General features: G+C 38.9%; 7 protein-coding genes across 9 annotated transcripts; 3 read left to right on the top strand and 4 right to left on the bottom strand.

Moving 5' to 3' along the window:
- Positions 1 to 9,681: 9,681 nt before the first annotated feature.
- Positions 9,682 to 17,708, bottom strand: LOC103450426 (purple acid phosphatase 2-like). 2 transcript variants are annotated; one of them, XM_008389770.4, is made up of 8 exons: positions 17,216 to 17,708; positions 16,786 to 16,989; positions 16,589 to 16,700; positions 16,230 to 16,459; positions 16,001 to 16,139; positions 10,365 to 10,585; positions 10,166 to 10,287; positions 9,682 to 10,070 (listed from the first exon to the last, which is right to left on the bottom strand). In XM_008389770.4, the coding sequence occupies exons 1-8, from the start codon at positions 17,579 to 17,581 to the stop codon at positions 9,869 to 9,871; spliced, it is 1,596 nt and encodes a 531-aa protein (XP_008387992.3). In that variant the 5' UTR covers positions 17,582 to 17,708; the 3' UTR covers positions 9,682 to 9,868. The 2 variants fall into 2 exon arrangements, with proteins under 2 accessions (XP_008387992.3, XP_070669491.1); XM_070813390.1 differs by lacking the exons at positions 9,682 to 10,070; positions 10,166 to 10,287 and having other exon boundaries at positions 10,539 to 10,700; positions 15,998 to 16,139; positions 17,216 to 17,622.
- A 2,127-nt stretch (positions 17,709 to 19,835) lies between these two features.
- On the top strand, positions 19,836 to 24,090 carry LOC103450567 (protein NRT1/ PTR FAMILY 8.1-like). Its single transcript, XM_017336561.3, has 5 exons — positions 19,836 to 19,934; positions 21,441 to 21,549; positions 21,653 to 21,870; positions 22,388 to 22,947; positions 23,211 to 24,090. The coding sequence occupies exons 1-5, from the start codon at positions 19,836 to 19,838 to the stop codon at positions 24,028 to 24,030; spliced, it is 1,806 nt and encodes a 601-aa protein (XP_017192050.3). The 3' UTR covers positions 24,031 to 24,090.
- Positions 24,091 to 27,686: 3,596 nt separating this feature from the next.
- Positions 27,687 to 31,326, bottom strand: LOC103450427 (protein WALLS ARE THIN 1). Its single transcript, XM_008389771.4, has 6 exons — positions 30,937 to 31,326; positions 30,658 to 30,720; positions 30,431 to 30,547; positions 29,836 to 30,298; positions 29,040 to 29,191; positions 27,687 to 28,259 (listed from the first exon to the last, which is right to left on the bottom strand). Exons 1-6 carry the CDS (start codon positions 31,155 to 31,157, stop codon positions 28,055 to 28,057), a joined length of 1,221 nt encoding a protein of 406 aa, XP_008387993.1. The 5' UTR covers positions 31,158 to 31,326; the 3' UTR covers positions 27,687 to 28,054.
- Positions 31,327 to 42,217: 10,891 nt separating this feature from the next.
- On the bottom strand, positions 42,218 to 44,646 carry LOC103450428 (transcription initiation factor IIF subunit beta). Its single transcript, XM_008389772.4, has 6 exons — positions 44,215 to 44,646; positions 43,807 to 43,915; positions 43,185 to 43,315; positions 43,015 to 43,089; positions 42,780 to 42,932; positions 42,218 to 42,638 (listed from the first exon to the last, which is right to left on the bottom strand). The coding sequence occupies exons 1-6, from the start codon at positions 44,443 to 44,445 to the stop codon at positions 42,522 to 42,524; spliced, it is 816 nt and encodes a 271-aa protein (XP_008387994.1). The 5' UTR covers positions 44,446 to 44,646; the 3' UTR covers positions 42,218 to 42,521.
- Positions 44,647 to 48,656: 4,010 nt separating this feature from the next.
- Positions 48,657 to 49,034, bottom strand: LOC139192300 (uncharacterized). The gene has a single exon (XM_070814203.1). The coding sequence runs from the start codon at positions 49,032 to 49,034 to the stop codon at positions 48,657 to 48,659; it is 378 nt and encodes a 125-aa protein (XP_070670304.1).
- Positions 49,035 to 54,607: 5,573 nt separating this feature from the next.
- On the top strand, positions 54,608 to 57,272 carry LOC103450429 (probable cysteine protease RD19C). Its single transcript, XM_008389773.4, has 4 exons — positions 54,608 to 55,246; positions 55,337 to 55,456; positions 56,438 to 56,681; positions 56,779 to 57,272. Exons 1-4 carry the CDS (start codon positions 54,791 to 54,793, stop codon positions 57,054 to 57,056), a joined length of 1,098 nt encoding a protein of 365 aa, XP_008387995.1. The 5' UTR covers positions 54,608 to 54,790; the 3' UTR covers positions 57,057 to 57,272.
- A 5,855-nt stretch (positions 57,273 to 63,127) lies between these two features.
- Positions 63,128 to 65,741, top strand: LOC103450425 (protein EXPRESSION OF TERPENOIDS 1). Of its 2 annotated transcripts, none has more exons than XM_029095024.2 (2): positions 63,128 to 64,406; positions 64,896 to 65,741. In XM_029095024.2, exons 1-2 carry the CDS (start codon positions 63,752 to 63,754, stop codon positions 65,333 to 65,335), a joined length of 1,095 nt encoding a protein of 364 aa, XP_028950857.1. In that variant the 5' UTR covers positions 63,128 to 63,751; the 3' UTR covers positions 65,336 to 65,741. The 2 variants fall into 2 exon arrangements, with proteins under 2 accessions (XP_028950857.1, XP_008387990.1); XM_008389768.4 differs by having other exon boundaries at positions 63,204 to 64,406; positions 64,908 to 65,741.
- Positions 65,742 to 69,559: the final 3,818 nt, after the last annotated feature.

The following is a 69,559-nucleotide window of genomic DNA, read 5'->3' as shown; positions in this document are numbered from 1 at the left end:
CACTCGTGTCGGCAACCGTTGGATGATTGAACAGTATACTTCACGTGCTTTCTCCTTCACCGAAAATCTTCGACAAATTGCCCGTGATTTTCGCCAAGCTGAGTGTGCATGTGACAGGTGTTGACGCGGCTGAAAAAGACTGGCGCCTCTTCGATAACTGGGATCGGCGCTTCGACAAATTACCCGTGATTTCCGCAAAGCTGAGTTTGCGTGTGACGGGTGTTGACGCGTCTGGAAAAGCAAGATGCTTCTCCGATTTCTGAGCTTGCCTCTTCGATTTTTGAATGGCCTCTTCGAATTCTGAGCTCGCCTCTTCGATCTCTGAAATCCCGTCGAGTGCTGATTTTTTTATAGAGGCACGCTGTTCGTTTCAAAGCACACTTGAATTTTACTTGTGAAAACTCCATTCTTGCACTTCTAAGATCTTGATTCGTCCGACCTCTTCTTTCTTCAACACTTTGAAAATGTCAGGACCCTCCGATCGTCGTTTTGACTTGAATCTTGGTGAAGAGGCAGTCCCGCCTTCTCCAGACAACATATGGCGCCCATCCTTCATATCCCCTACTGGTCCTCTTACCGTTGGGGATTCGGTGGTGAAGAATGATATGACCGCTGCGGTGGTGGCCCGAAACCTTGTCACTCCCAGAGATAACAGACTACTTTCCAAACGGTCTGATGAGTTGGCTGTTAAGGATTCTTTGGCTCTCAGTGTGCAGTGTGCAGGTTCTGTGTCTAATATGGCCCAACGCCTATTTGCTCGAACCCGTCAAGTTGAATCATTGGCGGCGGAAGTGATGAGTCTCAAACAGGAGGTTAGAGGGCTCAAGCATGAGAATAAACAGTTGCACAAGCTTGCACATAACTATGCCACAAACATGAAGCGGAAAATTGACCAGATGCAGGAATCTGATGGTCAGATTTTACTTGATCATCGGAGGTTTGTGGGTTTGTTCCAGCAGCATTTACCTTCGTCTTCTGGGGCTGTACCGACTGCTGAGGCTTCAAACGGCCAACCTTCGACGCCTTCTCTTCCTGGAGCTCCACCGAGTTGTGAGGCGGCACCTGATCGTCTTTGAATATCCCCTCTTGTAAATTTGATTTGATTTGATGATTTTTTTTTTTTATTTTATTTTATTTTATTTTTTTTATTTTTTATTTATGTATAATGCAAATTTATGTAAAATTCCCAGAAAAATAAATAAAATGGACCTTCTATTTCTCTCTATGCATTTTTTATTTTATTTATTATTTTATTATTTGATTATTTTTTACAACAATTTTTTTTTTCTTTCTGCACATGGTGCCCATGCACCACCAGAAACTTTTGATCTGCCATGGGCTGTACCCCATCTTTGATCTACCATTCCTCTTTTTCACGTGGTGCCAGATGCACCACCATCCCTTTTTTTTTTTTTTTTTTTTTTATTAAATTGTATTTCTTTTTGTATAAATTTGGGTGGTGGGCAGAGGAATTTGCAGGGAGCGGACGAAGACGGACGGAGAGTTGAAGTTTGAGGAAGCGCTTCTCGGCCGGCTAGTCGTTTGACAGCGGTCTTTGAAGTTGTTTGGCAGCTGCGAGGCAAGAGACGGAGGAGGCCTTTGGGTGTGTGTTGACAAACTTTGTTTTTGTCAATCTCATTCAAAGGCGGCAACCATGGCGGAGGTGCAGAGGAAGAGGCTCCACCACTACCTTTACTGCCATATCCTTCTGACTGACCAATTTTGCTTATTGCGTATTACCTTAATTGAGGAAACCTGTCCAGTGTGCGCAAAGCATCCGTGTAGGTAAGTCTCGCCCATCCAATGATGAAGGTCGCCAACTCACATGTGCTTGCATGCATCCTGATCAATATCAGTCTCCCGCATGAACGCCTCTGCCGTTGACAGCTACACCTCCGCGCTAGCTGACGTGGCGAAGAATGTGAGGATCAAGACGGAGATTGATCCGAGCCTGGTGGCGGGGTTCACAGTGAGGTACGGGCAGAACATCACAGCTGGGAACGAATAATCACAACAGTACTGCACAAACGCCGTTTAGATTCCATCCCGCAGCGGGAAATGGCGATCCGGTTTTGGCGTGGAAATTGAAGATCGGAGTGATGCAGCTAGTCCGATCTCGGCAGAAAGCGCCGACGGAGGGCGGAAACGAGGTCTCCAGAATGGAGAGGGAGTGGGCCTGGACGTTCCGAAGAAAAAGCTTGGACCTTTCTTGTTTGTTTCTTGTTGCTTCTGCACTTTGTGGTACTCGAACCCAAATTGCCCGCGTTGTTGCGAGGCTTGAGGTCCATCCTTGACAAGAGATTGAACCCGTGATACGTCAGGCTCATCACCATTTGTTGGCATCATGGATGAAGCTGTTGGGGAACTGCTCCGATGGAATTCAATTCCCTTGTTCGATTCCCAGATGCAGAAAAGGGCGATGCAGGAGATAAGCCTTTGCTCCAGCTAGATGGGGAACCAGACATCTCGTCAATCAAGCGTTGCTGCCTTCGACGATCTCTCTCTAGGCTAAGCATCTCGATCTCAAAATCCATATCTCTAGCACTCAGAGTAGATTTCAATCTGCTACCTGGAAGCTGCAAAGTGGGGGGTGCGAAGTTTGGAGTGTTCTGCCACATGTTTCCACCCATAGGAGAATAAGGTCCTGAAGCGGCAACCGCAAAGCTTCGAGCTTAGGGAAGCACATATCGTTGAAGACGTCGCTGCGGCACCACCGGCACATGGGGTTGCGGGAGCACTGCAATTCCGACGACATGTCGTTGCAATTCCGGATCTGACTCTGATTGCCGCCGTTGTTCCTCCTTTGGCTGCCCGACAGCTTGCGACCCGGATGGATCTGAGACTGGTCTCCGTGGCACGAGCTGTACAGAGTAGCTAAGAGGACCAGGACCAGGATAAAGGTCGCGGCTTTAGAACTCGGCCTGCGAGACTCAGTTGCCATAGATGGTGAGTCGCTGCCTCGGACTCTCGAATGGTACTTTCGCTGGAGCGACTTCGAAGGCTGAGACGGTCCAGGAGCGGGAGAGGAACTCCATGGGCTCGCGGGGAGTCTCTGGTGACCAGAACATTTCGGCCTGGCCCGGGTCCATTTGAGTTGGGGTGTGAGTTGCTGGTGACGAGAATGGAACGCTTGCGATCGGAGGAGGAGGCTATGATGGAGAGCTTTGGAAATGAGGGTCTTTTGGGCTGCTCATTTTCATGGATTTGGGCTCCGGATTTGTAGCTGGTGGACTTGGGTCTTCTTCTTCACGTTCTGGGTTTCCATGAATTCAGAAAGCTGCTTCATGTACCCAGGCCAATTTCTGCAGAAGCCCAGGCTGAAGGTGCGCCGGCGCGTCCCAATCTCGAGTTCTCTGGAGCATGTGAGTACTTTGGAAGCTTCATCTTCTTCCCGAGCTCCACCTGATCATCCATGAACATATTCAACCTCTGCAATTCGAGCTCCTTGTCGAACTCCACTCTCTGCTTCTCCAGCTCCATCATCTGCTTCCTCTTCGAAATCTCAATCCTCCCGTACATCTCCCCAAATCTCGAAATTACCCTCGCCAATTCCCTGCACGCCGCCCCACCTGATAACCCCGCCGCCTCATCACCACCGTCGTCGCGGCGAGACCCTTTGAGGGGATAAGGACTTGGGTCGGGGGATTTCCCAGTGAGAGCAAGGATTGGGGATTTTGATTCGGTAGATACGGTGGCGTTTGAGGGAGTTGAAGGGCCCATATTTGGCCTTGAATTCGCGCATAATAAGCTCGGGTCAGGAGGACAGAGAGCATGAGCTGCTGGGCCGCGTTGTGGGCCGAGGAGAAATGGAGACGATTGGAGAGCAGCTTTTGGAAAATGGGCCTGGGCCTGAACGGAACCTGGAGTCTTGGTGGTCAGCCTGAGCCTGTGAAATGAAGGAAGCCTGATTTGTAGCTGGGCCGAGACATACAAATATATATATATATATATATATGTTTCTTTTTCTTTTCTTTCATTTTTTTTAATGTATGTATTTATTATTATTATTTTTTTTTTTTTTAAAATACATAGTAATCACTTATGTATTCTTTTTTTCTTGTAATGAAATTGAATCTCATTAATAAAACATTTATTTTTATTTTGATGTGACTGAACTCGAAATTGAATATTCAAGCTGCCTACGTACCCTTCCAAAGAAGAGATCAAGTCTTAACGTAGTTCGAATACATACATATATTTTTTTTTTGGTATTTTCCTTTTTTTTTTTTTTTTGTGCCGTTTGCAGTTTCAGCTCATGCAGGCAAGGAGCGTTGTGCCATGCAGTTTAGGCTCGTGCAGGCGAGGAGCTTTGGTTCGTGCAGTTTAGGCTCGTGCGAACAAGGAGCATTTGGTGTCGTTTGCAGTTTCAACTCGTGCAGACAAGGAGCATTTGGTGCCGTGTTGCAGTTTCAGCTCGTGCAGGCAAGGAGCGTTGGTGTTGCCTTTTATGCTCGTGCAGACCAGGAGCATTTGTGCCACGCAGTTTTGGCTCGTGCAGGCGAGGAGCATTTGGTGCCGTGTTGCAGTTTCAGCTCGTGCAGGCAAGGAGCGTTGTGCCATGCAGTTTAGGCTCGTGCAGGCGATGAGCTTTGGTTCGTGCAGTTTAGGCTCGTGCGAACAAGGAGCATTTGGTGTCGTTTGCAGTTTCAACTCGTGCAGACAAGGAGCATTTGGTGCCGTGTTGCAGTTTCAGCTCGTGCAGGCAAGGAGCGTTGGTGTTGCCTTTTATGCTCGTGCAGACCAGGAGCATTTGTGCCACGCAGTTTTGGCTCGTGCAGGCGAGGAGCATTTGGTGCCGTGTTGCAGTTTCAGCTCGTGCAGGCAAGGAGCGTTGTGCCATGCAGTTTAGGCTCGTGCAGGCGATGAGCTTTGGTTCGTGCAGTTTAGGCTCGTGCGAACAAGGAGCATTTGGTGTCGTTTGCAGTTTCAACTCGTGCAGACAAGGAGCATTTGGTGCCGTGTTGCAGTTTCAGCTCGTGCAGGCAAGGAGCGTTGGTGTTGCCTTTTATGCTCGTGCAGACCAGGAGCATTTGTGCCACGCAGTTTTGGCTCGTGCAGGCGAGGAGCATTTGGTGCCGTGTTGCAGTTTCAGCTCGTGCAGGCAAGGAGCGTTGTGCCATGCAGTTTAGGCTCGTGCAGGCGATGAGCTTTGGTTCGTGCAGTTTAGGCTCGTGCGAACAAGGAGCATTTGTTGGTTCGTCAAGCGATCCGGGAAAGCCGTTCCTCGCAATCTTCATAGTAAGGAGCCTTGACTGAGTGATTGAAGAAGTCTTCAGGAAAGAAATCACGCATCGTGATGGGGATGGACGATCTATGTGTCGAAATTTCATCATCTTCAACACGTTCATGTTGCTTTGAAGGTTGACAAGAGCTGCTTTACCCCCTTTCCGATTGGCGAACATGTGGAGGAGATGTATGCTTCTTGTGCAATTTCTTAGGAGTGACTTGAGTCCATCCTTCAACTTTGCTTGTCTTGGAGGATGCCCCCAGCGGTTGAGGTGAAAACTTTGAGTCGGAAGAGCCAAAAGTGAAAGTGGTATAGTTTGACTTCACCACATCGTCAAGATCTAGCTCGATGATTCCTTTCTGAGCCAGCTTCATGATGAGATCTTTCAGCACGAAGCACTTTTCTGTCGGATGACTGATGAAGCGGTGGAATTTACAGTATCTTGGACTGTCGGTGCGATTCATCTCTTCTGGCCGTCTGCCCTCAGGCAAGCCGATCACCTTCTTTTCCAGCAAGTCTTCTAACATGGCAACCACATCAGAGTCGGGGAATGGATAAGTTTTCTCCTCAAGCTCCTTCAAAGTGCGTCTACGCATCTCTTGATCACGAAAGCCTTCGGCTTGAATCGCCTTGCCTCGTGTGGAGATTTTGACGGGAGCTGTGTTGACCGTCATCGCTTCCTTGGTGGGTTTCCATGCGGCCTTTTCCACCTTTGTCCCAAGAACTTTGTCGTTCTTGTAGTCGGCGATCGGTTCTTTCTTCCCATGATGGGCGATGCTTAACTCCATGTCATGGGCACGGGTGGCCAACTCCTCGAAGGTCCGTGGTTTAATGCCTTGAAGGATGTATTGCAAACCCCATTGCATGCCTTGGATGCACATCTCGATTGAAGAGGTTTCCGAGAGCCTGTCTTTACAGTCAAGGTTTAGAGTGCGCCACCTGTTGATGTAGTCAATGACTGGCTCGTCCTTCCACTGCTTTGTGCTCGTTAGCTCTAGCATGCTCACAGTGCGGCGGGTGCTGTAGAAACGGTTGAGGAATTCCCGCTCTAATTGCTCCCAACTGTTGATGGACTCAGGCTCTAGGTCCGTGTACCACTCAAAGGCATTTCCTTTCAGCGAGCGCACAAACTGCTTGGCGAGGTAGTCCCTTTCGGTTCCTGCGTTGTTGCAAGTTTCAACGAAGTGGGCAACGTGCTGTTTCGGGTTTCCCTTTCCATCAAATTGCATGAACTTTGGTGGTTGATAACCCCTTGGCATCTTTAGGGCATCAATCTTCTTGGAATAGGGCTTCGAGTAGAACAAGGAGGTATGTGAGCTCCCTTCGTACTGTGCCTTGATGGTGTTGGTGATCATCTCCTGCAGCTGCTGGATAGAAAGAGATCCCATGAGTGCCGCTGCTTGGTCTGGCTCCGGCTTCCCATCGATTTTCTTCACCGGGGGTTCTTCGTCTCCGCCAGCTCCTCCCTTTAGTGGATCATCCTCTGGGTCGGGTTTATCGCCGTCTTGTGCCTCCAATCGGTTGACTAGTGCTGCAATTTGCAAGTCTTTTTCTTCCACAGTTCGGGTTAGCCTTGCGATTGCTTCATTCATTTGAGCCAGCTGCTCATCGATTGAAGTTGCTCCAATGGTCATGACTTGCATGGCTGAACTGTCGCTTGAATCGGCATCGGAGAGCATGGATTCAGAGTATTTCCTTGGGCTTTCCCCCCTTGGTGCCCTTAGTGAGGCTAAGGTGATCAAAGGCTCGTGCCTTGGGTGCTTTTGTTCCCTTGGCAGAGTTGATGCAGAGGTGAAAGAGGCGGCAGAAGTAGCTCTTGCCATGCTTCGAGTCGTGATGCCCAAAGTGACACCAGTTGCGACGATGACGCTTTTGTTCTTTGCGCCGGTTGCGGGAACAGTTTGAGCCTTCCTTGATGCCATTAATTTTGGAAGCGCGCTTGAATTTCTTGAACGGAGAAAGAGATGAGAGGCAGAGATTGTCCCACTGGGCGTGCCAATTTGTGAACACGGAAATTTCCTGAAACGAAAGAGACAAGAACGACGTGCACAAACAAATATTTGTATTTGATGATTTTGGGTTACAATCTCTCTCTAATTTGATCCTCTGATTCGATCTCCGTAAGGTGTTGATTTGTGGATGTGCAATTGATCCAAAGGGCCGTTGGGCTTGATCTAAGGATGAACGTTCTTCAAGAGCCGTGGACTTGATCTTGAAGGTGGATTTGAGCGGATCTTCAAATGGGCTTTTGGGCTTGATCTTTGAAGAACAGTGATGAACGGATCTCCAAGGGCTTTTGGGCTTGATCTTGAAGAACAGTGATGAACGGATCTTCAATGGCTTTTGGGCTTGACCTTGAAGAACGGTTGGATGTATGGATTTGTTGATGTTTGTTGATCCAAGGGCCGTCGAGGCTTGATCTTGGATGAACGGATGATGAACGATGGTGCTTTCTTCAAGGGCCGTCGGGGCTTGATCTTGAATTGGTGGATGATTGTTGATCCGAAGGGCCGTTGGGGCTTGATCTTAGGATGAACGATGAACGAAGAACGAAAAAGGCTTTCTTGATTCTTCGGGAACCTGGATGCTTGAGAGCTTCGGAGTTTCAGAGCTTTAGAGCTTTAAGGTGTAATATGAATTGCTCCCTTAAATGAATGAAATAGGCTTGTATTTATAGAAATTTCCAAGGCCTAATTTTGAATATAATATTCCAGATGAAATAAGTCGTTTCTGCCAGGTGTTGACACGTGTCCTATTTGATGACTTTTCCAACTCATTTCAATTTTCGTTGAGTCACACGCTAAGTGTAAAACTTATGTAATACATGAGCGTTGACACTTTGATTTACCGGTCAATATTTATTTACGAAATTTCGATGTCTACAATATCATAAACCAATAAGAAAATATAATGTGCATGTTATGTAAAAGAGTCGCAGCTTGCAGAGTTTCTTGCTAGTGCTATTGTCCTTGTGTATGTATGATGAATATAATACAAATATACAAGTATACATGTGTATTTGTGGCTCCAGTCTTTCTATATTATGCGATTTGTTATCCAATTTAATCTAATTTGAGGCACTGGATAAGCCTTTTGAGTTAGACCAGATACGATCTTTTTTGTATGTCTATATTAACTAGCTAAGCCTTCTGAGTTAACCAATTGAGTTTTCTGACTTCTAAGTTAGAATAGCCACAATGGTTAATTAATGTGAGCCATTTCCATTCTAATTCTTGTGGGTTGTCTAATTCAATCTAATTCGAGGCACCATATAAGTCCTCTGAATTAGCTATTGCACAACAGTTGGATTACTTCGCTTATTTCGTCTTATTATAGGATTTCAAGCCATGTTTGTCTCTCCCATTCAACAAGCATCATGTATTTTTGTCAATGCTGAGATTTATTGCCAATTCTACAAGTGAACTTACTGCAACTGGAGTTGACGAGTCATAATTTTATTCTTTACCATATTTGAAGTGTGTCTAAGGGTAGACTAGATGGTAGTGCGACGACTGAACTCTGGTGTATATTTTTGTTCATCTACCTTTCATTCCTTATGACAGACCAAGCCTAGATGTGTAGTTTCTTATGCTAAAGAACTTTGTTTCTCTTCTTTTGTCTTAAGCAGGTACTAGTTATTTACTTCATAAGAAATGATATAGATACACTTTTTTTCTGCTTTTGTAAATCATGTTTTTTTCTGTCCCTCAAATTTTTTCCATCTGTAGGTTTTTGGACAAAAATTATAGGGGTGTACCAAAAAAACTCAAAAAAAATGTTGTCAGGTTTTGTAAATGAGTCGTGGCTAGCAGGGGTTTGTTGCAAGTGCTATTGTCCTTGTGTATGCATGTATGATATGAATGAAATACAAGTATACATGTATTTTTATGGCTCTAATTTGTCTCTTCTATATTATGTGAATGATTTTCCTTTTGAATCTTGTAAGTTGTCTAATTTAGTCTAATCTGAGGCACCGGATGAGCTTTATGAGTTTTGAGTTAGACCAAATACGACGGTTGAATTATTTCGTCATTCTTATCAACCAGGTGAGCCTTTTAAGTTTTGAGTCTTTTGAATTATCTTTGGCACAACAATAGGATTACTTCGCCTATTTCGTCTTCTTGTGGGATTTAATTCCAATTATTTCCTTTCCTGGTTTGATTCCAAGTTTTGATGGGAAGTTTTCTAGTCTCGTCATCAGGATTTGAAGGATTCCGCTTTCTGCCTCTTGGATAGAAACACGAAATAGACGAAACAATCCAACCGTAGCACCTTGTCTAACTCAAAACTCACAAGGCTCTGTCGAACAGAAAAAAAATTGTATGTTGAATTCACTTCCCTACTTTATCTGTGATGAAACCCTCTCTCTTCAAAAAAGGAAGAAAAGATAGCGGTGACTGACAACACACAAAAAAATCAGTGAAAATGGTTCTACCTTTGGAATTAAATGAGGATGGAGAACGGATTGTTTTATTCCGAATGATGAATAGAGTGGTATTCTACAAAGATTACATGAAACCTCACCCTTCCCATCTCTTTACTCTTAAATTTACACATACAACTTATGCAAACATTAGGTATGGCAGGTGAGTGAAATTTGTGCAGCAAGTCTACATGGTTGGAGGGCAGTGAAAACTTGATCTAAAATGCAGCTAAGGATGATGAGTCTTCCAAACTGTTCCAATATCTGTTCTTTAACCACAGAGAATCAGCTTCAACCGCATACCCGTCTTGATTCCGGTGCCAACTGAAAAAGGCATGAGTTCTGTTCTTTATATCGAAAATCCCATGACCGAAGCTAGCTTCCCGGAAAGCTGAGTAACTTGGCTGTGGTTCTGTCATTCTGCAGAAAAAACACAAAATGCCACCCGAATTTCAAAACTTTTGATCAACAGGAAGGACTGCTCACAGATAGTATGAATGAGATTAACATCGTACTCGGTAACCAAGCCTTCTAGGTTTCCTCCATCTCCGATGGTTATGTAAACCGGGGCTGACCGATCGCTTATGGGAGTGCAGAGTCCATTCGAAATGTTGTAAGCAACATTTGATATCCGTTCCTGTGATGCAAACATTCATATCTGAAACCGCCATAGATTTAATAGATTGTTCACAGGCATGCACAAGGTACACTTACAGATCGTTCGTAGGCATGAACATGGCCAGCGAAGACAACATCTACTTCATATTCCACAAACCATTCCTCGTACATAACTCTGAAGGATTCTCCTTCCATATAGTGATGTACATAACTGCTATACAGTGGAGAATGCATAAGAACAATAAGCCATGGCGTCTCTGTCCTGTTCACTTTCGGCAGCTCCTTCTCTAGCCACTTGTATTGAGGAGTATACTTCCCTGCAAACAAAGCACAGTTCGCAACGCGCGCACATACACAAGCATAAAGAACCACGAAAGGCATAGTTCTATGAAATTGCTCATGCAAGATGAATTGTGGACAAGGGAGCATTCTGTTGGTATATGGTCCAGCCCATGATCAATGTTCTAGATTATTCTAGTAAGCAAGAGAGATGGCTGGAGCATGCTAGACAATTCTAGCATGTTATTAAGTTGATGGAAGAAGCTAGAGAGTACTAGCTTCCTTGGTTGCAAATGGAAAGATCTAGAAGCCACACTTTTGTGGCTAGTCTAGATCTTTCTATGCTAGAGGTTTGAAGAATACACTAGAAACTAGTAGAATGCCAAACCCTCACCTATAAATATGGGTGTGATGTTGTAGTGAACCAACAAATCAAGAGAGTAGTGAGTAGCAAAGGATCAAGTCCAAAGCTAGAGTTCCACTCCAAGAGTGAGAGTGAGAGTGTTCCACTACACATTGTGTGAGTGAAGTTTAGTGTGATAGAAAGTGTGTGTCCTACTTTCTTGTATCCATCAAGCCTTGTCTTTGGCTTGGTAAGACTACTCTTGTTGTACTCATCTTTTCATATAGTGAAGATTGATCCTTGTTTGGTGGACGTAGGCATAAATTGCCGAACCACATAAATTTTTGGTGTCCATTTTCTACTTTACTTTGTGCATTCTCTATCTTGTAGTACCGACATTCCTAACAAGTGGTATCAGAGCCCGGTTGGCTCGTACTACGAGATGGAAGGAAGTGGCACTATGATCAAACTCACCAACTCCAATTGGGTAACATGGAAGCCAAGGATGGAGGACATTCTCTATTGCAAGGATTTGCATGAGCCAATTGAAGGAGATGCCGCTAAGCCCGAGAGCATGTCTGATGCCGAGTGGAAGAAGATGAATCGCAAGGCTATTGGCACAATTAGACAATGGGTGGATGATAGTGTTTTTCACCATGTGTCTAATGAAACCAATGCTCGCGAGTTTTGGACAAAGCTTGAGTCCTTGTTCGAGAAGAAGACTCCAGCTAAGAAAGCCTTCTTGATCAAAGAGCTCATCAATGTGAAGTACAAGGATGGTTTAAGTGTAGCAGAACACTTGAACAATTTCCAGAATATCATCAACCAGTTGGCTACTATGAAAATGACGATCGAGGACGAGCTACAAGCGCTCTTGTTACTTGGATCCTTGCCAGACAGTTGGGAGACCTTTGTGGTGAGTATAAGTAACTCTGCTTCTAATGGTGTTCTTACCCTTGATAATGTTAAAAATAGCATGCTCAATGAAGAAACAAGGAGAAAGACTTCTGGCACAGATAGCAGCCAAGTATTTGTCACAGAGAACCGCGGAAGAAGCAAGAGTAGAGGGCCTAGAGGTCATGGCAGGAGTCCTAGCCGATCCAAGTCAAGGTTCAGGGGTGCATGCCACCATTGTGGCAAAGAAGGCCATATGAAGAAAAATTGTCGAGTTTGGAAGAGAGAGCAAAGGGAAGGAAACAATCAGAAGAAAGATGATACTGGCAATACCACTGCTGTCATATGTGGTGATGTACCAGAAATATTGTCTGTTGGTGAATGCCTGCATATGGGCAACTCTGACAGAGACATTGAATGGATCTTTGACAATGGAGCTTCCTTCCATGCTACGTCCAAACGGGAGTTCTTCAGTACATACAAAGAAGGTGACTTTGGCATAGTGAAGATGGGGAATGAAAGCTATTCCAAAATTCTTGGAATTGGTGATATATGTCTAAGAACTAATCTCGGCTGCCAATTGATGTTGAAAGATGTGAGACATATTCCTGATATACGTCTCAATCTGATATCCATCGGTACCCTTGATCGACAAGGATATTATCACCATATTGGCGAAGGAAAATTGAAGCTTACTAAAGGCTTAATGGTGGTAGCAAGAGCACGACTTTGTTGTACGTTGTACCGGTCAAATGCCAAGGTTTTGAAAGGTGAGTTGAATGCTGTGGAGGACTCATCTCTAGACTTGTGGCATAAGAGGCTAGGTCACATGAGCGAGAAAGGCCTACAGGTTTTGGCAAAGAAGTCTCACATTCCCTTTGCCAAAGGTACGTCGTTAAACTCTTGTGAGCATTGTTTATTCGGAAAACAAAGAAGAGTTAGTTTTTCTGTTTCATCTACAAAGAAAGGAAACTTGTTAGATCTTGTTTATTCAGATGTGTGTGGTCCCATGGAAGTCGAGTCACTTGGAAGAAATAAATATTTTGTTACTTATATTGATGATGCTTCACGAAGGGTGTGGGTGTATTTGTTGAAATCCAAAGACCAGGTGTTTCAGACATTCCAGGAGTTCCATGCCATGGTGGAGAGGGAAATTGGGAAACCTCTTAAGTGCCTTCGTAGCGACAACGGCGGCGAGTACACATCTCACCAGTTTAGAGAGTATTGTGTAAAACATGGCATACGTCATGAGAAGACAGTTCCTGGAACTCCACAACATAACGGTGTTGCTGAAAGAATGAACCGAACCATCATGGAGAAAGTCAGGTGTATGTTGAGGACTGCAAAGTTATCTAAGCAGTTCTGGGGTGAAGCTGTAAGGACAGCCTGCTATTTGATCAACCGATCTCCATCAGTACCATTAGGTCTTGATGTTCCAGAGAGAGTATGGACTGGTAATGATGTGTCTTACTCTCATCTGAAGGTGTTTGGTTGCAAAGCTTTTGTGCATGTGCCCAAAGAGCAGAGATCGAAGTTAGACTACAAAGCTACACCGTGCATCTTTCTTGGTTATGGCGGTGAAGATTTTGGTTACAGATTATGGGACCCATACCAGAAGAACTTTATCCGAAGTAGAGACGTGGTCTTTTATGAAGATCAAACAATTGGGGATTCGGATAAAGAGGCACAACCAGATGGCGCAGTCAGAGGAGTTGATCCATTAGCTTCAGATGAAGAAAGTCACGATGACATCCCTGAAGCAACTGCCAATGAAGTGCCTGCAGAATCAGATAATGCTGATCAAGAGGAGCCTGATCAAGATGTGCCAGACCATGAGATTGCTGATCAGGGGGAGCCTAGTCAAGAAGAGCAGATTCAAGGAGAATCCAATCAGGGGGAGCCTCTAGCCCCGCAAGAGAATGAAGATCAGGTCAGAAGATCCAGCAGAAGTCGAAGACCGTCTACCAAGTATTCTTCATCAGAGTATATCATGTTGACTAATTATGGAGAGCCCGAAACTTATGAGGAGGCCAGAGCTCATAACGACAGTGATAAATGGATGAAGGCAATGGAGTCAGAGATGGATTCCTTATTAAAGAATAATACCTATGAGCTGGTGGAGCTTCCAAAGGGCAGAAAAGCATTGAAAAACAAGTGGGTGTTCAAATTGAAAAATGACGACAACATGACAAGGTACAAGGCTCGTTTGGTTGTCAAAGGTTTTGGTCAAAAGAAAGGAGTTGACTTTGATGAGATTTTCTCACCGGTGGTGAAGATGACTTCCATTCGAGTTATCCTTGGTATGGCAGCAAGCATGGATCTTGAGCTCGAGCAGTTAGACGTTAAAACTGGATTCTCCACGGTAACTTAGAAGAGGAGATATATATGGAGCAACCCAAAGGCTTTGAAGTCAAGGGTAAAGAAACTTTGGTGTGCAAGCTCAAGAAAAGCTTATATGGTCTTAAGCAGGCTCCGAGACAGTGGAATAAGAAGTTCAACTCATTCATGGTGAGTAATGGGTACAAGAGAACTCATGCTGACTCTTGTGTCTATATCAAACAATTTTCTGGAGGTAAATTCATCATTTTGTTGCTTTATGTTGATGACATGTTGATTGTCGGTCAAGATGCTTTTATGATTAAAAAGCTCAAAGAAGAGTTATCTAAGTCCTTTGACATGAAGGACTTAGGGCCAGCCAAGCAGATTTTGGGCATGGAGATAATTCGTGACAGAAAATCCAAGAAGTTGTGGCTGTCACAAGAAAAATATGTTGAACGGGTGCTTGAAAGGTTCAACATGAAAGCAGCCAAATCGGTAAGCTCACCTTTAGCCAATCATATCAAGTTGAGCAAAGAGTCGTGTCCAAAAACATATGAAGAAAAGGAGAAAATGGCAGTTGTTCCCTACTCTTCAGCAGTAGGAAGTATCATGTATGCAATGGTGTGCACACGGCCAGATATTGCTCATGCAGTAGGTGTGGTGAGCAGGTTTCTCTCTAATCCAGGGAAAGACCATTGGGAAGCTGTTAAGTGGATTCTCAGATATTTGAAGGGGACTTCTAAGATGTGCTTGTGCTTTGGCGGTTCCAAACCAATCTTGGAAGGATTTACAGATGCTGACATGGGAGGTGACCTGGATGGCAGAAAATCTACGTCTGGGTACTTGTTTACTTTTGCAGGGGGAGCCGTGTCTTGGCAATCCAAGTTGCAAAAGTGTGTTGCTTTGTCTACAACCGAGGCTGAATACATAGCCGCTACAGAAGCATGCAAGGAGTTGTTGTGGCTGAAGCGGTTTCTCCAAGAGTTGGGTTTTAAGCAAAGTGATTATGGCGTTTATTGTGATAGTCAGAGTGCTCTGGATTTGAGCAAGAACACTGCATACCATTCACGCACCAAGCACATTGATATTCGTTATCACTGGATTAGAGATGCTATCGAGAACAAGATGCTACAGCTGAAGAAGATTCATACCGATAATAATTCTTCAGACATGTTGACAAAGGTGGTCACAAAATCAAAGTTGGAATTCTGCATTAAGGCTGCTGGGATGGACTCCAGGTAACTTGGAGTCATGATCGGAATTCCTCCCTCATGGACTGGAGGGGGAGATTGTTGGTATATGGTCCAGCCCATGATCAATGTTCTAGATTATTCTAGTAAGCAAGAGAGATGGCTGGAGCATGCTAGACAATTCTAGCATGTTATTAAGTTGATGGAAGAAGCTAGAGAGTACTAGCTTCCTTGGTTGCAAATGGAAAGATCTAGAAGCCACACTTTTGTGGCTAGTCTAGATCTTTCTATGCTAGAGGTTTGAAGAATACACTAGAAACTAGTAGAATGCCAAACCCTCACCTATAAATATGGGTGTGATGTTGTAGTGAACCAACAAATCAAGAGAGTAGTGAGTAGCAAAGGATCAAGTCCAAAGCTAGAGTTCCACTCCAAGAGTGAGAGTGAGAGTGTTCCACTACACATTGTGTGAGTGAAGTTTAGTGTGATAGAAAGTGTGTGTCCTACTTTCTTGTATCCATCAAGCCTTGTCTTTGGCTTGGTAAGACTACTCTTGTTGTACTCATCTTTTCATATAGTGAAGATTGATCCTTGTTTGGTGGACGTAGGCATAAATTGCCGAACCACATAAATTTTTGGTGTCCATTTTCTACTTTACTTTGTGCATTCTCTATCTTGTAGTACCGACATTCCTAACACATTCTTACCATATGCTGAGTACGAGGACAAGACTATGATATAGGCTGAAGCTCTCTTGATGGAGTACCAAAGAGGAGACGTACTACCCGAAGCTTCGTAGGGAACAAAATACCGATTTGTGTATGGTTTGAAGGGTGTACTTTCACCCTGCAACAAAATTGCAATTACTTAATCGTATATTTAATCATCTACAACAAGTGAGGTCACCAACAAACAATACACAAAAAAGATGCTTACGAGCTCAGGAACAAAATCGATTTCGTGATTTCCTGCAGTCCAAATCCACGGTTGGTAAGCAACATTTCTCTCTACGAACCTCCCCCATGTATCCCACCGGTTATTGTCATGAAACGGATAATCATCTGCGTAAGAGAGGTCCCCAACAAACAATAATGTCTGTCCTTTCGCAGGGTTTAATTCGTAATGTGTAAGAGTATCATTTGAATCGTGGGTTTGGCCAAGATCCCCTGCTCAAAATGCACACCAGAGTGATGAGAACAACACACAACACACAAATATATGGTTCAAAAACATCAAAAAAAAGCACAAGTGTGTCAATTTATATAAAATTTCCAATGCAGATCAAATTTTATTACCTATGAGGCCGAAAGTATAAGCAACATCAGGACCAACCCTAGGAGGGGTTACAAACCAAAACCTCCGCGCGGTGTTCCCAGTCCCGACTTCATAGTAGTATTTGGTGTCAAACTGCAGTTCTGATTGATTAAACTCCACATTCAATTTGATTCGAACACAAAGAATGCAGGGCAACCAATTAGTGGCAAGTACTTACCTCCAAATTGTCAATGGTGCAATGATGAATGTATCCAGAAGTGTAATTGAAGTACTTGTAAGTGAGAACAGTTGCTTGAGCACTTTTTTTGAGGCTGGTATTATTTTCTGCCCAGTAAATCACTGTACTTGAACCCGGTTCATCTGGAGTGACCCAAGAGACAATCACACCCTTACCCTCATGATCTCCTTGAGTTATATGCACCTTCAGTAATCACAGCACTCAAAATTTAGAAGAAAAACAACCCTTATCGAAGTTTGCCCACTACCCAAAAATCAAAAACATAAATCGCCCACGCGAATTAGGTAAGTTGACTGGTCCAATGTAATCAGGCTGCACATTACGCTCAATAGCAATAAATTAGAGTAGTTTAGATTAGAACAAGAAGTATGAATCAGAACTTAAAAGCATGGTTTCTGACAAAAGATACCTGTTGGGGGACATTATATCCGGGAGGAACTTGGAACACATCACTGTCCAAAGGCATATCAAGGGACAAGTCATCATTCCGGACATAACTGCTTGTTATTCCACCATCACAAACCTCCAGGACAATCAGTAACATACCCAGCACAAACCCAGCAGAGCTCATCCCTGCCTTCCTCATCCCAGTGCTTTTTTGTACCACCATTGGTAAGCACTTCCCGCTTAAGCCACTTCCATGTGCAAAATTACGTGTTATAAATAAATGGTTGCTCCACCCAAAATTCCGTGTACGAAATTCCGCTGAAGGTGTTGGCGCTGGGTGAAGAGACACAGAGATTGATTGACTGCTGTGGTGGACACGTAGGAACATGCGGCCAACCGTCAGTCAAAAGCATTAAGTGCTTTCGCGATTTGTACATGCAACACAAAATTAATACTTTGTCATTTGCACCAATCACTTAATCAGGCATGGAATATTCACCGTTGGGATCGAATATGCACGTCTCCTGAATTATTGGTACAAATATTGTTCGTTGGGTTTTATCGATTGGGCCTTGGCTAGCAAACTTGAATTAAGTTTTTTGGGTTTTGGATTGCCGTCCAAGACTGATGAGTTATTAGGGATATTGGGTTTTCATGATTCACTTTTGGGATGAGCCCAAATTCCAATTTGGTGAAGTTAGAACGTGATCATCCAACACAAAAACAAATTGCAATGAGTTTCTATTTACAACGAGGAGTGATACTCTCAACATGTTTTCTCATGAGCGACATCACTCAAGCTCAGCATGTAGCCGCTGCGCCTAAAATGTGAATAATCTGCTCAAATATCATGTAAAAAATATTAGCATTCAATCCAATACTAATCAAATGCACGGGGGAATCGATCTCTTTCTCTCCAAAGCTCTCTCCCTCAACAAAACCCTAGCCAGCTACCTCCATCGTCACCGACCTCTGGCTATGGCTGGAGACCCGTGGCATCTTCCCTCTTAGCCTTTCCTCCCTTCCTATTTCCTTCTCTTCCCTATCCTAGCCTTCTTCCCCCTCGCCATACACGGCTTTCTTTCCCCCTGACCTCAAGCCAACTACTCATTCCCGGCCTTCACCTACCTCTTCTCCCTTCCCGTGCTTCTTACACACCATTTAGTGTGCAGCGTTCCATGATTTATGCCTTATTCCCTAATCGGGGCCATGCCTTTCAAGATTTTCTTTGATTTGGCGCTCATTTTTTCTTGGTGTGGAGTGGATTGGTGCTGCAAGTGGGTTGGATCCACCTTCGTCAACTCGTTTCCATGGTGGTGTCACCTTCCTTGCCTGGTTCCGGTGGCTGCAATGACATGTGCACTTAGATCTGGCGACTTGGCTTAATCTGGCAGCTCGACTTGTGCATCTCGGACCTGGAAGCTTCACTGCCTATTGTGGCTAGCCCTTTTGGTGTTTGATGTGTGTATGCCGGTACCTCACTGTCTTGTGAATTTGTATGCGGCCTTGGCCTGAGTGCCTCGTCCCCCATTGTGATGAGTTGACCAGTGTGGTGGGGCTGTTGTTTTGGCTAGATTTGTCTTCACCTTTGTGCAATGCATTATGTAGTCTCGTCTATCAATGATGACTTGATTTAGTCCTGCTCTACTGTGATGATTTTATGTGGCTTCGTTATTCAATGATGACCAATGTGGCTGCCTGTATTTCTCTACTGTAACTATCATTTATTGTGATAGATCTATACTGGTGGCACTTGTGTGCTTGGAGATTGTGTGTTTGTGCTTGTGGTAGTCTACAAGGGTTTACTCTTATTTGTCTGTCTGCGCAAATTCACTCAAGATCAATTTATTGGTTACTAAAGCTATGTACCAAATGGCACCCTTGTAATTGTTTATGTTGATTAATGAAATATCACATTATTGTTTCTTGTAAAAAAAATGCAAGGGGACATACATATTGCCATGTAGCCGGACCACGCATTACACCTAAGTTCGAATCCTCATCTCAATTAATGCAAAGCAAATTTGAGTTTAGCAAGTTGGACACGGGCCACATGGCGATATGTATGCCATCTTGTGTTTGAATTCGAACACCCTCTCCTCATATTAAAGTAGTTTATAACATCGTATTGTCATTGGAACTTACACTTTAATGCAAGACTTCCATTTAATAACACCCTCAAACAGAACGAAGGAGAGTATCTTGTGTGATGTATGTGCCATATGGCTCCTCTTTGTCCTTTCTCCTTTTGACCAAGTGTTTAGCCGGCAGTCTGACTACTTCCTACGTCTTCCATTTTATTACGTTTGAGGCTGTGTACACAACAGCTCCATTGTAACCACCACCACCTTGCCTTATTATCCAACATTTTGCTCAACCTCCCGACTCGTGGGATTAATTAATCCGTTATGTTTACAGTGCCGCCCCCAACAAACTCTTGAAACAAACAGTCCAAATCATATAAGTCAGAAGTTGAATTAGAACAAACAGAAACAACCTTAAATTTATTTTGTAATGACATCGACCAACTTAGTTTAAATATGTTATCACACGTTAGTCAGCTTGCTTTTAAATCTCCTGACTAGCTAGCCCTTTGAAGAAAGCATTGCCTGAAAACTCAAAGTTTGGTTAATTGAGCTTCAATGGAGCAACCTAAATCAACTGCTGACGAATCGTATTTCGAACAGTCCTTCATTCAGCCCTCCATGGAAAAATTTGAAGATTTTGAGACTGTCAAGAAGGTAAAAATATTTTCTGATAATACGATATTTTAAATGACTCTGATATAGGAATTCGAATTTGAGTATAAAGAAGCAAAAGTCCTTCATTCAGCCCTCCATGGGAAAATTTGAAGATTTTGAGACTGTCAAGAAGGTAAAAATATTTTCTGATAATACGATATTTTAATGACTTTGATATAGGAATTCGAATTTGAGTATAAAGAAGCAAACACACCATTATGACCATGAACAAAAGATATCAAATTCACCCATAAGTGTAGTTTCCTGTTGAGGGCTTGTGGAATTGTACGGATTCGTACTTTCCTGTTTCTTTTCACTCTTTTTTTTCCCCCCTCATATTTCTTCTACTTCTTGTTATATACCCCTTACTTCATTAGGATTTAGCATTCCTCAGACAAACTTCTTCCTCTTGTGTTTTCTTGACTTCACATATCATCTTCTTCGCCTTGTCCTTCGATTACATGACAGACGTTGATGGAATATGAAATGAAGGCAATGTGATTCGGGTGGAAATTAAAAGCCTCTAATTTCTATTGTATATGTTTGATTGGTGAAAGAAGGAGATTGCATTAGCCAATATCATCCTTTATTTATGGTAGTCTTTTTAACTTTGTAAAACTCGTTCATGTTTATTTACTTATATCACATGTTAATCTATTGAAATAGCTTATTTGCAAAGCAAGGATAAGAATGAATACGATAGATGTTTTTTCTCCAATCCTCGCAAAGCGGGGAGCCATGATGGTTTGGGGTCGCTCTTTACATGTTTAATAACCTCTATAATTTTTTAATACCCTCCTTGTAACACGGATTTATTGTATCTTTTTTACATATATACCACAGTTTATTTTATTTTATTTTTGTTTATGAGTTTTTAGAATGTTTTTCGTTTCACTTTAAGTTGTAGATGGCTGGTTTGGTATTGCTGTGCTTTGAAAAAAAACTGTTGTGAGAATAAGCGGCTATGAAATAAATCAGTAGAGTATTTGGTAAACTTTTTTGTAAAAGTGCTTTTGAAAAAAAAAAAAAAACAATCTGATAGTGGGTCTTTTCATTAAAGGAGCACTGTAACTCCGTGTGCTTTGAAAAAAAATCAATTTTCCAAAGATACAAATAGTAGCTTCAACTTTTTCCTTTAATTTCAGCTTATTCTCACAGCAGCTTCCAAAATAAGTCATTTTTTTCAGTTTACCAAACACCTAAAACCCTCACAGCTTTTTTTCATATGTGCTTTTTTTTAAGCACCTCACTCCCGAATCACCCATAATACTATAGTATTAAAGATTCAAATGTGAGTAAATGATGCGTAAATCAACATATATTTTCAGTTTTACTATAAAGAGCAAAACATCCACGAGAAAAAATCAACTGAACTGAAATTGATATGAAAATGGAACTTTGTGAAAATGGAACTTAACAAAATCCGAAAGCAGCTGAAGCTTTCGGACAAAGATCTAAAGGCCTCTGAATAAAATTAGCTATATACTAATTAACATCAACATGCAGGAAGGAAGCCTAACCACAACATTGGTAAGCAATGGATGTGTGGACTTCAGGGGGGGAATTGCAGACAAGCAAACAACAGGAGGATGGAAGGCCTCACCATTTATCATAGGTGCTTTTTACTAAGATTGAATTAATTGTTTATGTTAAATTTGATTAACTAAGATTGAATTAGTTTATGGTTTTTTTTTTTTTTTTAACTTAATTGATTGTAGTGAATGAGGTGGCTGAGAGGCTGGCATTTTTTGCAATTGCGGTGAACATGGTGGCCTATTTGGTCTTCGAGATGCGGCAGGCGCTGCCGAACGCGGCGACTCATGTGACGGATTGGATCGGAGCTGCCTACGTCCTCACACTATTTGGAGCATTTGTGGCTGATGCTTACTTGGGCCGCTTCAAAACCATCATCATTTTCTCTTGTATCTATACTGTGGTATGAAAGCCCATCATTTTGGATTTTCATCAACTTTGTTACGCCCATTAGATTTATTGGGTTATTTTGGGATTTTTATTGGAAGTGATGGAAGAGTTTTTTTGACAATTAAAAGTTTCTAATTTACCGTTTGACAAAAAGTTAAGTAATATTTTTTAGTAATGGAACGTTTTTGAAAAGTATTTCTCAATGTTATGTTAAAGAAACACTTGAATTCTTAATATAAATCTTAGCGTGTTCATAATACAAGTAATTTAGTAAAATAATTTATAAGTATAAGTGTTTTCTATAAAAGCCCTTACAGGCATGTGAAAATAGGCTTAAAACTCAAGGATGTGTAGCTAATTCAAAACTTATGGTTAAACTTGTCAGTTGATTTTGAATGTATGAAGTTACGTGAAAACAATTTAAAATCTCAACGTGTATTAACATAATTTCTAAAATTTCAATAAATTTTGTGAAAACGCAAAAATTCTCAAAAGATGGTGGTGTAATAAATTCAATGTTTGTTTTATAGGGTATGGTCTTGTTGACAGTATCAGCCTCCGTAGACAGCTTTCGTCCACCGCCATGCACGGTTCGACCATGCAACCAAGCTACCAATAGCCAGACGGCCTTCCTCTACGGCGCGCTTGGTCTCATCGCCCTTGGAACCGGCGGCATAAAACCGTGTGTTTCGTCCTTTGGGGCCGATCAATTCGACGAGGCTGATTCAAGAGAAATGGTAAAGAAATACTCGTTCTTCAATTGGTTCTTCTTTGCCATAAACATGGGCGCACTCTTGGGGATCACGGTATTGGTTTACATACAAGATAAGAAGGGGTGGACTTGGGGTTTCGGAATCCCGACGGGGTTGATGATCTGCTCCGTCGTCATCCTTGCCGCCGGTGTTCGGTACTATCGTTATCAGAAGCCTATGGGGAGTCCTTTCACCAGATTTATTCAGGTTGTTGTGGCCTCAGTGAGGAACCATTGGAGCGGAGTTGAGGTGGCGCGTGATGCTCAGCTTTATGAGGTTAAGACTGACAAGTCTGATATCTTCGGTGTCCGGAAGCTAGCGCACACTGCACAGTACAAGTGAGTCTTAATATGTCTCGTTTTTGGGCTGCATAAATAGCAATGCATATATAGTTAAGCTCTATCTTTTATCAAATAGTGTACATACATATATATATGTGTGTGTGTGTGTGTGTGTGTGTGTGTGTGTGTATCTAACTGTTTTGTGCAGTGTGCGCAAGCTTAATGAACATGAACATGAGCTTAATGAAAGAATCTCATTTGTATGATTTAGTTATAAGTTATATGTTAGTTAGCCACTTAATCAATTGGTTAATATGCAGGTTTTTGGACAAGGCAGCTGTGATGACAGACCCAGAGGGCAACCCAAAGAGTCGTTGGATGCTATGTACAGTGACCCAAGTAGAAGAATTCAAATGCTTCATTAGGGTTCTCCCCATATGGGCATCAACCATAGCTCTCGCCCTATCATTCTCTCAACTCTCAACTTTCTTCGTCAGCCAAGCCAGCAAAACCGACCGCAAACTGGGCCATAACTTTGAAATCCCAGCAGGCTCTGTCCCCTTCTTCGCAGCTATCAACGCCCTAATCCTCGTCCCCATTTACGAAAAGTTTATGGTCCCAATCATTCGCAAACGCACAGGCCACCCGCGTGGCATGACATCGTTACAGCGAATGGGGGTCGGACTCTTTGTCTCCATATTCGCCATGGCCTCGGCTGCCTTGGTCGAGAAGAAACGCCGAGATGAGTTGAGTCCGTTGAGCAAAATGAGCGTGTTTTGGTTGCTTCCGCAGTTCTTCCTCATGGGGACCGCCGAGGTTTTTACGTACGTTGGACAGTTGGAGTTTTTTTACGATGAGGCCACGGACGGTACTAGGAGCATTAGTAGTGCGATGTTTTTGAGTGAGATTGGGATCGGGAGTTGGCTGAGCACGGCGCTTGTTAAGATCATTGAGGGTACGACGGGCGGAGTACAAGAAGGTTGGCTGAGGAATGATTTGAATAAGAGCAAGCTTAATTACTTTTATTGGATCTTGACCGCCATTAATGGGGTTAATTTCTTGGTGTATTTGTGGGTGGCTCGGTATTACAAAGGCAGGCACGGTACTAGCACTAGTATGATAGATGAGGACGAAGAGTGATGATGATGCCAGTTCCAATACAGATTCATTGTTTAAGCTTATGTTTCTTATTTTTTTTTTTCAAAGGTCGAAATTGGATCTATCACTATAATAAACTTTCACAGTATTTGAAGGGAACTGTTATTAACACTTTAAAAATCTTATTTGGCATTCCAAACTTTCTATAATTAGAATGAAAAATACACTTATGATGAGTGTATAATGAAATTTTTGAAGTGCTAATAACAGTTCTCTATTTGAATCTATCACTATAATAAACTTTAACAATATTCACTTATATTAGTTTTTATACATTTTTCTTGGAATGTTGTTAGGACTAAGGGCAGGCAAGGCAACAGTTCAACCCTTTTTTTTTTCATGTAGGAAGAAATATAAAATATTTGTTTAGACGCAAAAAACATACAGTTCAACTTTTAAAGAGCATTCATATCTGCATTGTTTAATGAAAACCATGAATGCCATTCACATCATTAAAAGGAAAAGCAGCTTACCATTATAAAAGAAATGCATACTTCTTACAAAAAAGAAAAAGAAAAAACCTAATATCATTATTATTCTGGACCCCTTCAAGTTTCAAATAATGTACTCTTTAATGATGTGATTTTAGGATCTGAAAATAATCATGCATCAAATCTTACCTGCAATTTTGTCACCGCACTAACATAAAGAATCGTAAACACCAATTACTAATTTGACCAGCTTTAACCAATATCAAAATTTTCTTATTGTGATTATACACATAGACTTATGAGTTGAGCTGATTTGTGATATACATATGTAGATATTTCACACCGAAGTTTAAGGTAGTTTAGAAATAAATCAGCAGGTTCTGATTTTCTAACATTGCACTTCTAACACTTACATTTTTCCAATATATACATTTAATTGTAGTCTTTGGTCATTGCAGTGAGAAGGGACAGAACAACAACAACAAAAAATGTGCCACAAGCATCTACATACAAAAAGTAAACCACAACTAAGAGGAATGTGAAACTTGGAGGAGCATCTCATGTAAAACAACTCAACTATATTTTGTAATTATTTTTAGAGTTAGAGGTGCTAATTGACCCCATTGCTTCTTTTTTTTTTTTGTGAAACTCAACTGGTCCCAGTACCATAACAAGTAAACAGAAAATATAAATTTGAGAAATTTTAAAATGTATCATGGTTCACTCTTTCTCAAAAAAAAAGAATTTGTCACATTCCGGCCCAGACCCCCACCACATCCCAGCTCGATTTCGTCGTAGCACGATATTGTCCATTTTGGGCCCCGACAACGCCCTCACGATTTTGTTTCTAGGAACTCGCATGAGAACTTCCCAGTGGGTCACCCATAATGGGATTGCTCTCGCACGAACTCGCTTAACTTCGGAGTTCCGATGAAACTCGAAACCAATGAGCTCCCAAAATGCCTCGTACTAGGTAGAGATAGGAATATACATATAAGGCTGACATGATCCACTCCCCTGAGCGATGTGGAATGTAACAATCCACCCCCTTAGGGGCCCAACGTCCTCATTGGCACACTTCCGGCCAGAGATCAGCTCTGATACCAAATTTTCACATCCCGGCCCGGACCCCCATCACATTCCGAGCTCGACTTCGCCGTAGCATGATATTGCCCACTTTGGAACCCGACCACGCCCTCACGGTTTTGTTTCTGGGAACTCACAATAGAACTTCCCAGTGGGTCACCCATCCACTCCCCTGAGCGATGTGGAATGTAACAATCCACCCCCTTAGGGGCCCAACGTCCTCATTAGCACACTTCCGGCCAGAGATCAGCTCTGATACCAAATTTTCACATCCCAGCCCGGACCCCCACCACATTCCGGGCTCGACTTCGCCGTAGCATGATATTGCCCACTTTGGAACCCGACCACGCCCTCACGGTTTTGTTTCTGGGAACTCACACGAGAACTTCCCAGTGGGTCACTGTTTGGACCCGAAATTACATCTTCGGCCTGTACAATCAAGGCCGTTGAATAGACGTTGCTCATAACCGTTGGATGAAAAGAAGTGAAGATAATTTTGTAATTATTGAAGGATAATATTGTGATTGTTATCATAATTATCTTTTAATAGTGATTTATCTTGTTTTTTCTTATGAAAGATGGAAAATATATCTCAGGCTGGAAACAAGCAGCACGATTCGAATTGGTTTGAATGTGTGGTTTGGATCAATTTTGGTTGACGGATCTGCATGCATACGATGAGGTTGAGGGAAAAAATGGTGATATGCTTGGGAAATAATTCTACACATGGTGGCGATAAGATGGCAAAGCAATTGTTGGGACACATGGTCTTCATGCATGCATAGGAAACTTGCGGATTGGGTGAATTCCAATAGGTAATTGGATAGACATCTGCAACGTGTAGGGCAAATAAGCATTGAGAAAAGCAAGGTGATTGTTTTGAGAATTGAATTGCCGTGTGTGGCTTTCCAACTAATGAAGTAATGGGATAAAAGATAAAGTCAAAGGTTGGAATAAAGTAGATTAGCATATAGAAGTCCCATTTGCCGTCCAGATCCGTATGGTGTCGCCATTTCGTGTTTCAGAATATTCCATTACCAAGTCTCCAGATGCAATTGAAACGTTCTGCTTATCATCCAGGCTTATCATCCAGGCCGCGGTAAATACGTACATCAGTCCTATAAATACAGAGGAAGTGCAACATTCAAGAGCCCCCTGCAATTCAACACAAAACTGCCCTGCGCAAACTCTCTCAACAACTTTGAGATTTTTCATTTTCTCTTTTCGCTGACACATCTTCCGTTGGCATCAACAACACTGTGAAAATAGCTGGTGATATCTTAAGTCGGCATAGATAGCTCTGTCACCGTAGAATCAGTCGGTCTCGCAGCATCTTCTGTTGGCATCAACAGCACTACGGCGAGGACGGTCGATTACCTATCCAAGTCTCGGTCGAGAAGGATTCCTGAATCCTTATTGGTCGAGGTCATCTCATCAGCCTTCTCGGCAAACTGAGGTGTTACAGTTATTACATTCGGCACATTGAAAGCCGAATTCGATTCGTGAACTTCGTAAGAATAGTAGCCTTGTCTTCAGGCTCGAGAATCCAAGAGGCCGAGACGTGTTCCTTTCTCGGCCGCAATCGCAAGACGCAGAAGTCAGTAGCGCGACCCAACGCAACATCAACAAATTTTACTTCTCAGCCGAGCTTGGCCGACGAGTTGGCACGCCCCGCATTCACCGAAGGACGTAGTTAGCTTATAGATTACTCGGCATGCGTGCCACGTAGGCTTAGTAGTTTTTAGGGTCAACAGTCACCCATCATGGAATTGCTCTCGCACGAACTCACTTAACTTCGGAGTTTCGATAGAACCGGAAACCAGTGAGCTCCCAAAAGGCCTCATGCTAGGTAGAGATGGGAATATACATATAAGGCTTACAAGATCCACTCACCTGGATGATGTGGGATGTAACAAAAAGTATCATGGTTCAATGTGATAAAATGTAATTAACTATATGAGTTTATTTGTTGTGATATGAAGAGCATCAACTAGCCAGCATTGTTTTTCACAAACGATATTATTACTAAAGGGATGGGGAAGTGGATTATGGGTTAGCCAGAATAATGTAGTTCAAATTCACCTTTAATGAGAATCCACTAACTAGCTTTGAGCCCTTGACTGTGTAGGAAAACCTATTTTTTTTCATTTAATCAAACCATAAAATTAACATATAATTAAAGCATATGAGATTTAAGGCTCTGAGTCCCCACATAGCTGACAATGATAACGATGATATATATTCATCCCCCCCCGCGGGAGATCTCTCCCGCTCTTTGATTTTCCTCCTTCTTCTACTAAAGAAAGCGATTGAGTAAAAGTGATCAAAAAACAAAGAGAAAAAGGAAAGAACACCTTCATTACACACACAAAGCTTTCTGATATATTATATGGCTACGGCAGTACTTTTTTTTTTTTTTTTTTTGTGTCCCCTGACATCTCTTGACGGAGAAGGGCCCAAGATTGTCGTTAAAAGTTAGAAAATGGCAATCAAACATTTTCGGTGGATGGAGGGATGAGTGGCTGAGTGAGGGACGCTTTGGTTTGGATTTTCCTGTTGTTTGTGTGCTCTGGAGTGGACTGGCTTCCAACCCTGCCGCTTGCTTGAGTAATTAGTTGAGCGAACTTTCTTTCTTCGTTTTTACCCCACAGCACAAGGTATAGTCCCACTATGATCAGCACTGCCCCAATGATCCTGTCCAATGTTGTACAAGACCAATAATTAAGATATATTTATATTCCACAACAACAAAGATGAGGCCAAACTATGATGCATCTGTTTTACATAACTTCTGGATTATTCAAAATCTTGTTCATTTATTAATATATATATATGTGTGTGTGTCTCTCTCTTTTTAAAGTTGTAATAACGAATTTACGTATCAAAATATGGGTGTATGATAATGAATTTATATTTTGAAGTATAATATTAATAAATAAATTAAACACATATTAAACAAAGCTGAAATGTTATATTACTTGATATATAGTGTATTTTAATACCACATAATAATTTTTTGTTATCTATGCTCAAATCGGTGAAGATTGGTATATACACTACATCTTTGTTATCAATCTTTAGACTTGTCAACCTATTTGTGAATGAATCCCAAAACTTTCAGATAAACATTTTATGGAGAGAGAAAATGTAGTAGGACTGCTTAAATTATGGCAGCTCTCACACCAGTACAATCACCATGGGACAAAAATAGGAGTTCCATACTTTTGTAAACGATATCATTCCAAGTCGGAAAACTACTGAAGTTTCTCTATTATATTATTTATAACAAAAATTAATAAAAAAGATTACAAAATTTTGAGTTTTAATGATAAACAAAATAAATAATAACATAATTGACTTTTTAGTATAAAAATGTGATTTTTCGTTAAAGATAACAATATCAGGAGTTTTTCGTTAAAATTTCCATATTTATATGAACCCAGGTAGTGGTGATCAGGGGTATGAAGTACGTACCCGCCCAAGTAGAACTCTTCTCCCAAAGCGACGGAGGCCATTATAGCGACAACGAGGGTCTGAACAGGTTGATATACGGCCACGAAGACAGGGCCCCCTCTGTCGATGCACCATATCTGTACAGCGAATGCGATCCCTGATGCAACCACTCCCTGCAATTTTATAATTCCATTTAACCACAAAACAAAAATATAGAGGGAAAAAAAAGGAAGCCTACACAAATACAAAAAAATAAAAAGAAAGAATCAGTATAGTTCATTTCATTTTCAATACCCACCACCCTGCATTATTGCTTTTGAATTTTCACCCCCAGAAACTTTTTAAGTAAGAAGCAACTGGTTCGCATATGAACAAGTTGTGCCTTTTATTTCTGATGACTAGTCGGACTTTAACTTTTTGCTTCCGACAGCTTTTGTTAACGAACCAGAAAAATGGCACATCACGCCATAGCCATAATCGAAGAATGAAGCATGAAAGAAGAATATTCAAAAGCTATGAAAAGAATTGACTTTCTTAATGCGTGTCATGTAATATAAAAGATGGAAAAAGAGGATATACAACAGATACGACGAATTTCCTGAGGAGCATGCTCTTCATTTTATAACAATTGGATGTATTACCTTATAAATAATGCCACTTTTTTTTTACATGAAACATTTGTATAATTAAATGCTCTAGTAAGTATAAACCAGGCGAAGCTTGAAATTTTTTTGTATTAAGAAGGCTTTTTAGTTTTAACTGAGAATTAAGAAACAGTGATCGTCATTAGGTAATGAGCCTGGCTACTAATACGTACCGCGTAGAGAATGCTGAAGACTTCACCACCGTTGTGAAAGATCCAAGCCTGACCGTCTCTCTCAAAAACTGCAGCAATTATGATGAACTGTATCAGCCCAAAGAAACACGTGTACGATGTCACTGAGAGCCTGGCCGGGTACTTCTTCAGAACCGGCGCCTGCAACACGAGCCAACCGGACCACGACAGGCAGTGTCCGATCAGGTAGAGGCAGCCCAGAGTCCAGCTCTTCCCCTTTGCATCGCCAAGCGATGAGAGAGTCGACACTATTGCTGACGAAGATGTTGATGAGATTGCAGAGGTAGTAGTACTGCTCATCAATCTCATCATCTGGAGTGGAGGAGTTGGACTGTATATGGTGGGGCCCTTGTAGAGCGTGATTACAGACGCTCCGGCGACGCAGAAGACCGTTCCGAGCACCTTGGCAATACCATCTTTTCGGTTCAGTCTTACGTGCTCTATCCTGCAATATTAATTTATTTAATGTTATTTAGATGCATAAAAGTGAAACACTTGTTAACAAAGTAATTTTTTTTTTCTTAAAAGACTTAGGAATTAAAATGTTGTGACTCATTATGTAAATTAATAACGTTACCGGAGTATGGCTGCCATGAGGAAGGTAATGGCAGGGACGGAGTTTTGGATTGCAGAAGCAAAGGTGGGTGATGTGTTGTCTAACCCCAGCAAGTAGAATCCTTGGTTTGCTGTAATTCTGTAAATTAAGAAAATTAATTAATGAATAAAAAGGTGATTATTAAATAGTTAATTAGCGCAACAATATAGGTCTCGACTGTTCAAATGTGTAAGTATATTTCATCATACCCAACAAGCGCAAGGAGGAAGAACTGGATGAGAAAGTTTAGAGTGATTGCAGGTCTGTCCTTCCTGATGGAGCCAAGAAAAAATAACAAGATGAACGTGTTAATTAATCTCAATATGCAATTTTTATTAATTATAAATAAGCGCACAATCATTTTCTCTCCTCAACACACATTCTTGTTTTTTAATTAAAAAATAAATAAAAGAAATTAATGGACAGAAATAAACATAAACGTATAGAAAGATAAAAAGTGTATAAGAAAATCATTTCGCAGTATGTACTTCTCTAGAAAATAGGCAAAGGGAAGGAGGAGGAGAAGAGCTATGATGTTTCTGTAAACTGGGAAAACGAGCTTGCTAATGCCCATGTTTAGGGCAGCTCTTGAGACGACATGAAAACCTGCATAGCCAAACTGCAAGGCCAGCATGGCACCATGCAGTTGGAGCCTCTCAGGCACCGAACACATTCTCTTTGCAGAGGCCGAACCTGCTGCGTCCGCCATTGGTCAATCACCTAATTAATCTAGCTGATTAAGCTGGAAAATGATAGATTAGCAACGTAAGAGAAAAAAGAGGAAGAAGAAGAGAAGTGGAGGTGGAGAGTTAGGGATGGAATTAGAGATATAAATATAGAGAGGAAGGGGGGAGTCAACAGAGTCAAGAGAGATAGAGTGAGAAGGATGTGGGTCCCGTGTGGTTCCCAGGGGGCCCTAAAAAGATGTTTTGTCAACTGTTGCTAACCTTTAAATGTTTTTGGCTGTCTCCCACATTCACTCACTTATATTCTGCTCTACTTGGCTGACAAGACAACCCTCCAATGGATCGCACAACCACTACCATGGAAAAATGGAATGAAACTTAATTAGAATTATGTCATTCTTAACAAAAATGATACTTTTACTATTTATTTTTATCATTTTTTTAATAAAAATGAGATTCACATGCATTGACGGATCTTATCTATATTAAATAAATTATACAAATGATGATACAAATAGATAGTAAGTATATCATTACTTCATTCTTAGTCAATAATTAGTGTGCATTATTATGAATGTACCTATATGATTATTATGAATTCACCTATATGCAGACTAGGTAAATAACAAACAGAGGTTATTTACGTTTAATTACGACTCACGCCAACAAATTGGTAGGTATATTATTCTTGGTACATTTTATTTTGTGCATGGATAACCAAATTCAAATTACCAAAAATGAAATATACCTAATTCAAATTACCAAAAAAGTAATATGCCTAAATCAAATTACCATTAAAAATATACCCAATTAAAATTACCAAAAAAAATATATACCCAATTCCAATCACCATGAAAATATATCCAAGTAAATTTACACAAGAAAAACCTATGCCTAATTCAAAAAATTATCTTAAAAGGTAAAAAATGAAATTGCCCTAAACAGATTCTCTATTTTGGCAGCACGCTATTGATGATGATAATTAAGGGGAAGCCGTCATCCAATTGCATGATCCATGACAGATAGCGCGCACGAGGGGATGTGGGAAACCCAAAACCAACCCATACCATGCATTCTCATCCGCCATGAAACTCTAGAACCCCACCACCACCTTGACCATTCCCCACCGCCCCTTAATCAAATATTTGAAAGGAGTGTGATATTCATATACTTTTTTTTAGGCTATCTCCAACCAAATGATCCAGAAGGCTAGAGGGCAAAAAAATGTCGGAAAAACATCTCCAACCGAGGGCTAGGCCAGAGAGCTCGTAGGCCCCACATAATCTAAAAGGACTAAAGGGCCAAAGGGCTGGCCCAATCCAGTCAGCCCCGAGCTGGCAAAAAATTTGAGCATTCTTGTCGGATATAACTGATAAGAATGCTAGGCTAAATTTTCAAATGCAATGGCTAACTGACGTCAACTAGCCGTTATTTTTTACAGTTTTTTTTTTTATTATTTACAAAAAAAATTTCCTATAACTTCTATTTTTAAATTCTATTTTTTTTTTCTATAACTTCCTATAACTTCTATTTTACAAAATTTGTTTCATATTTTTTTTAAATTCTATTTTTTTCCTATAACTTCATAAGCCATTAGACAACATTAAATTAAATTAAGTAACATGAAACAACATTAAACAATATGAAACAACATTAAATAACATTAACCAACATAAAAAAATTATTTAACAACATGAAACTTAAACAACATTTTTAAAAACATTTAACAACATAAAACTTAAACGCCTACTCCATACTTCTTTTGGCCCAAAGATGTGCAACAATATCCCATTGTAGGTATTTGTTTGTGGCAAGAGAACATATCATTCTATAGTGCCTCATGTACTCATTTATAGAGATACTCCAACGATTAGCTAACATCAGCATGACGTCAGCTACCAACGACTAGCTGACGTCACTTAATTAGACGTTGGATTTGAATTTAAGTCGTAGGTTTAAAATAATAAATTATGTTTGGTCCTCGGTTGGAGACGGTTTTTTGTGACAGGGTTAAAACAAGCCCTATGACCCTTTGGCCCTCGGTTGGAGATGGAGGCAAATATGGCCATGTATTGTTCATTAAAATATTAATATCTTGGAGGGTCAGAGGGCTAAAACGAGCCATCTGGCCAACCCTCGGTTGGAGATAGCCTTACTTCTCTCATACCTTTTTAGTTTTCTACCGTCGGATCAGATGAATTGAAGAAGATTAACAAATATAAATTAATAAGGGGTGTGTGAGAAGTAAAAAAAGATGTGTGGATAGCACATCCCTATTTGAAATATCACACTTTCCTCCTGTACAATTCTCATCATTTCTTGTATTGTACCTGTACATGTGCACTCATATAGTTTTGAAATGGGAAAAATACTTGGACTCATTCTTTTATAAGTAGGCATTTCTAGAGACATGCTAATACCTCCTTGTATGAATTATTTTTTACTCTATATTTATCAGAGCTCTAGTAATTGAATTAAAAATTTGTGAGTATTGGTCTATAAACTTGTCACAATGTGAAGCAATAGTTCTTTTGAACAATTTCGTTAGAACTCCCGTTCAAATTAATACAGGATTTAAAGAAAATAAAATAAAAGATGAAAATTCCAACAGAATTACCAAAATAAACATTGTTCCTATGTTGTGACAAGTTAACCAAAGCTCTAGTTCTCTATTCTTGCTCCAAATGAATATAGTACTCAATCAAAAAGTAATTTAGTATAATACTTGCATTCCCCTCATGGGAGGATGAGCTCATTCCTCCGCTTGTAAATAACATATTTTCACCGCAAAACTTTCATAACCGGAACAATTCAATTTATTTTATTTTTTCATTTGAAGGCCATTCTTATAAAAGGATCATTCGAATCAGATATTGTTTGGTCATTAAGATGTATAGAACAAATGAACGGTTTATCTTTAACATGTTACTTTATACCTACAGTGCTGATTTGTTTGATGCATTTGACTTATTAAACGATGTTGATTCAAATGATTTTTTGTAGGATTATTTTAAATGAAGCTTAAGAAATTGGACGATTATGATTATGAAATTTCTAAAATGGAGATACGTTATCTGCAAGTTGAAGAATGAATTCATAAAAAAAAAATGCAAGTATTATTCAATAATTTATACACTCTTGCTTCTAATAAATATAGTACTCATTCAAAAAAAGAGTTTATTGTAAAGGAAAAATATATTACCGTTTACAAATTTTTTTCAATAATAAGTAAAATTGGATGCAGAAATGTATGTATGAGAATGAGAATATAAAATATATATTGTTGTGGAAATCAACAATAGTGATCAATCTTTTAACTAGTCAAAGATGGAGATGGTGAGTCGACCAAACACTGGATTGGAAGATTCTCTCGTGCAAAGAAAATCTAATTGCAGCTGTCGCTCATGTACTTATGCAACTGAAAAAGAGAATGGAATGGAGCAAATGCAATTAACATCACAACTGGCTTGGTCAGGGTGGTGTGTCCGACCGGTTCATGCAGGCCGGGTCAGACCACCCCGTCCTTCTATTCCAAAACCCTAGCTTTTACAACAAACAATACTTATTACAAAAATCCCCTTGCTTGCTGTCAGATAGAAACACCTTTTAATGATAAAAAAAACCCTAATTAATTAAAATTAATAGATATATTGTTCCTGGGCAGGCCATTGGTTCTTTTTCAAGTATAGTATGATGGCGGTCTCAATCGAGGGGAGGCAGCATGTCTTTTAAAGTGAAGAGGATTCATATCACGATATCGAAACACAACCTGCACAATCGATCGAGCAAACTTTATTTTTACGAGTGGCCAGTAACCAGTGGGAGAATATATTTAGTCTCACTTAGTGGAAACACTTCATTAGGTTTCCTAAGGAGGAGGATCAAGGGGTCATCAATCATCTTATAAAAACAAATTAAAGACGCTTTAATTCTAGTTTGATCGTTAATTAAGAGATGTTACCTAATATTTAACGAAAAAGCTCAAACTTTAAAAATGGCATCCAAGATTAAATTTGAATGTCTAAAACTAAAAGAAAAGACAATATTAACTTGGCCAATTTAATAGGCAGCTTAATTTGGTATCGAATTTGTCATCTATAAGATTCAAAACTAATTAAGACCTCTCACTTTCAAGTTAAGAGAAATACCACCAGATAACAACTGCTCTGCTATTGTTCTGCCTAAAAATTTATTTTTCTTAAGGTTTATTCCAAAATAAACGCCCAAAAAGATGGATTCTTCCTGTTGGCTGCTACTTTTTTCTTTTTGAAAAATATACTGATGGTCCTGATTGATCATCTATCAAAGTGGCGTACACTTTTTCTTGCCTTTCTTATCGATCTCGACCAATGGTGGACCCTCATCCAAAGCGTGTTTTAATCGATCCTATGATATTAAAATCTTCACGACCATTTGAGTTTTTCTTTCTGTTATACATACTTGTTAGGTAAATTAGCACATTGTTTTTGTTTTGTGTAATTAGGATATTAATAAGGTAGCTTACCTGATTGGACAATAATTTAAAAAAAAAAATGGGGAGTTGCTCACGTGAGAAATGGAGATAGTCTTTCTTAATCGTTGGAACCAAGGTCCAAAAACAGTAGAGCCAAAATGGTATTCTTTGTGTTCCTCTTCTTTGAAATTAGATATTTCTTCTAGTTTCAAAAATTTTGTTGCAAAACATCTACACAGCTATAGTGATATTTTCTCTTCAACCACTTACCCAAACCTTTGACTGGTCCTTAGAAGTCCCTACAGCGCAGGACTTCCGAGTGATTCCGGAAACACTCGGGTCCATGTATGGATCCGCCCTTGAAGGTAGACAAGGTAAATAAACAATATATTCTTTTTGAAACTTTGCGGGCAAGGTACATAATGCAATTTGAGATCAACATCATATCAAGAATATCCTTAATTACTTCCCCAGTCTGAATAAAGGTGTGATACCTCTACGGCGGATATAAATTAATTTTGTATCCAAGGTCTTCTATATAGAATATTTCTCTAAGCAGTGTAGGGAATAGGATTAACAATATTATAAATTACGAACTTGCATTATATATGACCTTGTACATAAAAATACATGTAATATATAATAAGGAAAATTTGGATTTTTTTTCTTCCAATGAGTCATTTCTTATACTGTAAATCATAGTTTGAAATATACACTCGTTGTATATACAAAAAGAACATTTTTTACAATTTGTGACCGCGTTAATATTTTATCATTGATTTTGTTTCAGTTGAACCTAAAAGAATTATTATAGACCCAACATCCTATCTTAAAAAATCTACAATAAAATTAGGAGGCTCTTAAAACCAAAAGCATCTCGTTCCATAACCAAACCCAACCTGCTAGCATAGGTCATTATCATTTGCCTGAGCTTGTATACAATAATTTAAGTACGTGACTTTTGTTTTATTTTATGTTGGTAAATGTTTGGAATACAAAATAAGGAAAAGTGAGAACCGCACGTTCTGTTTTGGATGGTGCACATAAAAAAGAGAGATCCCAAAATATTTGGGTGGCCAAGTAGTAGATAACTATAGTGGACTCTCGTTTTTCTCTTTTTGCAGCTAGGGCTGTGTGTTTAGTATCTTTTACTTTTGGGTAGGGAAGCTTTCTGAATTTATTTTCTGTATATAACTAGCTAATAACATATGATTAATTCGACTTTTAGGTTTTAGCATACACTTTATGAATTTGCACACATGGTGACATCAACATTACATGTGCATTTAGAACACGTGTCACGTTGACAGCTAGGGTGGCCTATATATCGTTCACCTCCTAAAAATTAGAGATTTTTCAATGTTCCCGGAATACAAGATGGTATGTCATATGTTATTAGATAACTACAATAAAGTTTTTTATTTCAAATGTCCTTCCATTTGTATAATAACAAATAGTATATATGCTCGTGTTTCAGGCACACTAAAAATCTCTTCTAAACAACTATATTCATATGAATGTACCGAAGAAGATTTGAATTAAAACACATAATTACTACAACTAATGATAGTTAACGTTTATTAGCACATTCGCATAAATCAAGGAAAAACCCATGATTAGAAAACTTGGGAAACAGCAATAATCAACTGGTTGAATGCACAAGAGTCGTCTTGCTCGTGCCTTTACACAATTGAACACAAATGTTTAGCAATTTCGAGACAATATCAATATCAATGTCTTCTTTATATTTGCACCAATTTGTATGTTTCTCTCTAGTTGATGAGCATGGACAAAGCTACACCCATAAGACAATGCTAATGTTAAGTCACACTCAGTGTTAGCAAGCTCACACTCTCAACTTATTTTAGCCTAACACGCGGACAATTCATAAGTGACGCGGAAGTATATAGGCCATTAAGCTCAACATGCACATGGGTAACCTATTTTGATACCACAAAGAAATTGAGGTTTCATGTAAAACTAATTATCAATATAAGATGTAGCCCAATTCTTTACATGCACGTGCAAAATATTTTTAATTCCTGGATTGAGGTCGAGATCGCCCTCCAGCCTCTCAGAGTCAACAAGTTTTAGAGATAAAATAAGAGTTGTAGTTTTTCTTTCAAATTAAACAATCATTGATTAAAGTGTATGATGACTATTTAAAAGTGCTTTACTAACCAATATCTAAAATAAATGAAAAACTAAAGGGGTTAAACCAGATCTTATAGCCTTTGGGTCATAGTCACTAGCAGAGAGCACATACTTTGTGTGTGTGAACAACCTCCCACCTCCTCTCACGTTTTCCTAAAACGCAACCACTTCAGTTCAAACTATCCAAAAAACATCATGATTTCACTTACCTGTATGAAAAGATGATAGTGTGACAATTTCTCTTAATAAGTGCATATTTTTATCTTATGAAAATATTTTGATACAAAATTACTATTTTGCCCTCCTCATGTCAACATTGTGTATAAAAAATGAGGCAAAATAGAAAAAAATGCCGCAAAGAGTTTGACAAGCCCTCTTCTCTTAATATAATAGAATAGGTAATGTGGCCTACCCCTATCATGGTTGGACGTTTCTTGTTCTTTCTCTTTAAGTCTGATGCTATTGTCTCAAACTTGTTAGTTTAAAAATGTTGCCATCACTGATATTATATATATGAACGCCGCTCAACTAAACTCAGTCCCACTTATTTAAAACCACTGATATTCCTACTAATAATCGTACAATTAAGGTGATCCTTTGAAGTTGTATATAAACAGAGAAGGCAAGGATTCGAATTTGAATTAAAAAAAAAATTACTGATCTAACCAATTTAGCTAAGTTCCGGTGTGGTTAGACAAATGGTTTTCTTTCATCTTGTTTTTAATTTGTTTTCTTTTTACAGGGTATATGAATTCATATGCAATCTTCCAAAACCAATCACGAAAATACTACAACAACAATAATGATTCATGAAGGTCTATATTATTATCTCCATGTTTGGTAAATGAAATCGGATTGAGATATAAAGGCAAACCAATTAATCCCTCGTTTGGGAAGATCCCTATAACTTTATGTGGGTTGGTTCGTTTCTTTTTCATAGTTCTCACTAGCTACCGGATAAAACCCACTAGCAACTCTTTATTGCTTTTGTTTGGCTCTTTTGGCACAAAAGTGATTCCACCCACCGCCGAACACTGTGTAAACATTGTAAAAGGGCTAAGCTACGACGGATATTTTGAGTGCATATACTACATATATGGCATCACTTGCTTTTCTTAAAGGAAACTGCATGATTATTGGGTAGGCTCATGTTGATTTTCAAGATTAAGGTACTCATCAAAGTCAATTAGTTTTCTTCTTTTGACTATAAGTTTCGAGAGATTTTTCAGTGTGACCGGTACACGGGATAGTACACCACATGTCACTATACAAATGGTGGGATATATGTGCTAAAAAGTTAATAACTTAAAAAATAAATTTTCCCACCACTCCTATTAAAACACATAGTTTACCACTTGTGTTCCCGTCACAATTAAAAATTTCTCATAAGTTTCGATTAGGGCATATATATTGAAGTAATTGGCTCTCTTTAGCTTTAGCATAGTAGATAACCCTCATTTGTGATGTCAAGGACTCAAGGGGATTCGAAGTTTGGTGTAGAGAAAAGAGCACACTTCTCTAATTAATTTGTTTGAATTCAAGTGTCGACTTCATTTGTTTTACATATATTTTTTCTGATCTTTTTCTTTCATACCCATATACAACATGAAACACATGTCCCATAATAGATGACATGCAGTACCTAATGGCACTGTATGCTGATACAGATTTGAACGTTGGACTTGATTCAACAAATTAAACTAAAGGCAGTTGACCTTAAAATGGTCTCTGAGATTAACATAATTTCTCACTTTGGTTCCTGATATTTGAAATTGATAGAAGTGATCTCTGAGTTTGTCCACCAAAATGGTCCTTGAGATTGACATAACTCCTCATTTTAGTCCCCAACATTTGAAATCGATAGAAGTGATCTCTGAGTTTGTCTACCAAAATGGTCATTGAGATTGACATAACTCCTCATTTTAGTCCCCGACATTTGAAATCGATAGAAATGGTCTTTGAGTTTGTCCACCATCAATCATTTTGGTCATTCCGTGAAAAATCTCCGTAAAATAAGAATGAAATGACAAAAATACTCTCAATTTTTGTCAAATCATTTTGGCCCATTGTTTATTAAATTGAAGATATTTTTGTTATTTTGGTTCTTATGTAACATATATTTTTTTCAAATCACAGGAACTAAAGTGAAGAGTTATGTCAATCTCAAATTTAACGGTCAAATGTGCATCGGCAAGAAAAATTGAAGAAGTACATCACCAAATTCCACATACAAATATGGTTCGCTCCTCTTGAAGGGTTTGGTATTACCATCCTATAATCTGTCAATTCTGATGTCAGTTTCTCTTCTAGAGTTGTGATAGGCTAATAACCATGAGACTTAACTTGGGCATAAAAGCCTAACCAGGTAATGCACGTAGTAGAAATAGTTGTTTTGATCCCCCAATGCTGAACAAATAACACAAAGACACGTATTTTACCAGTGCCACTTTGTCAACGATTGCCATCAACCTTTGACACATCTGTCCCAACCATACAGTGGCAGACCACTCCTAGTACCATCCCCATTGAAAAGAAACCATCTCTCTTTCTCTCTCTCTCTCTCTCTCTCCATTAATTTGTTTGCCATTTTTGGCATCCACGTTCATGAGAGTGACACAGTTCCCATTACCCTTGGTTTCCAATCGCACCATTAACGTGAAAAAAGAAGGGTCCCAAACCCTAACCCACCATGCACTACCTCATTTGCATGAACAATTTGATACCTACTAACCTTTGCTCTCCCTCATGATCGATCATGTTCTTTGAGAAGATAGTATTGGAATCTTTTGCAAAATATTCCAAAGCTACAAAGAAGATTCCTAGTTGCGCGATTCTATCCATCCTATCATATACACTTTGAAACAATCAGTGGCCTTTGGTGCTTGACAAGTGACAAGGCCTGCCTCGATCGCGATCGGCCTTGTTTTAGCTAGGCATCATGTACTTCATGCATTTTTATTGAAACATCGATCCACTCACACACTGAGCTCAGTGGACATCTATTGCCTTGAAACTCCGAGTTGTTCCCGTAGTCACTAGTCTAATCACGCCACAATCCATGAAATTAATAACTGATTTGGGTTCGACTCAAAAAAATAATTGATTTGGGTTTGTTTCAGCACACCATATGGATTTGTTTGATAACATTTCATTTAAAATATATATATATATATATTTGAAAATTTTGAAAATTTGTTTGGCAATTAATTTTTATTATTAAACTGAAAATCAAATTTGGATACTTTTTTGTGAGATTTTGAAAAAAATAAAAATAAAATGGTTATGTAACAACACTAAACTATTCAGCATTAATTAAGAAACTGACATACAAAACGTATCTACAAATGTGATAAGATTATAATAAATTGTTTTGTTTGGCACGAATAATAATATCGATGCATTTTTGCATAGAAATAATGCTGGCAATGATGATTTTCGAGAAAATTAAAATATACATACCCATAATATTCCACATGTTGGTCTAGTGGCGGCCGCTACTCAAAAATTTCAATTAGTTAGGTTTTCGTATACCATCTTCTTGCAAGTTCATTATACATATTTTGAAAAAGGGGTCAAAGACATGCAAAGTGTTCATTTGCTTGATTAATGGCTGGTTTGGTATTGCTGTGCTTTGAAAAAAATCTGCTGTGAGAATAAGCGGCTGTGAAAAAAATCAGCAGAGTGTTTGGTAAACTTTTTTGTATAAGTGCTTTTGGAAGAAAAAAAAGGCAGTCTGATAGTGGATTTTTTCATTAAAGAAGCACTGTAGCTCCGTGTGCCTTGAAAAAAAGCCAATTTTCCAAAGCTGCAAATAGTAGCTTCAGTTTTTTCCTTTGATTTTAGCTTATTCTCACAGCAGTTTCCAAAAGAAGTCTTTTTTTTCAGTTTACCAAACACCTAAAACCCTCACAGCTTTTTTTCATGGGTGCTTTTTTTTAAGCACCTCATTTCCAAACCACCCCTAAAACACATGACACTCATGATAGAGATTGACAACTTGACATGGAAAGGGATCCTCCGGATCCCTTCCACCTAATCCTCCTCATCAAACAATCTGAACCCTTGAAATTTGATCAAACACGGGCCCACTTTAAAAGTTATAATAACTTTGACCGTTAGATCAAATTTCAAATGCTTAGATTGCTTGATGAGAAGAATTAAGGGGAAGGATCTGGAGAGGATCCCTTTCCAACTTGACATCTCCATTTTGATGAGACTCTCTCTGTCAATCGCAATAGTATTTATAGCCCACATCATTGTCAATTGGATGGTTGGGCCCTAAAGTAGTCCGATTTATTATCGGGAGAATACTGAATCAAATTTGGGCCAAAATCTGAGGCCCAAATACAATGACACAGGAGGGATTCGGTTCAGCGGGAAAAAGGCATTCAAGTCCATCATTCTCTAAAACAACGCATCCGTGGTGCACTTGTACAGTAAAGTATCAAAACTGATAAAACTATTCCGCTTAAAAACTGTAGTGAAAGTATTGTTGTACATTTTATCCTTTGGAAAAAAAAAGTATTGTTGCACAAGCTGATACAGAATTATACATGCTTGCCCCGTAAGTTCATTTGTTTATCGAAGCATTTCTCTCTCGTCAGATCAATCAAATTAAAATTGCACATTTCAGGTTGGAAAAAGAAAGTAGGAAGAAAATCAGACCATCGCCTCCATGTTTCGTGGGTTAAAGTCCTTGATGTTGTTACTCGCCTCCATTTTTGACTTCCTGCTTTCGAAAGAACAATGGATGATGCTCGATTAGGCGGAAGTGAAAAGCTTATTCTTCAGTATCCTCGACAGATTTCTTGTATTCCGGCTTAAGCTCATAAGTACCCTGGTTGGTTCCCCTTTTGTTGTACACACACAGCTCATTCAGTATCTCTTTCAAGAATTGCTGCAGATGAAGAAACATAAAGAAATTGTAGCATTAATCGGTTAAACCATTATTTGTCGCATATCAAACTAATTCCACAGTTGTTGAAAATTTGGAGTGTGGCATTTAGCTAAGCATAAGCAAAATGACTGAAATACGAACCGCAGGTTGATTGGTTTCTTGCACCAGCTGCTTCAAGGTCCAGTTTGGTTGTTTTTGTTCAAATAACTTGAACACTATATCCTCCAGCTCCCCACGATCTCTTCTAGTCCTTTTCATGTCTGATTGTTTAACCGGTGCAGTTTTCTTCTTATCCTAAAATAGATAATTCAAAAAAGTTATTCCCTATTTTTGGTATAAGTTTGTTCAAAAGAATGAATAGGAAGGAAACTGATACCTTTGAAGTGGATGAAACCAAGCCAATCATCCCAGGCATGGGCCTCATAAGTACTCCTCGGTCATTATCGATCATCTTTGGAATAAATTAAAGCAACGAGATAATCAAAATCTGTGATTCATATACCATGGGAACTGCTATATCAGAAACATATGGAAGAAAATGGATACCTGTATTTGTCTATTCTTGATCATGGACTTGTTTGTCCTTTCACGACACAGCTTCCCATACTCCTCAATGTTAGTACCGTGGGGCTTCATATCAAACTTGTGATCCACTTTACCTTCCACAGAAACTTTGCCTAAAATGAAAGCGAAAGCTTTAGACTATTTGTAAAGACCACAAAACTAAGCGGTCTACAGCGAAGAGAGAAAGGGTAGTAAAATGGTAACCAGGAATGCAAAAGCAGAATGTATAACATATGACTTGATGAACAAATTGGCCATCCATAGAGCTATGCTTATTAGGGAACAAGTTTCTGGAGGTCACCCTGCACATTATCTATAACATAGATGCATCATATGTATTAGAACCAATCAATTTCTACAAGCCAAGACTCAATTTTCTCCATTTTTCTGATATCCAGTAGTCTAAGCCCAGCATAAAGCTGGCTTTGTAGTCGTCTAAACCCTAAATACCATCCTGAAAGTGAAGAAAATTTTGCAAAACACAGTTGAAACATTAGTTTAAATGTGCATTAAACAAAAAGAAGAATCTCAACTCTATTAGATATTTACGAAATAAAATCTAGAAATACGACAAGTGTCAGCAAATTGAATTTCTAAAGCTCACCTTGATTTGTTTCGGAGAAAACGCACATGGGAACAAAGTCCTTGTACATATTCAATGAATAACTTTTCGGCAAATTTGCAGCTGCAGAGTCAGGCATCTCCATCTTGAACTGATTGCAAAATCAAGAATCATAATCAACCAATGCAGAATGCAAATTGAGCATTCGAAAACCCATGTCAGATACAAAACTCCCAATCAATCAGTGGCAAAGCACAGCATCAATTAGGGTTTTTCTATAAAGAAGTAGGAATAGCTCAATTAAGCTACAAGGAAACCGAAATTACCAAACGGGCGCTTAAACCTTTCAAAAATACTAGCCCTAATTCACAAATTTAATTATCAAGAACTCCGAAAGTGCACACAAGTGTATGAAGAAAAGCGATCGAATTGATAGAAAGCAATAAGAACCTCCATGGCAGTGGGGTCGTCGGCGCGTAGGGGATCCAAGGAGAGGACGACTTTGGCGATTGGGTGGGGATCGGCGGGGTTGTGGGAGCTCCACGACTTGGCGACGACCACCGGGCACTTCATCAGCCACACCGGAGCCTCCGCCCTCCCTATGTCCAAGTTCCGGGTGCTGCTGCTACTGTTCCCGCGCTCCTCCTCCGTCGAATCTCTCTCTCTCTTCTCGACGCCCATAATCTTTAGGAATTTTGTTTCGGTTTCTGACCGACCAGAGAGACTTGAAGCTTCACCGCAGTCAAATTTTGTACGAGACGGAGACGCTGTCTTGGCTTTTGGGTTATAACTTGTAATCACCTGCCCTGCAGCTTTTTATATGGAGCAACCTTTTGTCCATGTCAAATGGTGCTCCAAAGGAGATGTTAAAAATGTCAATATACATATAATGGTGACAAATAATGTATTATTTACAAATATGTTAAAGTCAATATAATAAAGAATGCTAAGCTGGCATAGATAAAGAAATATCTTAAAATTATCTTCAAATGTGAATTTTGCTATTTCGAAAGACATTCTTCTTGTCTTATCTTAAATGTTAACATATTTAAGTATTATTTTATTATTTTTAAACCAATAACAACATAACTTTTATTATTTTTGTTTAAAAACATAACTAAAGCAATAAAATTTTAGCATATGGGGTGAAAGAAAATATTAACAATATATCAGGTTGTCAAATCAACGATCAAATTAAAATTTGATGTTTTGAATTTGACATCTCGATGTTTTAAGCATTTGCTGGATGGAGTGAGCGGACTGTCGGTATTTTAGCGTAGTGTAGGCTTGTGCGCGGGGAATCCTTCCCCTGAAAGCATGAAGGAAAGATTCGGTTAGCCCATAGGCCAACTTTTAAAAGCCGAAATAAACTAGGCCTATTAGTCAAGTAAGCCCAAATTTGCCTAATTTACATTTCAATTCATAAGGTGCCACCGAATACCCGTTATCGGAAGATGAATTTGAATTTGGTTGAAGACGGAAAGGGGAACTTAGGGCTGGTTTCGTATTACTGTGCTTTGACAAAAAAACTGCTGTGAGAATAAGCGGTTGTGAAATAAATCAGCAGAGTGTTTGGTAAATTTTTTTGTAAAAGTGCTTTTGGAAAAAAAAAAAACAGTCTAATAGTGGGTTTTTTCATTAAAGGAGCTCTGTAGCTCTGTGTGCTTTGAAAAAAAACCAGTTTTCCAAAGCTGCAAATAGCAGCTTCAACTTTTTCCTTTGATTTCAACTTATTCTCACAACAGCTTCCAAAATAAGTCATTTTTTTTCAATTTACCAAACACCTAAAACCCTCACAGCTTTTTTTCATTGGTGCTTTTTTTTAAGCACCTCACTCCCAAACCACCCCTTAATATCCTAGCCGTCCATTGACTGCCATTGCCCTTCACATGCAATCCCCATTGTTGATTTTAAGCTTATCCCAATCACATAGCCAATATTGCCTCTTGATCTCAAATCAGTTTTCATAAATCAACTATTTTTTGCTAAGAAGGCGATGATCTGATCTAATAGAATTCATTCCGATAAGAAGATTCCAACAGACACCAAATAAATCCAATCGATTGTAGATGTGGCAGAAGAGCACCATCTATGAGTACCAATGCCAAGAAACCCACCCACCATGAACCTTTGCTCCAAATGCTACATAGACTTTTGAGAGCAACGCTTCAGTCAAATCCACTGTCGAAGCCTCTGTCACGTCGCACTAATCTGACTTCATTTCGTCTTTTGTTTCCAAACAGTTGTTCATGATGTGGAGCACATAAGCTTCGAGTTGGCTAAAGCTTCAAGCGGCGAGAGTGAGAAAGGAAATATAGAAAGAAGCGGGGAGGGGCCTTAGGAATCTCGTGCTTCAGCTCTGGTCTCGTTAGACGACCTAAGGAGGCCTCTTACTCCACCTGAATCCTGTTTAATCTCAATGAAGTTAGTTATTATTTATATTACACTTGTGATGGTAATCCTAACTAGTTCCCGCTTAAGAAAGTGAAATAAACGTAGCCTAAATTATATATTCACATCCCAATTTACTTTGTATCTTCAGCTAAAATTTTAAAATGTAAATTTAACATGAGTCCGTTAAATTTTTCCTGTAAGATGTGGATTTGTGGGACCTAATTTTCATGAGCATCACGGATTGAACGTAAGTTGGCCTGGAAAAACAAATTAGAGCATTTCCACCGGAGGTGGAATAGCCCAGCACCCAATAAAAAAACCAGGCTGGGAGGATGTCATTCCACTCCAGGCCACAAACTTGCTTGGCACCCAACCCGTGCCAGTCTCCAGACCAGCTCATTTTTTATTGACCTTGGGACCGGCCTATTTGGTTGGCGCGTGCCTTTCACTTGCGAGTGGGCGCAAGTAGGAGACAGGAATGCAGGCGGCGGGGCTCGCTATCAGTGCATTCACCCATCACCCGAATCATGGCGACATGGCCCTCTCTTTACCGTTGGATTTCCAACGGTAAAAAAAAAATTAATTTCACTTTTAAACGGGATCGTTCGATCACATATCAACGGTCTAAGTTCCCCCCCCAAAAAAAAAGGCCCAACGGTTAGAATTATGACTGTTGGCCACATGGCAGCTCGGTGGCTGTTGGATTGTGTTGATGCACAAAATCAGTGAGGACTTTGGTACAACAGAAAATGTTAAGTTTGTGACCTTTGCTAGATTGCTCCGATCACTAGTGTGGATAAGTATGCAAATGGATAGAGACAAAGAAGCAAACACAAGATGTACGTGGTTCACCCAGATTGGCTACGTCTGTGGAATAGAAGAGTTCTCATTAATTATGAAGAGTTTACACAAGTACATAGGTTCAAACTCTTATTTAGTGAGTACTAGTGAAAAATTTAGTACAAATGACATTAGAAAATATTGTGGGAAAATGATCTCCTTTTATAGAAGAGTTCTAGCTTTGTTCTGACATTGACACGTGTCGTGTTGTGATTGGCTTATGATGTTGACACATGTCGCGATGTGATTGGCTTCTGATGTCGACACGTGTCACACTATGATTGGCCTCCTGGTTGGAGGGAAACTCTTCTGGGTCCTTGACGGTATCACATTGACCAGTGCTTAGTAGTTTCGGGATTTGTCAAGTATGGTACAAACATATTGGAATATTTTTCAAATCCAACGGTCCAGATTAATTAACAACATTAAAATTTATTTTAAAAATATAGAAAAAATTAAAAATTTTAATTTTTTTTCTATAAATACCTAACCCTTATCTTCCACTTTCGTACATCACATTTCAATATTTTATACACTTTCTACATTTCAATATTTTGTACACTTTGAGAGAAAAAAATGACTTCGTGGAAGCTCATTGAAAATGTTACGTTGTGTGAATGTTGGGTTCACATTACTCATAACCCGATTACGGGTAAGGGGATGGATAAGCGAGAAATGTGGAGTAAAATTACAAAAACGTTTTGCGATGTACATGGAAAAGACGTCACAACTAGTCAAGGTCTTCAAGGTCATTGGAAAAAACTCAACGCATCATTTACTTGTTAGAAAAACGTTATCTCTCATGCTTCTGGTAATCTGCGTAGTGGGACAAGTTTAGCGGATCAGGTGACAGTATTTTTATTTATTTATATGTGTTGATGCACAAAACCGAAGGGGTCTTGGAACAATGTAAATCCAACCGTGAATCTGTAAGAAAGTAAAGAACACAAGATGTATCGTGGTTCACCCAAATGTTTAGGCTACGTCCACACTGATATTGTTATTGTTTCACTCTGAATGGTGAATATACAAGAAGGCTAGAGGCAGTGTGCTCTCTAGCCTATTTTCTATGTGCTCTATTCCCATGGTCTGGATCTTGGCCTCCCCTAATGAGAAGAGTGAATAGTCATTTTATAGAATCAGGGATCCTCACTTATTACACATTTGCCCCTTTATTTATTACATAATTACATTTGAGTCCCCCGAGTATTTATACGAGGTCTAAATACGGAGACCCTAAGTATGGTACAAATAATATGCATTCCACCCGCATCAATATTTTAATTTATTTAATTTATTATGTAATTTATATGCATTCCACCTGCATTTTTTAATACTATCTCATTCCACATTTTTATAGACACTACAAGCAAAAGCATTCTACAATGCAAAGAACCAAAACAAATAATTCAACAAATGGGAATGTTGGAAAATTGTCAAAGATTGCCCTAGATACAAAATTATGGCAACCGGTCCAGAAGTTGTCATGCACGGCATGGTCTACACAGTTCTTTTTCAGTCTGAGGATGTGGCACTATTTGTTTTGGTGTTCCAGTGTTCGACATTTAGGTCATTCTGATCTCCTAGAACACCAAAAAAAAAAAATGCCAAATTCATGTATCAAATGAAGCCACCGCTTCCAAAATGATACTTTTGGCTCATTTTCTGTCCCCATAAGCTCCTTGCCACACATTTGGATAGTTTTTCCAAGTCCAGTGCATGCAGTCAATGCTTCCAATCATGCCAAGGAAGCCTCGCATCTCACCCTTCCTTAGAAGCCTTCGCATGTCCCTTGGCGTGGGTTTCCGGAGGTATTCATTGGTGTATAAGGCTTCAATTGCAGAGTAAAACCGCATCAGAGACTCCAGAACAGTTGTTTTTCCCATCCTCGTGATTTCATCCACTTGATCTGCAGATGCTCCATATGCAAACATTCGCAAGGCAGCCATAATTTTTTGCTCTGGAAGAAGACCTAGAACACGAAAAGCATCCTCTTTTTGCACAAAATATGGATCATGGTTGCAAATAGCACCCATGATTTTGTTGCACAAACTTTGTTGCATTCTAAAACGACGTCTAAAAACATGATCATGGAATACGCTATTGGGAATAAAATAATCTTCCAAGAGATCTTTTGTCATGCCCCGAGCCCGAAAATATATATTTTCGGAATTTAATTATGGTAGGCCCAACTTAAAGTCATAGTTAATTTATTTCAAATAATCACCATCCTTTAAATCACTAATTCAATTTCTAACAAGCTATCCATATTTTCTTATATGCCAAAACTAATCTTTAAATTAATAATTGAATTCATAATCATTAGTCATCAACCTCCAATTAATTTCCTTCATTCCACGCATAATCCATACCCATTATTCATTTACCAAAACATGCAATTTCACTTTCAAATTAGAACTATTTCCTCCTCTTAAATCAAAATTTATTCTAAATATTAATTCCCGACTATTTAAGGCTACATCTAACTCTGTTAGACTGCCTACATACCCTTGAAAGGGATCAAGCCTTTCGTAGTTTACAACCCATTTTCTAATTCATCAACTTCGACATTTTAGTGACTAACAATCATAAATTCGGTTTAAACATTGGAATCACACCATATGCATATTAAATATGGTTTCAAAACACCAAAAAATAGCATGAAAATGGCAGGGTTAACCCACTGGCCACATGCTGCCGCACACGCTGCCACAGGTGGCGGTTGGCTGCCTCGACTCGCCGGAAAATATCAACTCTTTCAAAAAATTACAAAATTTTACCGTGTTATAGATCTCAATGATTAGAACAACTTTCATACTTGTGGCTAAGTCCAATTTGGCCAAGAAAAGCTCCAATTTCACCCAAAACCCACCGGAACCCTATAAATTTGGTGATTTCAATCTGTGTCCTGCGGTGCTCAGTCGCCCTATCCAATGCTTGGGACATGTTCCTGGGTTTTCTAGGAGTCGATGGATAGTAGTGGTGGTTGAAGTTTTCTTCAGGAAATGGCGTATTGCCGCCAAAAAGCTCCGGCGCCCTCGCACCAACTGTGTGAAAATTCACGGTTTATAGGCCTTTTTTCTCTCGATTTTTGGAGTAGAGAGGGTAAAGAGAAGGTTATAGGATGATTTTTCCAATATTTAATGGACATGATTCGTAGGAAAACCAATAAAAATCACCGGAGAAATGGGGAAAATGGGCGGGGTCACGCGGGTTGAGGTAACCCGGTTCCCTCCCTTTATTCTTTCCTCATTTCCCTCCCTTTTTTTTCTTCTTCCCCTATCCTGATTGGCCCATCACTCTCCCTTTCTCTCCTTCCCTTTGCATCACAGCCACACACGTGGCTTCTTAGATCCTTGCTCCAGCAAATCTGGAGCCTTCCAGAAATTGATTAAATGACCATTTAATCCATAACTTCAATCGTTAATAACTTCTTCGTTATAACTCAGTTTCATGAACGGTTTGCGCCCACGCATTTGTGAGATCGAGCTTTATAAAAAAAATATAAATTATGACCTCGAATGGTCTACGAATTTTAAATAATTAACTTTCAAAACCTCAACTTCGTAACCAGTTTAATTTCAAAGTGATCTCAAATAAATTAATATAATTTTTTGAAAATTAATATAAAATCTCAATAATACAATTACGTGAATTATAATAATTTCCCAATTCTATCTTCATAACCGTAAATCAGTTTATTTTCTATTTTCTCCACCTATTCATAATTATATTATCTAATTCATATCTTTAAATTTTTCAGGGTGTTACATTCACCCCCCCAGTTAAAATAAATCTCGTCCTCGAGATTTCAACCATCAAGTTACGAGAAGGAACTAACACTACTTCCACCATTACTTTTATAGTGAAATAAACTTATAACATCCGTCTCCAATTTTATTCAAGTTACAAAAAAAATAAGTGAAACATCGAATTATAATCGTGATTATTACTCGCATTCTCATATTCCCAAACATATTCATTAGTAAAATACATATCAAAAATCCTAACCACACACATTGGCAAAATAAATATCCACATTAACCCAAAATATTTCATGGCCTCTATACACAGCCGTTACCCCAACCCTTCTTCTAAATTTTTAGCTGCGATCACTGACGATACCAGCATCAGAAAATACTCGATATTGGTAGCATAAATATCCTAAATTCACAGCCATAACAATTCTCGTCCAATTAAATATCGAAATTCTAAATCATCCATTAGTGACCTAGTAAAATCTCAAAATTTCAAGCCAAAGCTTTATAATTGACAAACCAACCATAAAAAATTTCAACCAAATTCATTGGAAATTTCCAATCACACTCACTGGTTAATGGAAAGAAGATTAAAACCAAATTCGTAACACCACTAATATAAATTCTCGTTCTATAGTTCCTTCCATTTCTGCGATTAACTAAATTGCCCATAGTAAATTCAAAGCCCTTCAAATCTTTCTTTCAATCGTTTTTTTTTTCAAAGTACATCCACAAATATAATAAATAAGTGACTCGCACCTTCAGAATACCATTCGCATTTCATATATTAAAAGAGAAATTTAAATAGGTTACACTCTATTGACCAAACATACTAAACTGTATTTATCACATAACCACGAGGATAAGTGCTCGTTATTAAATTGGTTCGGAATAACAAATTCAACAATGAAAATTCATAACCGTGGTAACCAAACCCATCAAAATTATAATTACTATCTTCCCCATCAATTCCAGCTGTGATCATCAGTGGCTAAGTAAATGTCACAATGTCAAACCAAACCACTAAAATTGACAAATCAATTAGCAAGGTTCCAACCAAAATCATTGGAATTCCAACCATCATTACTTGCCACTAAAATAAAGATCCGTAATTTTCGTTACCATGGAATGAAATCAAAATCTTATTCCATGATTTCCTTTCTCTCATATTGGTAAGAATTTTAAAAACCTTTTCTTTTCTTTTCTTTCTTTTCTCTCATATTGGTAAGAAAATAAAAAGAAGTAAATGAATTATGCAATCAATTCATGAATCAATTTAAAGATAGTCTCAGTCATAGAACTAACTTATCTCACATTGACAAAGTCACATGTCAAATTTCAAGCCATGACTGACGTGGCTAACAAAATATCAGAATTTCACACCATAATGCGTTCATGGCAAACCAAACCAATCAAGTTTATAATTATCAACTTTTCCCGTCACTACTTTTCATTAGACGAAGAAACTCAGTTGGGAAAGCCTTTATATTAAACGACTCAAAAATTTCATTCCATAATTTCATTCATATCCATCCACCATTCTCATTATAATGGCAAACCTTATAATTTCATTCTCTTTCAACAAATCACCATATCTTCCATAAATATTAACATTTCCAACCACATTTGTCATTGACCATATACTTTAAAATTTCTATTCACACTTATCATTGACATAACAATGATTTCACCATCATTTTCTTTTATTTCAATCGGTGACTAGTAGGCTGGAAAAGATTGTACTATACCTGGCTAATACGCATCACACTTTCTTTTTCTTCTTTTTTTTTCACATCTACGGGCCTTTTTTTCCCCACCTAATTCCACATTCACGAGCCTTTCTTGCCCAATTTCACATTCACGGGCCTTTTTCGCCCAATTTCACATTCACGGGCCTTTTGCCCAATTCACATATCCATAGGTCATTGTGCCATATTCACATCCATGGGTCGTTATGCCCAATTCACATCCATGGGTCATTGTGCCCAATTTCAATTTTCAATTGTCCAAGTATAATACAAATTCTTCAACCCCTTATCACCCTCACAATCACCTTAACATTCCACATTTTCATAATGCAAAGCCTAATATCGATTCAATTCAAGATTAATCCAAAACTTTAATCAAATGCTTATCTTCAAAGCTATAACATGAATACGATATTTTAAAATCTTTCCTACTCCCATTCAATTCAATCCAAAGCCTCATAATTCACAATATATGCATTCCACATAATTTCCGTCATACTCATAGAACTTATGAAATCATGCAATGTCAATACAAGTCATAATTCACACCCACAATTCAATAATATCTCATACTACATAACATAATGTCAATCCAATTCATTTCACTTCATGATAGTTCTCAACACATATATATTTCACATAACTTTCTCATTACTCAAAGAACTTAGAAATAATGCATTATAACCGCAAACCACAATTCTCATTAACCACCGGAAGTGTGCCGACGAGGATATCGGGCCCTTAAAGGGGGTGGATTGTAACATCCCACATTGCCCATGGGAGTGGATCTTGTAAGCCTTATATGTATATTCTCATCTCTACCTAGCACGAGGCCTTTTAGGAGTTCACTGACTTCGGGTTCCATAGGAACTCCGAAGTTAAGCGAGTTTGTGCGAAAGCAATCACAAGATGGGTGACCTACTGGGAAGTTCTCGTGTGAGTTCCAAGAAACAAAACCGTGTGGACGTGGTCGGGGCCCAAAGCAAATAATATCGTGCTACGGCAGAATCGAGCTCCGGATGTGGTGAAGCCCAGGCGGGGATGTGACATCTTTACTTCGTCTTTCCCTTTTTCTATCGAAGTTTGTGGCACGTCTGGGTTTGGCTATTTGACCTACAGTTTCCATGACACGGTGGGAATGTGAGGCCCTTTGCCTTCTATGGTCATCATCTAAGTCCTTCTCCATTACGAAAGCCTCATCTCCACCTCCATCTTTGTCAAGATTGATCAATTCTTCTTGTTGTGCCATCAATCTTGTCTGTTGCTCCACAAATTGTTTATGCACTCTCCTTGAAGAAGACATAGTAAAAAAAACTCAAGATTTGAAAACGATGAAGAAATATTGAGTTTGGTGTGAGGATTGATGTAGAAATATAGGGTTTATATGAACAAAAAAAAAATGATGAGGTTTTGGACAATGTCACGTGGCACATCGGGATTGGTTGAAAATCTTATCGTAATCTTGGCTAAATTATTGTAAACAGATAGTGACACGTGACGCATCGGGATTGGTTGCATATCTTAACAGAAATCTATTCACAAAATAGTATGTTTGGATAATGACACGTGTCATGACAAGATTGGTTAAAAATTTTATCCGAAATTAAAACTATTTTATTTATTTATAAAAAAAAGTTAAAAATTTAAAATGGGCTGGGTGCTAGCGCATTTTGTAGAGGTGGAGATCGTTTATGCCAGCATATTTTTAGACTGGGTGCCAGTGCATTTTTTTAGGGGTGTAGATGCTTTGGCCTATTACTGTTCATTGAGATCTATTACTGTTCACTTGAGTAAATAAATGCATTGAATGCTGGCGCCAAAGTCTTAGAGGTGAAATTCCTCTTAAGAGGGGTGACAGTTTTAGGGGGGAGATATAACTGAGAAGACGAGCAACAATAATGTAGCAGTCAGAATTTGTCCCTGCGCGCGCAAAGGTTTAACACGTATCACGTCCGTTCGTTTTAGGGCCTTAGAAGTGGAAGGCTAGGATTTGATTTCAAGATACCACGCGCACATGTGTTGGGCGCAGCAAAGAAAAGCTCATGTAAGCGGTAGCCATCAAAGAGTCGTACGTAGCAAAGGAAGCCAACCCATCTCCTTCTCGCATTTGATTTCTAGCCCAACTTGCTGACAAATCGTACGAACCAAAACAATCCACGTGGCTCCAAATTCACCATCTTCTCGGAAGCCCACCCACACAAAACACCAACCAAACCAGAAAGATCTGCTTATCTCCCACTCCAGTTAAACTCCCTTCCATTCACTTCCTCAAACCCACCACGAACAATGGATCATCTCGCCTCCCTCCTCCTCCTTCTCTTTCTCCTATCCTCCGCACTCGCCTCCGCCGCAGTTCCCAACGACGTCGACCCTCTCATCCAACAAGTCGTTTCGGAATCCGACGACGATCAGCTCCTCCACGCCGAGCGCCATTTCTCCAGCTTCAAAGCCACCTTCGGAAAGACCTACGCGACTCAGGAGGAGCACGACTACAGATTCGGCGTCTTCAAGGCCAACCTCCGCCGCGCCAAGCGGCACCAGGCGCTCGACCCTACCGCGGTCCACGGCGTCACCAAGTTCTCCGATCTCACTCCCAAGGAGTTTCGCCGGAACTTTCTCGGACTCAAACGTCGCCTCCGGCTTCCGGCCGACGCTAACAAGGCTCCGATACTTCCCACTGGTGATCTTCCCGCCGACTTTGATTGGCGCGACAAAGGTGCTGTCACGCCGGTGAAGGACCAGGTACATAAATTTCTGATTTTTATTTATTAATTTGAAAAAAAAATTGGAATTTTTATGCATTATTAATTATGTTTGATTGTGAAAAATTAGGGTTCTTGCGGGTCGTGCTGGGCGTTTAGTGCGACGGGAGCTTTGGAAGGTGCTCATTATTTGGAAACAGGAGAGCTCGTCAGTCTGAGTGAGCAGCAGCTTGTTGACTGTGACCATGAGGTTCTAATCTGATTACTTTACTTTCCTTGTATATATGCATATATGTATGTGTGTGTATGTGTGTATGTGTGTGTGCATATATATATATATTGTTTTCTTTATATTGCTTAAGAGAATGAATGATTATTTGATCTTTGCTGTGCTTTAAGTATTGAACTTTTTGCTCATTGAGAAGATTAAAACTTGAAAGATTAAGGTAATTGCTTCACTAATTTCTATTGTTTTATGCTATCATTTTCTATCTGAGAACAATTAAGTGCATTTGAAAATTTGTTTTTTAATGAGGGAATGGTAAACAAAGAGAAATATATGTTATTTGAGACGGTTTACTGTTTGATAATACATTCATGATGAAAAAAGAGATGTGAACTTAGACTTGTACCAGTCGGTAGACGAGAAGAACTTTTCTACGCTTGGGATGCTACTGCGGTGGGACTTGTACTTGTGGTAGAGGAGAGGAACTTTCCTACACTTGTGATGTCACTTTGACAGTGTTGAGAATTGTCCCATATTAGTGAGGGACAAAGTTTGCTATGTGCTTATATGATCTTGGGTTTCTCCCTATATAGCCAATTGGTTTTATGGTGTAACCTCAATTTCATCATGGTATCAGAGCCAAGTACGTGTGAAGTCTAACGGCCACACGCGCTCCACGTCACCCAGGTGTTGTCCACGTGTAGGCTTGAAAATCTGCCACACGTGTGGGGGCGTGTTGAGAGTTGTCCCATATTAGTGAGGGACAAAGTTTGCTATGTGCTTATATGATCTTGGGTTACTCCCTATATAGCCAATTGGTTTTATGGTGGAACCTCAATTTCATCAGACAGTATAACAAGTATAGGTAAGTATAGGTAAGTTTCTCTTGTCGTAGAGAGTGGTGGCGATGTGTGTTAATTTGGGAAGTTGGGTTACTTTTTTAGTCCTGAATGGATTTCACTTTCCTCATTTCATTCTCTTATATCAAGCCTGAACATTTTGCAGTGTGATCCGGAAGAATACGGCTCGTGTGACTCGGGTTGCAGTGGCGGACTGATGAACAATGCCTTTGAGTACGCACTCAAGGCTGGTGGGCTAGAACGAGAGGAAGATTATCCTTACACCGGGACCGATGACACCTGCAAATTCGACAAGAGCAAAATTGTTTCTTCCGTGTCTAACTTCAGCGTTATTTCTACCGACGAAGATCAAATCGCTGCAAATTTGGTTAACCATGGCCCTCTTGCAGGTACTTAGCTTAGCATTCCTTCAAATTAATTCTCACAATTCTCACAAATTTGTTCTAAGTTTACTGATCTTTAATTTGGTCTGCTTGCATGGTGCAGTTGGGATCAATGCGGTGTTCATGCAAACATACGTAGGCGGAGTTTCGTGCCCTTACATCTGCGGAAAGCGAATTGATCACGGAGTGCTTCTGGTGGGTTATGGTTCTTCGGGTTTCGCTCCCATCCGACTCAAGGAAAAACCTTACTGGATCTTGAAGAATTCATGGGGACAGAGCTGGGGAGAGCAGGGATATTACAAGATCTGCAGGGGTTATAATTCTTGTGGGGTGGATTCCTTGGTCTCCACTGTTGCTGCTCTGCATACATCCAACAAGTAGTTAAGACGGTACCGTATTATTAATATACCTTGTTAGGCATTTGGGGTTTGTAGAATGTAAATACACTCTGTGTGATCTAATCTCCTAGGTAATTTAGATCAATGGGGGCAATAAGTTTATGTTTTTGTCATGGTTGACTCATGTTGAAGTTGTATAATTTTATGTATTTATATAGATATTATTGGAATTATTTACTTATATATTATGTTTCGGTAATTTTGTGTTTTTGAGTTTATGTCATGATCAATTTATAATTATTTGACACCTCCAAAAAAAACATATGAACTCGAGCACAAAAGAGCGGTCACTCTAGGTATCTAAACGCCGGGCGCACATAACTAATTTTTAAACGAGTGCATTTTTGCTTCCCACTATGTATGTTCACGACCTTTATCATCATTAGATGAGTTTGAATTTCGAGATTCGTGCTTATCTACTATACGAATTTCAAAATTTAAACTCATCTAACAGTGACAAATAAGATTGTGAGCGTACATCACACTAAATGGTGGTGAGAAAAAATACTCTCTTTTTAAACAGGCCTAGTTCCTTCATAAAGCATCCTCCTTAGGCCCAATTTCCATTGACGAAGATTACTGTAACCCATTGTCTTGAATTTGAGAAGCGCCGCATGCAACTCAGTTAGCTAAAAACATTAAATTCTTCATCGAGCGACCGAATATGCGTTTTTATTACAAGCCAAGTGGCATCCACGGTTCATTTCATTTCCATTTTTATATCTATATGTCCTTTGCATAAAAACCCTTTGTGTCTGTTTGCTCTAGGCTGAAGGCCTTTGGCAGAGGAGGATTCATGGATTTGTAAACCTTTTTAGGGAGACAAGATGACATTTAATTATCGGCTAATATTCAATAATCTGCTTTTTAAAGGGGAACCTACCCTCTAAATATTCACTCTAAAATCTAAATTCTCATCATGTCGGGCAGTGGCCACATGCAGTGCCACTAAGACCCCAGCCCCAACTTCAAGCTGGATCCACCCTACAAATATAGTGCGGGGACCACCAATATCCATTGGCCTTTGGCGCTGGCGCACATTTGCATACGTAATTACGTATTAGTCATGTAATTAAGAAAATCCAACGTTCTCTCAACTTTCAAACGTTTTTAGCCCTAAAAAATTTTAGTTAATTTCATTCTTTACCCGATGTCAATCAACTGTCAACACGAATCTTCATACGTGATGAATTTTCAAGTCTAACACATGGACAACACAAGGGTGGGATGTAGTGGGTATGGCCATTAGACTTCACATGTGGGACAATCTGCTCTGATTACAGAAAAAAAGTTGAGGTTCACTATAAAACAAATTGATTTTAGAGTGAAATCTCAACTTTGTTCATGGTATGTATAACATGGACTGAAATAATTCTATATTTGACATAATAATTGATATGACTAACATGGAAAATTGAAGATAGATTCGTAACTAAATTGAAAATTTAGAGGGCCAAATTAAATTGTGTGTATAATTATGGAAAATTGCTAAATTTTCCAATAACAATAAGAAGAAATGAGTGAAAGGGTATAATTTAACCCATTCATAGTCACATATGCAATTTGTAATTGCGTTTTTTTTAACAAACGATATTATCTACTATAATACTTGATATGACATAATATTTGATACGACTAACATGGAAAATTGAAGATAGATTCATAACTAAATTGAAAATTTAGAGGGCCAAATTAAATTGTGTGTATAATTATGGAAAAATTGCTAAATTTTCCAATAACAACAAGAAGAAATGAGTGAACTGGTAAATTTAACCCATCCATAGTCACACATGCAATTTATAATTGCGTTTTTTTTTAACAAACGATATTATCTACTCTAAGGAAGTGAAGGAGTGGATTAAGCTTCACATTAGGCTAACCATAATAATGTAGTTCAAATTCGTCTTTACGCGAGAACCGAACCTAAAACTACACACTTATAAATAAGGAGAAATATCATTAGACTGTAATATTAACTAGCTATATTTGCGCATCTTATTCACATATGTTTGGTGCAATATTGAGAATAATTTCGATTGCGTGATGCAAATTTAATGAATAATTGTTATTAGAATTCTAGAATAATAATCATGCATTTCTCATTCTCTGCTTTCTTTTTCATTATGGAATAATGTCGAATAATTATTTTGATGAGACAATAACAATTTCATTTTAAAATACTTAATATAAAATAGTTTACATGTAATGGAGTAGCAGTCAATTGAGCATTATAGAAAAGGGTGATGCTATCCATATATATCTTTTAATGTTTCACACACACTTCTCAATTTTCAACCACCGGTGCGAATGAATTAAAGAAAAAAAATCAAAGAATAAAAATTAACATGAAATATGTGAAAAATGAAAAAAATGTGTGTAAATAGCACCGTCCATAAAAAAAATCTTGATAAGAAAATAAGACGGGTAATGATCTTTCCACGTGGGTATAGGTTAAGCATGAATATTTGAGGTTGAGAGGGGAAGCTATAAGAGAGCATGGCCCTTCTTTGGTAAAAACTGAGCTTTTGACATCCGGCGGAAGGAGGGAGAGAGAGAGAAAAAGAAGAAAAGGAAAGAGTCAACTTGAAGGATAAAGCACTGGGCTCGAGAGTGAAAGAAAGACTCATTGAGACACAATAATTGGGACTTCCACATACATAAATTCATCATCTCCAATTATTTTCTTTGTTTCTTTTTCCGGGAATCAGTCTCAACCCTTTTACATTGAATATTGTCCCCTTTTACACCATAATTTATAATTATCACAAGTCCAGAGCGGATTCAAATTTGAATAAACGACACTGACACAATATTTCGGTGCATAAAACTTGATAATAAAAAGGTTTGTATATAACGTTACTCGTATGATGATCAGATGATGTAATTCAACTCAACTTAAACTTGTTTGAAAGTTTTTTTTTTTTTTTTTTAAATGTGCTTGTATTCAAAAGTGCTTTTGCTAAAAGCGTTTTTGCTATAAGCATAACAAAGTTTGAAGAAGTAATTAATTGCTTTATGCAAATGCATTTTAAAGTACTTAATAAATATTGATGGATAACTTATGAACACACAAGTTGTTCAGTAACCATGAACGCTTTTATCATTTTACATCGAATGTTGTTTAAAGCATTTTTAACATTCTTATAAGCGATTCCAAACAAACCTTAGTTGCTTGTCAAAGACCCCCATTGCCACGGGCCCCCAGTCTACTTTTTCTACCCTATATTTTGGGGTATTTCTTTGACTAAAATGCAGCTTAATTAACTTGATCTAAATATATTCAAAGTTGAGCTAATAAACATTGATGGAAATTTGGAGCTTTCTTTGTTTAAACGGGCCTCACTTGCCAGAGTCAAGGTCAGCGTACGGCGCGACTGCGGCTAAGGCGGCCGGAGTCCGTACTTTTTTATATCAAATAATTGAAATCCAATAATTAGGGGGCACTAATTTGGGAGGGTTCACGTGATCGTCTTTGATGAAAAGGCCTTTTAATCTTTATGAACCCAGCGTTTGATCCAATGCTTTCTCTTGCATCCACTCATGGTAATTACTTGGTAATATATATTTTCCACTCATGGTTATTTATTGGTAAACCATGATTTCTTGTACAAAACTCCTACTACAAGAACGCTTTCAAGGGTTGTAGTTTTACATGGTGTTTTACCATCTGCCCATTGCGGGTGGGGCATGCTCTACTAACCTACAGGCTCGGAGAAAACTTCATTTGACCTAAAGGTGGCAATGAATCATTCACGTACTTGATTTATCTATTACGCAATTAATCACCTTAATACATTGCTTAGCTAAAACTTAAAAGTGTTGAGAGTAAATCTCATATCGAGAAAATGAGGGATTTTGTGTATACTTATAAAAGATCTCATATTAACAATTGGTTTTACGGTGAAACCTCAACTTTATTCATAGTATCAAATCAGGTTGTCCCATGTGTAAAGTTTAATGGTCACACGTGATCCACATCACTGGATTTGCTTCTAAGATATTGAGCTACTTCTCATATTACTAATTAATTTTATGGTGACCCTCAACTTTCTTCGAAAAACACAGATAAACATTGACAATAATTATATAACTAAATTTATAAATTGTCGATTGTCGTGGTAGATAGAACTTCTTCATCATTCCACGGCATTATGACTTCAAACTTTTCCGTTTTCTTAACCTAATGCTAATAATCACCGACTAATTGAATGAACTGTATGAGTTACCATGAAATGTACCATTAGCGATGACATTTTGATGTTTCATAGAACTTGAGGACATTTTAAATTTAAAAAATAAAAAAAAATAGGGAACTTTAACGAAAAGCTCCCGGTACTGTTCACTTTAACGAAAAACCACATTTTTACACTAAAAAGTCAATATTGGTACTATTCACTTTATCCTTTATGTTGCCCTTATCATTAAAACTTAAAGTTTTCAAACCATTTTTATTAGTTTTCCTAAAAAAATACCCTTCAATCCAGGAGCCATAGAGAATATAAAGTAATATGACAGTGATTAATTGTTTTATTGTATTTGCTAGTGAGGTAGTAACATATAGATTTTTTTATCACTGATAGATCTGTACATTTTAAAATTTAAATCTTTATATAACCTTTGTGTCTCATTGGTTTTTTGGTATCACCTTTGTGTCTCATCTGTCCATATATTTTTGTGCAAAAAAGTACTATTCAAATACAGACGTCTTTACACCACTACCCAAAAAGTTCATGCACCAAAACAGTAGAATTGAAACACAAGGGACAACAACATATTAAAAACAAAATTAAAACTCAAGCATTTAGACAATGATTTAATCCCACATATATATATATATAGACTCAATTGCAAACGTTTGCTAATACATACAATATTGTGTCCAGCTACAATATTGGACACAACATGTCCTCAATTTAATTTCTAGTGCTAATGAATTACATAATGATGGTTAAGCGAGTCTGAAATGTCTTTATAAGTTTTTCTAACCCCAAAAAAAGTGAATTACAATAACAAACCCATTAACTGATCGTTTTTTTTTATTTTAAAAAAATTTGGACTTGAACACAATTACATTGACTATAATAGTAATTACAATAGCTCTTTACAACAAAGTCCAAATCTAATTTTTACTCCAAGAAAAAATTCAAATCTCAAATTCCGTAATTTAGATTAGGGTATAATATTATTCGCAAAATTAAAATCGATTGTTTTGATCAATGTTATCGATAAACGTACAAGATCGGAATGAAAAAAATATATATATGAATTCGGTGCTTGCTGGCAGTGCTTGCTGGCATATAACCAACATGGAGCTGGGGGCCAAATGTGCTACAGTACATAGGAACAGTCCTTCCAGCCTAACTCGGTTAACTATTGACATCAGAGATGTTGACCTTTTATTACAGCCTCCTAAAATAAATCACAAAACACCAAAAAAAATTTGTATAAATTTGTCAATCATAAAATGATTACCCGACGAATTTTTAATGAAATACGAGGCATCCAACGACCCCCCCCCCCTCTCTCTTAGAATTTCGTCAATCTCGATCTAAACTTCGTTACCCAAAAAATAAGATGTTTTCTATGGTGTATGGGAAACTCGTTGGACAATGTCATGGGCGCCTGAAGTACACGTGGTGTTTAGATATAGGTCTGTCATGCAGTGTAGCCGTATGCGGATGTCATATTAGAAATTGTTAGGAAACACAAACTACGTATTGTATTATCCTACATCTCATAATAATCGTAGATGAAAGGGTAGATATCTTTGTGTTTTAAAAGAGAAACATGCAAAAAAAGCACGTTCATATTTACTGTGGCGTCATGGTTTAATAATGACAATTATACTAGTAAAGTAAGGTAACATGTTATGTTTGGATAAACCAAATTCCTACTGATATATAATGTTCTTTTTTGGGGGGTAGATTGAGAAATGAAATGGGTAAAAAATTTAATTACGTGGAATGGTCAGAAAAAGTAGCAAGCGGGTTTTCCGGTGCAATGACGAATAAGCAAAAGCTGATACAGCGACATGTGGATGAACGAGGACCGTCTAGTGAGGATACGTGACTGGGATCGAGCCATGCGAAGGTTCATTGAACTGGAAGGAGGACTCGCTGATGGTTTAGTCGATCACCCAGTCGCTCACAGTCTCTCACTAAAACTCGCATACCGTGGACAGGTTTAGAGAGAGAAAGTAAGGGAGGAGAGAGAAAAAGAGAGGCAAGTTGGGGCAGTTGTCTTAATGAGGAGGGAAGGGAAGGAGCAGTAGTAGGAGCAGAGCAGACTGGGTGCAGTTTCCATGGCGGCGTTTGCAGGGCTCTAATTCCGTGCCTTTATTATTGTTATTGCTGCGAACTCCACGACAACACCTCCAGAATTCATTTCTAAACCCTTCCAATTACTCACCCTACCCAACCCCAACAAAACCCAAAAAAAATTTCCTTCCTTAATATTCTCCGTAGGTCTTAGTATTCTTACCCTAACATTAAAATATTCCCAAGAATTACCCCTCAAAAAGCTGCAAAAAACTACCCTGTAAGGAGATCGCTGAGATTAATTTAAAACACACAGTCGCACAGTAATAGCGCACAGATAAGATCACAAGGTCAAAAAAGGAAACCCAGGTTGTGGTTTAATTAATATGGATTTGTACCCAAAATTGAGGTTATCAGAAAAATGGCTGGCTTGTTTTGCTTAGGAGGGAGAGATCAAAGTCCGAATAGCCGCGGCAAACAAGAGGGAGGGAATCAGAGCGGAAGAGTGGGAGGAGTAGCAGCGGAAGCGGCGGCTGGAGGAGGAGGAGGAGGGAACTTGTTTTTGTACAGATCAACAGGCGAGCCGCAGGCCGAGATCTACAACAAGGGGTTTGAGATATGGCCGTCACAATACCATCCACACCAAAACTTGAACTACTACTCGTTTGGAGTGGATCCTAGCTACAACAGTAGACACTTGGACAACAATAACGACGGCGTTTCGGCGGATGATCTATCGGCAGGGTTGAGGCTGACGGTGATGAGGGGAGGAGGGTTAGGAAGCAGCGGCGGCGGCATGAACTGTCAAGACTGCGGGAACCAAGCGAAGAAAGACTGTCCGCACCTTAGGTGCCGGACCTGTTGCAAGAGCCGAGGGTTTCAGTGTCAAACACACGTGAAGAGCACGTGGGTTCCCGCCGCGAAACGACGGGAGCGGCAGGAACAATTCTCGGCCTTACAACAAAACCGAAGTCAGCAACAACAGCAAGAGCAGCAGATACAGTATCGAGGTGAAAACCCCAAAAGGCAGAGAGATAACTCTCTTGCCTGCGTTCGTATTCCTTCCGACACGTCAGGTAAAACTCTTGTAGCTTTCAATACAAACAAATATATATAAGAAAATTGCACCAAAACTTTTGCTTTAATTATAAATTATAAACAATATTTTTTAGTAGGCAATCTACTGAAATTCCGGAATCGATCGCTTGACATTATTAAGAAATTTGAAGAAACTTTGTTGCTTATTAAACCGAGTGTGAATCACAGGTCGAGGAATTAAGGGACAAAATTAAATCTAAAATTTCATTGGGAATTTTTTCTGCCATCGAATCCGATATGGATCGTTTGCGTGGCGGAATATAGTGAGCTCCATCGGATCCACCCCGCCACCCACTCTCCATGCTTTTCAGTCCATTCTTCTTCTTTCACTGTTTGTTAGTAAACCTGACTAAGAAAAAGTCCCATGAATTTTCTTCGCCACAATCTGCATATATTTCCGTTTTAGTTAACCTTTATAAATATATAAAAATGAATCGTTATTTATTTTTCTCTTTATTGTGGTGGAGAACAAATTCTAGGGTTGGAGTTGAATCCATTTCCGCCAGAAGTGAGCTCACCGGCGGTGTTCCGCTGCGTAAAAGTAAGTGCAATGGACGATGTAGATGAGCAATTCGCGTATCAAACGGCTGTCAACATCGGAGGGCATGTGTTCAAGGGACTTCTGTACGATCAAGGCATGGATGGTCAGTATTACCCGAGTTCTGGAGGAGGAGGTGAGAGCTCCTCGGGCGGTCAAGGTACTAGCCACGATCATCACCAAGACGGAGGAGGAAGCGGAGGAGGAGGTCATCCACATCATCATCAGCAACATAATCTTGTAACAGTCGCGGCTGCCGGCGGGACCTCTGGCAATCCGTCTACTACGTTGCTTGACCCTTCTCTCTTCCCAGCTCCATTCAATGCTTTCATGGCTGGTACGCAATACTTTCCGCCTCCCAGGTCTTAAAAACCAAAAACCCAAAACCCAAAAAAAACATAGGCAGTATTTGATTTGCTTGTTTCCTTTTAACCAAAATCTCTTTTTGTCAGCTAGCTACTAGCTTAATTAGTCTAGCTGATGATGTTAATTGTTCTGATTATCATGGTTTTAAGTTTCTTAATTTAACCTCATGCACTCCAAGTAGAAGAATACCTAGCTAGCTAGGGTGGCGAATTGGATCGAGACGTCGATTGATGAACGACGAGGACAATTTATATTTGGATGGACAGGGATGTTTGGTTTTGTTCGAATTTCAGCTCCGATTTTTCGTGGTTAATTATTTTGATGAGGATAACTCTTATCGATGATGATGACGATCACTCGTTAATAATCCAAATTAAATTAGAATTAATCTAAATTAACCATTTGTTTATCGTGCTTTTTTGGGTGTGGTTTGATTAATTACTTGTTTTGTGCGGCATGCATTTGAATATGTGCGCATTGCATATAAATTATTTGTTTATGATAATGTTTAGGTTATGATATCTGGGTTTGATGTTGAATTCGCTTTCTGAGAGTGGTGGTGAACTCGAAGCCGCTTTTTTCCAGCTTATCCGTTCCCTTGCCGGATGAATAACTAGGTTTCGTGTTTGGTTACCCAAACAATATTCTGAATTTAAATTCGTTCCTGTTTTCTTTTCGGTCCTACCAAATCCATCAAGTTCTTCAAAACAAAAGGAAAGGGAAAAAGATAGGATGAAATGGCATGGAAGGTCCAGGTCTAGAAAAATACTCCCATTAAACTCAAAAGTTCAAGGTGATAGCGTCCTAAATTTATTCGACAATAATGTTTTGGTCTGATAATACAATATTATATAGAAAGAAATATAAATTAATTTTTATTAAATCGTAACGCCACGACGACAGTGAACGCGAAATCCCCTGCCCTCTCTCCTGTGTGTAGATGGTATGTGTAAGATGAGCCAATTAATTAGTTAGCTACGTAAAAGGATAATCATAAAGGCAATAACGCCAACTACTTGCCCGCAAAACTGCAAAATTTGGGCACTTGAAATGACAAGCGTGGATCGATGTGACATGCATCGTAAAGACCCATATATCCTGCCAGCTTAATTGCTGGGCATTAGCTCATAATGCTTAATGCAGCTCAACTCTTCAACTGTGTGCATGTGATGTGTTTATATAAACATATATGTATGCATGCTATATATAACTATACAGTAAATTGTAGTTTTGGTCTCTTAACTTTAACTTAATTGGAGTAATGGTTCCTTAACTAAAAATTCATTACCATTGGTCTTTCAACTCATCAAAACGTGTAGCTATGATCCCTCAACTAAAAATCTATTATCATTGCTCCCTCAACTTTCATTCAACTAGAGAAATGTCCCTCAACTCTAACCCAATTGTAGCAATGGTCATTCTAACATAACACGTTTTGACAAAATTTTTGACGTAGTTGACAAAAAGGACCATAATTACACACTTTGATGAGTTGAGGGATCCTAATTATATAAATGGTTATTCCAACATAACTTATTTTGACAAAATTTTGATAAAATTGATGAAAAATACTATAGCTACACATTTTAATAAGTTGAGGGATCAATGTAATGAATTTTTAATTGAATGACCATTGCTCCAATTCGATTAAAGTTGAGGGACCATTGCTACAATTTACTCGTAACTATATAATGGGGATCATATGTATAGGCTGAGGTACAAAATAGCATGCATGTTTCAATAGGATCTTTTAATGACGCTTCCCTAGACTGCTACATTTGGTAATCGCGAAAGAAACATAAAGCTTCCCAAACTTCCTTAGTTTTGTATAATTTCTCTGACCCTAACATGTGCAACCTCATCCTCCACCGTCGGATAAAACAGTAATCTTGTTCTATATATACATACATTTTGTTACGTATTCATTTGTTTATGATTTTTTTATTCATGAACCATTATTCATTTGTTATGATTTCACATTACACCATTATCACTACTACCAATCTCATTTCTATATTACGGTGATATCAAATTAAACAGATATTAACGAGTACCCATTAAGAATTCAATTGGTTGATTTGTCACCTCTAAGCATGCATATATAATTGGTAACGTTTAGAGGTCATGATAAAGAAAACAAATATTCTTAATTATTGAAGGGGGAAGTACAAAGTAGATGTGGGCGTAGGTGCAACGGCTAAAAACGATGTGCTTTCTCCTGGAATCCTCTCACTTACAGTTTAGATGAGTTTTCAAATGAATATCGCTTGTGTATAACAAAATAACTAGAAGTGATTTTCACATTTTTTTTTTTATCTTCATGCGCTTTTCTCTTTTTCTAGTCTCGGAATTGAGTCAATCAAAACAAAATCAACGAATAGAAACAATTGATGGAGTGCATGAGGACAAGGGGGAGTGGGAGATCACTTAAAAAAAAGGAAGTAGGATTTTTATGAGTACAATATTATGGTGTGGAAAGGTTCCCTTGCAATTGTCTGGTTCTGCGGATGTTGCCTCTTTGTATCTATGACAACGTAGAAAAAAGTTAGATTTGTATTGATACTAAAAATTATACGATGAATACTTTCGAGATTTTTAACCGTTAAATCTTAATTATTTATTTTTTACTATAATTTAATGATTAAATTTTTTTTGAAAATCATCTCTGTAAACCCTAGAACTAGTTTAACCTAGCAGTGTCTCACTTTCTGCATCAAGAAAAAGATGAACCTTAGCTGTTGACCCCTCCTGTTTAGCATTTGACCGGTCATAATTTAGCTCAGCAAAATGAGGAGAAAGAAGGGTTCTTTCATGTATTTATATATCACACACACATATACATATGTTGAAATGCTCACAGTCAAACAACCGTTGAAGGAAATATCTATGATTTGACCTCCCAAATCTCTCGTATGTCAATATTTTTAATTTCCGAATTTATAAAAAAATGGTGGGTAGCCTTATAAAATCATCCTACATCCCTCTATCTGTGTGTACGTTAACAGCTAGCCGTTGAAGAATAAGAACGGTTCAATGATTATCTTTGTTTAACCGATATATTCTACGTTAAACTTATCTTACTTACAAGATGATGATTTCAAGAAAGAGCATGTTGTTCAAATCAACTTGGCTAAGTTCAGATTTATACAAAAGGGTTAGTTTGAACATGTGCTAAGTCGTTTCACTGTTACAACAGTCTACCTTTCCCACGGCCAAAACAATTTGAGAATACTTAATTACCCCCCAAAACAGATATCACGATCATCTAAACTAATGTACTAATCTAGTATTTGGAACTTCCTCTGTGGCTGTGTTATGTCGTTTTCAAGATCACCGAAAATAATTGTACTTGAAAACATTGACACATGAATATTGATCAAATAAACAGTATTTGTGTAGACCCACAGAAGTTGAATGAAGGTTTGATCAAGGACTTTTTTTTTATTTTTTTTATTTTAACAATCGATATTGTTTACATTAATGAAAATGGGGTGTGTTTAGCCTCATAATAGACTAGCAATAATGTAGTTCAAATTCACCTTTAGCGAGAATCGAATCTATGACCTCTAACTTACGAGTGAAAAGAAATATCACTATAACGTAATACTAAGTAACTTTGATCAATGACTTATTCGTACTGCTAATTACTTTGTCATTCGAATTCTCCGGGTGTCTTTCTTTCACGACTTTATTGACCTAAAACTGCACTACTGCTACAATATATGCAATCAATCACCCTTATTTTCTGGCTTTGTGCTCAAAATTATCAGATCACGAGTCAGTTAGTAATAGTAACCACTGGATGTGTGGTCTCTACTTTTTTTTTTTTTCCTCGTTTCCTCTCATAATTTGCCTTTTGTCTTCTTTTTTTATAAAAAAATTAGTAAAAGATATTGACGTAACTTAATCGTATAGGTTCAAATAGGAAGATAATGAAGAAATAAAGATTAGGATGAGAGATAATTCTACTCTAAATATGAGGTATTATATATACAACATAAGAAAAGGGAGTCAAGTTTGAGTACAAATTAAGATGCGAGAACATTACTTTTGGAAACTTACCAAAATTACTTCTCGGCCCATCGAGTTAAGTAATTAACAAACCTAATGGAATATTATAGAGTTAACCTGTGTTTAAGCCCAATAAACTGCAATATGTTGAGGGGGTTATTATATAAATACAGATTAACGCACAGTGGATTAAAGCAAACAAGGATCCCGAAAAGG

Source organism: Malus domestica, chromosome 15 (assembly GCF_042453785.1).
Source record: "Malus domestica chromosome 15, GDT2T_hap1".
NCBI classification, from domain to species: domain Eukaryota; kingdom Viridiplantae; phylum Streptophyta; class Magnoliopsida; order Rosales; family Rosaceae; genus Malus; species Malus domestica.
This window is presented reverse-complemented; position numbering and strand designations above follow the sequence as displayed.

Bases quoted from the DNA above. Each gene is read 5' to 3' on its own strand.
- LOC103450425 (XM_029095024.2), top strand. From the start codon at position 63,752: ATGGCTGGCTTGTTTTGCTTAGGAGGGAGAGATCAAAGTCCGAATAGC. The intron at 64,407-64,895 runs GTAAAACTCTTG...ATTGTGGTGGAG, and splicing joins TATTCCTTCCGACACGTCAG to AACAAATTCTAGGGTTGGAG.
- LOC139192300 (XM_070814203.1), bottom strand. From the start codon at position 49,034: ATGGGTGCTATTTGCAACCATGATCCATATTTTGTGCAAAAAGAGGAT.
- LOC103450567 (XM_017336561.3), top strand. From the start codon at position 19,836: ATGGAGCAACCTAAATCAACTGCTGACGAATCGTATTTCGAACAGTCC. The intron at 19,935-21,440 runs GTAAAAATATTT...ATCAACATGCAG, and splicing joins ATTTTGAGACTGTCAAGAAG to GAAGGAAGCCTAACCACAAC. The intron at 21,550-21,652 runs GTGCTTTTTACT...AATTGATTGTAG, and splicing joins GGCCTCACCATTTATCATAG to TGAATGAGGTGGCTGAGAGG.
- LOC103450428 (XM_008389772.4), bottom strand. From the start codon at position 44,445: ATGGGCGTCGAGAAGAGAGAGAGAGATTCGACGGAGGAGGAGCGCGGG. The intron at 43,916-44,214 runs GTTCTTATTGCT...TTTTGCAATCAG, and splicing joins ACGACCCCACTGCCATGGAG to TTCAAGATGGAGATGCCTGA. The intron at 43,090-43,184 runs GTATCCATTTTC...TTTATTCCAAAG, and splicing joins TCAAGAATAGACAAATACAG to ATGATCGATAATGACCGAGG.
- LOC103450429 (XM_008389773.4), top strand. From the start codon at position 54,791: ATGGATCATCTCGCCTCCCTCCTCCTCCTTCTCTTTCTCCTATCCTCC. The intron at 55,457-56,437 runs GTTCTAATCTGA...AACATTTTGCAG, and splicing joins TTGTTGACTGTGACCATGAG to TGTGATCCGGAAGAATACGG. The intron at 56,682-56,778 runs GTACTTAGCTTA...TGCATGGTGCAG, and splicing joins TAACCATGGCCCTCTTGCAG to TTGGGATCAATGCGGTGTTC.
- LOC103450427 (XM_008389771.4), bottom strand. From the start codon at position 31,157: ATGGCGGACGCAGCAGGTTCGGCCTCTGCAAAGAGAATGTGTTCGGTG. The intron at 30,721-30,936 runs GTACATACTGCG...TGGCTCCATCAG, and splicing joins TTTGCCTATTTTCTAGAGAA to GAAGGACAGACCTGCAATCA. The intron at 30,548-30,657 runs GTATGATGAAAT...CTTAATTTACAG, and splicing joins TTCCTCCTTGCGCTTGTTGG to AATTACAGCAAACCAAGGAT.
- LOC103450426 (XM_008389770.4), bottom strand. From the start codon at position 17,581: ATGTTCCTACGTGTCCACCACAGCAGTCAATCAATCTCTGTGTCTCTT. The intron at 10,586-16,000 runs GTAAGAATGTGT...CTTTGTTTGCAG, and splicing joins GTCCTCGTACTCAGCATATG to GGAAGTATACTCCTCAATAC. The intron at 10,071-10,165 runs GTACGATGTTAA...TTTTTTCTGCAG, and splicing joins CTAGAAGGCTTGGTTACCGA to AATGACAGAACCACAGCCAA.